Source organism: Gossypium raimondii, chromosome 13, assembly GCF_025698545.1.
Source record: "Gossypium raimondii isolate GPD5lz chromosome 13, ASM2569854v1, whole genome shotgun sequence".
Classification (NCBI taxonomy): domain Eukaryota; kingdom Viridiplantae; phylum Streptophyta; class Magnoliopsida; order Malvales; family Malvaceae; genus Gossypium; species Gossypium raimondii.
The window spans coordinates 12,746,846-12,818,934 of NC_068577.1; the positions used below are offsets into that span (position 1 = coordinate 12,746,846).

The 72,089-nt window shown below is 34.6% G+C and overlaps 6 protein-coding genes across 17 annotated transcripts in view; 4 read left to right on the forward strand and 2 right to left on the reverse strand.

The window, feature by feature from the left end:
• Nucleotides 1–28,680: 28,680 nt before the first annotated feature.
• On the forward strand, nt 28,681–30,437 carry LOC105782271 (amino acid transporter AVT1I). The gene is made up of 3 exons (XM_012606901.2): nt 28,681–28,849; nt 29,097–29,704; nt 29,834–30,437. Exons 1-3 carry the CDS (start codon nt 28,708–28,710, stop codon nt 30,344–30,346), a joined length of 1,263 nt encoding a protein of 420 aa, XP_012462355.1. The 5' UTR covers nt 28,681–28,707; the 3' UTR covers nt 30,347–30,437.
• A 186-nt stretch (nt 30,438–30,623) lies between these two features.
• On the reverse strand, nt 30,624–54,088 carry LOC105782273 (uncharacterized). Of its 10 annotated transcripts, none has more exons than XM_052626424.1 (7): nt 53,015–54,088; nt 32,423–32,718; nt 32,263–32,325; nt 31,782–32,180; nt 31,219–31,328; nt 31,062–31,108; nt 30,624–30,796 (listed from the first exon to the last, which is right to left on the reverse strand). In XM_052626424.1, the coding sequence occupies exons 2-6, from the start codon at nt 32,649–32,651 to the stop codon at nt 31,103–31,105; spliced, it is 807 nt and encodes a 268-aa protein (XP_052482384.1). In that variant the 5' UTR covers nt 32,652–32,718; nt 53,015–54,088; the 3' UTR covers nt 30,624–30,796; nt 31,062–31,102. The 10 variants fall into 10 exon arrangements, with proteins under 10 accessions (XP_052482384.1, XP_052482385.1, XP_052482378.1 ...); XM_052626425.1 differs by having other exon boundaries at nt 30,624–30,814; XM_052626418.1 differs by having other exon boundaries at nt 31,207–31,328.
• Nucleotides 33,442–36,051, forward strand: LOC105782270 (pentatricopeptide repeat-containing protein At2g02980, chloroplastic). Of its 2 annotated transcripts, XM_012606900.2 has the most exons (2): nt 33,442–34,051; nt 34,340–36,051. In XM_012606900.2, the coding sequence occupies exons 1-2, from the start codon at nt 33,583–33,585 to the stop codon at nt 35,419–35,421; spliced, it is 1,551 nt and encodes a 516-aa protein (XP_012462354.1). In that variant the 5' UTR covers nt 33,442–33,582; the 3' UTR covers nt 35,422–36,051. The 2 variants fall into 2 exon arrangements, with proteins under 2 accessions (XP_012462354.1, XP_012462353.1); XM_012606899.2 differs by having other exon boundaries at nt 33,442–36,051.
• Nucleotides 49,342–50,868, forward strand: LOC105782274 (extracellular ribonuclease LE). Its single transcript, XM_012606909.2, has 4 exons — nt 49,342–49,533; nt 49,632–49,790; nt 50,203–50,401; nt 50,511–50,868. Exons 1-4 carry the CDS (start codon nt 49,432–49,434, stop codon nt 50,732–50,734), a joined length of 684 nt encoding a protein of 227 aa, XP_012462363.1. The 5' UTR covers nt 49,342–49,431; the 3' UTR covers nt 50,735–50,868.
• On the forward strand, nt 51,376–52,400 carry LOC105782275 (E3 ubiquitin-protein ligase MPSR1). Its single transcript, XM_012606911.2, has one exon. The coding sequence runs from the start codon at nt 51,622–51,624 to the stop codon at nt 52,246–52,248; it is 627 nt and encodes a 208-aa protein (XP_012462365.1). The 5' UTR covers nt 51,376–51,621; the 3' UTR covers nt 52,249–52,400.
• A 16,500-nt stretch (nt 54,089–70,588) lies between the features above and the next one.
• The window catches only part of LOC105782272 (hypothetical protein), a 2,071-nt gene continuing 570 nt past the window's right edge, over nt 70,589–72,089 (reverse strand). Inside the window, exons 2-6 of one of the 2 annotated variants that reach the window (XM_012606905.2) lie at nt 72,050–72,089; nt 71,916–71,952; nt 71,741–71,816; nt 71,578–71,644; nt 70,589–71,466 (exon numbers count right to left, since the gene is read on the reverse strand). The exon at nt 72,050–72,089 is cut by the window's right edge and continues 37 nt beyond it. In XM_012606905.2, coding sequence (XP_012462359.1) covers nt 70,861–71,466; nt 71,578–71,644; nt 71,741–71,816; nt 71,916–71,952; nt 72,050–72,089 — 826 coding nt within the window. In that variant the 3' untranslated portion in view covers nt 70,589–70,860. Of the gene's footprint in view, nt 71,467–71,577; nt 71,648–71,740; nt 71,817–71,915; nt 71,953–72,049 lie in introns of both variants that reach the window. The other variant, XM_012606904.2, reaches the window with a different exon arrangement.

The window sequence follows — 72,089 nt, forward strand, 5'->3', positions numbered from 1 at the left end:
ATAATGAAACGGAAGTACCGGTAATGCCAAAGATCATAATTTAGAAACCTACAACCTTCTCTTACAAGGATAGCAAGAAAGTCTCGTAGAACTGTGAGTGCAACGCAACCATCCTGGGAAGGGAGACTTCAGCCAATGCTACAAAAGAGGATCAAGGTATAGGTTCTCATACGCATATTGAGAGACGCTACGATAAGATAAGTCCTCAAACAAAACCTGTAAAAGGAAAGGCCATAGTGACGGAACAAAAGAAGGGGAAAGCAACCGAGCCTGTGTTACCTATCAACGAGCCAGTAAAAGAGGAAGAAGCCAAGGAATTCCTCAAATTCTCAAAGCACAGCGAGTACAGTGTTGTGAAACAGCTGCATAAACAACCAGCTCGCATATCTGTGCACTACTTGCTCTTGAGTTTTGAGGTGCATCGAAGTGCGTTGATGAAAGTGCTGAACGAAACCTACGTGGCCCATAATATCTCTGTCAATAAATTAGATCGGCTGGTCAATAATATAAGTGTCGATAACTTTATCTTCTTTAATGATGATGAAATACCAATTGGGGGTATGGAGTCTACTAAAGCTTTGCACATTATTACTCGATACAAAGGGTATACCTTGCCAGGAGTTTTGATCGACAACGGATCAACATTGAATGTATTGCCCCTATCCACACTTAACAGGCTGTCCGTGGGTAGCTCGCACATGAAGACATGCCAGAATATAGTGAGGGCATTTGATGGCACAGAAAGGAAGGTCATGGGAAGAATCGAAATACCCTTATTGATTGGTCCGACTATCTACGAGGTGAATTTCCTTGTAATGGATATCAAGTCTTCCTACAATTGATTATTAGGGAGACCATGGATACATTCAGCGGGGGCTGTACCGTCATCATTACATCATAAGTTGAAGCTAGTGTCAGAAGGTCGGCTAATGACAATAAATGCCGAAGAGGATATCATAACGGCTGTAGCCAATGATACGCCATACGTGGAAACTAATGATGAGACAGTTGAATGCTCCTTTCGATATTTAGAGTTTGTAAATGCAATATTTATTTCCGAGGGGAACAAAATTCCTGTGCCTAAAATATCTAAAATCACAGAAATGGGGTTACGATTGTTGGTAGGGAAATGAGGCTTACCCAGAAGAGGATTAGGGAGACATCTTCAAGGAAGAATTAAGGCTCCAGTGCTGGAAGAAATAAGATCGCTTTGGTTTAGGGTACAGGCCAGATAAAAGACAGAGAAAGAATGAGTTAGAAAAAAGGCAAGAAAGAAAAATGTCACGCCTAAGTGGGAAGGAAATTAAATGGGAACCAATGAGAATTCCCCACATATCCAAAATCTTTGTATCAGGAGTGATTATTCATCCTGAGAGAAAGATAACGATGGAAGAAAGTATCGAAGATATGTTGGAAAATGTTCACATCAATGCCATACATGAAGACACAAATGAAGAGTGGACCGTGTTAGATATTCGTCCTTATGAACCTGGGAGTGTTCTAAATAATTGGACCGCAGAAGAAATACCTGAATTTTTTAGAGCTTTCTCATAGTAATATTCAGAACACACTTGTTGTTTTAGCCTAGAGACAATAAGAACTCTTTTGTGAAATAGGCTCATATCTGAACGTCATTATTTTAGTGAAGTACATTTTTGCAATCATTTTGAGCAAATATTCTTTCATATGAGTAATTATTTTTTATTATTTCATTCTTTTCAATTTTCTTCCAAATCATCCTTTCATTAATTCATAATCATACCATACGAATAAGTATATTTAAATTCATACAATTCTTTGTATATTCCTTGGTACCTATAACAGGTCCCCGGAAATCAATGATATGAGTGACTCTGCTATGGACTCAGAAAATCCTTTTGAACAAGACATGTGTCTAGAGGGATCTCATGACTTTGAAGATAACATAGATCATAATTTATCTCAGGACTTGTTGAGGATGGTAGAGCAAGAGGAGAAACAAATCCTACCTCATAAGGAAACGGTGAAAATTGTGACCCTGGAAAAGGAAAAGGTGGTGAAGATTGGGACATGCATAACCGAAGAAACGAAGTGAGACTTTATCGAGGTACTTCGAGAGTTCAAAGACGTCTTCGCATGGTCATACCAGGATATGTCCGGGTTAAGCACTGACATTGTAGTGCATCGCCTTCCTATAGGAGAGGATTGCAAGCCAGTTCAGCAGAAGCTCAGAAGGATGATGCCTGATATTGTGCTTAAAATAAATGAGAAAGTCAAAAAGCAGTTTGATGCTGAGTTTTTACAAGAGGTCAAATATTTCGAATGGGTAGCCAACATCATCCCAGTCCTTAAAAAAGATAAGAAAGTACGAATGGGTAGCCAACATCATCCCAGTCCCATTGCCTCATATTGACACTTTGGTGGATAATACGGCGGGATATTCACTGGTTTCCTTTATGGATGGTTTCTCTGGATATAATTAGATAAAGATGCATCCTGAAGATATGGGAAAGACTACATTCATTACCTTGTGGGGAAAATTTTGCTATAAGGTGATGCCATTCGGATTAAAGAATGCAGGAGCAACATATCAAAGAGCCATGGTAGCCTTGTTCCATGACATGATGCACAAGGAAATTGAGGTTTATGTTGATGATATGATTGCAAAATCCAGAACAGAAAAGGAATATGTGCAGGTCCTGAGAAAATTGTTCTTAAAACTGAGAAAGTTCCAGCTCAAGCTTAATCCAACGAAATGCACTATCGGAGCCAGGTCAGGAAAGTTGTTGGGCTTCATAGTCAGTGAAAAAGGAATCGAGATCGACCTAGTCAAAGTCAAGGCGATACGAGATTTTCCTTCACCACATACTCAAAAAGAAGTTCGAGGTTTCTTAGGAAGACTGAATTACATTACTCAGTTCATTTCACAACTGACTGAGAAATGTGACCCCATATTTAATCTTCTGAAGAAATATAATCCAGGTGTGTGGGATGAAGAATGCCAGGAAGCTTTTGACAAGATAAAAAAATACTTGTCCCATACTCCAGGAAGATTTTGCTCTCGAGTTTGATATGGTATATGTAAATCAAAAGGCTGTCAAAGGGAGTGCGAATGCATACTTTTTTGCCAGCAGAGCTTTAGAAAACTATTAGACCTCTGGATTTTGATTTCTCGAATGAAGACTTTATATGTGTGGCAAATGCTAAAGAGGATTCTCAAGAAAATCATCCTTGGAGGTTAAATTTTGACGGAGCTTCGAACGCCGTAGGTAATGGGATTGGGGCAGTCCTCGTGTCCCCAAATAGAGATCATTATCCTTTTACCAGTAAATTAGATTTTGATTGCACCAATAACATGACTGAATATGAAGCTTGCATCATGGGCATCCGGGCAGCCATAGAGCAAAAAATTTATATACTAAAGGTATACAGGGACTCGGTATTGGTAATATACCAGCTCAAAGGGGAATGGGAAACGAGAGACCCAAAGTCATTCCGTTATCGGAGATTGGTTCTAGAGTTGATCAAAGAGTTTGACAGTATCACTTTTCGTTATCTCCCACGAGAGGAAAATCAGATGGCTGATACTCTGGCTACCCTAGCCTCCATGATCAAAGTGAACAAACTAGAAGACATGAAGCCTATTCAAATCAGCATTTATGAGACCCCGACCCATTGCTACAGTATTCAGGAAGAGGAAAATAATAACCATTATTGGTACCAAAATATACTGCAATAAGTGAAGAATCACGAGTACCCTGATCAGGTAACAGAGAATGATAAGAGGACATTGAGGAGACTAGCCATTGACTATGTCTTAGATGGAGATATTTTACACAAAAGGGGAAAGGATCAAGTACTATTGAGATGCGTGGATGCTATGGAGGCTAAGGAAATCTTGGAGGAAGTCTGTGAGATGGATTCACCATGACTAGACAGATTATGAGATTCGGGTATTACTGGTCCACCATGGAAAGAGATTGCATCAATTGTGCCAAGAAGTGCCATAAATGCCAAATTTAGGGGAACAAAATGCACGCACCACCTTCACCTCTTCACATTATGACTTCTCCATGGCCTTTCTCCATGTGAGGTATGGATGTCATCGGGCCAATATCGCCGAAGGCTTCTAATGGGCATCTTTTCATCTTTGTGGTTATTGCTATTTCACTAAATGGGTGGAAGCGGCTTCATATGTTAATGTCACGAAGTCAGCAGTCAGTAAGTTCTTAAAAGATCATATGTCGATATGGAATGCCTGAAAGAATCATATCTGAAAATGCGCTGAATTTGAATAACAGCATAATAGTGGAAGTCTGCAGTCAATTCAAAATCAAACACTATAATTCGTCACTGTATCGCCCAAAAATGAATGGTACAGTGGAGGCGGCCAAAAAAACATCAAGAAAATTGTGGGGAAAATGGCTGAAACTTACAAGGACTGGCATGAGAAATTACCATTTTCTCTCCTTGCCTATCGAACATCTATCGAGACTTCTACCGGAGCAACGTCTTTTTCTCTGGTTTACGGGATGGAGGCAGTTTTACCCATTGAAGTTGAAATCCCTTCTCTCCGGGTATTAGCTAAACTAAAATTGGATGAGGCCGAATGGATCCAATCTCGATATTATCAGTTAAACCTGATAGAAGGAAAACGACTAAAAGCTATTCATCATGGTCAGATGTACCAAAAACGAATGATGCGAGCCTATAACAAAAATTTTCGTCTCAGAGAATTCCACGAGGGGGACCTGGTGTTGAAAAAGATCATTCCTCTACAAAAGGATTTTAAAGGCAAGTGGATGTCAAATTGGGAAGGATCTTATGTTGTAAAGAAGGCATTTTCTGGAGGAGCTTTGATTTTTAGTGAGATGGATGGTAAAAACTTGCCAAATCCTGTAAACTCAGACTCAGTCAAGAAATACTTCACCTGAAGAAAGAAAACGGATTAAAGTGAAAACACCGCAAAGAGCGCCTTGAGTCCTGAAGAAAAAAGGAGAGGCTAAGGTGAAAACCCAGAAAGGGCATCTTGAGACCAAAGGAGATTTGAGTTGAAAACCTAAAAAGGGCAGCTCAAATTTTCATCAGAATGGGACATGAGGTGATCAGAGTAGCAAATTCTGATCAAATTGGCACATGTGGTGATTTTGCTATACTTGAATCAATAGGAAAGGGTAGACGATATCTTGGAGCATCGACAAAATACTTAGATCTCCTAAACACATGTTCCCACTTAATTCCTCTTTTATTTTTACTATCCTTGATAATTTATTCATTTCGGGTTGTGCTCCCAAATCAAATTTTATCCATTGATATGATCTTTTGCAAGCATGTTGCATTGGAATAATGATTAATGGACTAATAATACTTTTTCAAAGAAAGTTTTGCATATTACTCTAGAAGTTTCTAAATAATACAGGAACCTGAAATAGGACTATTGTTTAGAATGAACCAAATTTAAAGGTTGAAATATCTAAAAAGGAAAATTCTAAATTAAGACTATCTCTTCGGATTATGTTGTCAAAAACATTGATTGAGAAAAAATATCGTACCGGTGATAAAGCTTCGATCGACAAGCAAAAAGAAAAAGTTTCTTGGAAAAGTTTCTATACTCGTGCATAAATACATGGTCACGACATCCTAGGAATTGTGTAAATGACCAAAATGAGGGAAGAAGATTCTCATACTATGCCCTTGAATTGCGATAAAAGAGGTTTGAAAAGAGTCAGATCTTATACCCCTGGGTTACAGTGGAAGAAATATAGCCCAAAACTCAGGTCTTAGAAGAATAGTTGAACTTTGAGGTTACAGTGAGACAAACTGATTGAGTGTTTCTTTGGGTTTTTTTCGAAGGCACCAGCCGAACAAGACAACTCTATAACACATCAGTGATGAAATCTTAACGAATAATGAGTAATGACAACCCAATCATTAAAAAAAGGGATCATCCTCATTCTGCATTCATTCATAACATCTAGTTAGTAAATTTTGACTCATTCCGATCAGAACATCCTAATCATTAGGCATAAATAGTTCCATGCAATGGATTCTACAGGTCATGTTCCCCAAAGAACAGATTGGTGAAACTACAAATCCTATACCACTGAAGTTGCAGTGGAACAGATTGAAGCTATAAATTACAGATCTTATCTCTCTGAAGTTGCAGTAGAGAAGATCATAGCAAACCTTATCTCCCTGAAGTTGCAGTGGAGCTGACTAAAGATAGCGAATCTTATTTCCCTGAAGTTGTAGTGGAACAGATTAAAGCTATAAATTAACCTTATCTCCCTGAAGTTGCAGTGGAGCAGGTTGAAGTTACAAGTCTTATCTACCTGAAGTTGCAGTGGAACAAACTGAATAAACCAATCTTATCTCCCTGAAGTTACAGTGGAGCAGATTGAAGAAACCAATCCTATCTCTCTAAAGTTGTAGTGGAGCTGATTAAAATGATGGATCTATCTCTCTGAAGTTGCAGTAGAGCAGATTGCATCAGACCTTATTTCCTTGAAATTACAGTGAAACAAGTGGAAGCTACAAGCCTTATCTCTCTGAAGTTGCAGTGGAGCAAAATGAAGATAGCAAATATTCCCTTGAAGAGCTATAAATCCTATTTCCCTATCATTACAGTAGAGTGGATCGAAGCACCAATACCTCTGAAGATGTAGTAGGGTAGAATGAGGCTGTTTGAGGAAGAGCAACACCAAGATCCAGAATGACTGGGCAAAATTGGATATTTTTAAAATCTTTGGTCCATTCCCGTTACACGACAATGAGCAAAAGGGGGCAGCTGTAATACCCAATTTTTCCCCGGGCCCAATTAATAAATAAAAAAACCAAAATAGTAAACTAAATGTCCAGTCCAGATTACAGCCAAAATTTAAAAGCCAAAAATTAAACCCAAAGCCCAATCTATTAATTCAACCCAGCCCAATAACCAAATTACAAACCCATTTCTAGCCCAAAAACAGAACAAAAAATATTAAAACCCTAGTAGCAACAAAGACTTTCTACCTCGTACACAGTAGAACCCAAGCCCTGGCGTGCAGCAGCCTACCACAGACGTCGCCCTCCGAGCTTGTACCTGTACAACAAAAATGGCATCAAACAGCACAAGCATGGAAAAATAGTAAGAAAATCAGAAAAATCGTAAACCAAAGGCAACAAGCAAATAACGCATTTAAAATTAGATTTTTTTTACATTTTTCTTTTCCATTCTCTGCTATAAAAAGCAGACTTGATATTGTGAATGGGAGGGACAAAAATCAATAAAAAAATGATTTACTAGCAATTTGAGTTTTTTTAGAGATAGAATGTAGTATTCTGTATTTTTCCTTTTTTTCTTTTTTTCTTTTTATTTTCGATTTGTTTTTTTTGAAATAAAAAAATATATTAAAAAGGGAAGAAGAGGGTTTACCTTGGACGCCTTCAGATCCCCGCGAAAAGGAGTGAAAAGCCCTTCGTGGTGCAGCTCCGACCACCATTCACGGTGGAATCGCGATGGAGGCGCGGTGGGCTAGTTGGAATGTTAAACCCTAGCAAAGAAGAGCCCTTGTTTTTGTTTTTTTTTTAAATAGCTTATGAAAATGTTTTTTAAAACAGTTTTTTTGGTTTAAAAAACTGTCGGAAACATTGCCGTTTTGGGTTAGTGCCCTCAGCGCCAAAACGATGACGTATAGGGCCACCCGTGCGCGACTCGACCTGCTCCATGGGGGATCCACGTGTTTTTGTTAAATGGGTTATTTACAACCTTGGTCCTTCCACCTTTTAATGGTTTTGCAATTAAGTTTTCTTTTATTCCTAATTTTGCCCTAAATTTTTGCTTTGATTTCATTTTTACCCCATGTAAGGTGCTGCGTTTTGAAGGGTGAGGATATTTTCCGCTTTAGCCCCTCCTTGTTATTCGTGCACTCGATTTGGTCCGTTTCATTTGTATTTATTTCAGATTTGCCCCAAAATTTCTGTTTTCGTTTCAATTTAGTCTTGTTTGATATTTTTGCTATTAATTAATTATTATTATTGTTATTATTACTATTTATTATTGTTATTGATATTATTATATTTGGTTATATTTCTATTTACCTATTTATATATATATATGTATTACCTTATTATTTATTATTATTTAAACTATTTTTTATATATACTATTATCATACATTATTATTTAATTTTATAATGAATTATTTTATTTTCTTCCTATTAATCGAATATAATATATATTTTTAACAACTTTTATTTTATAATATACTTTTAAAATCCACTTTTTATATATTTCATATGTAAAGATTATATGATAATATTCTTATACAATACTACTTTTGTATATATACACAATTTATAGTAAATTATTTTCATTATACAAACATACATACATAATATACTATTGATTTCAAATTAAATACTTTTACCTATTTTTCTATATATATATATATATATATATATATATACTTTATTTAAATTCTCTATTTTTATTTTACTTATTTCAACTTTTTACACATATTATTATATATATTATTATCTATTTTGAGTCTTTTATTCCATATGTATTATTTATTTAGACTAATATATATATCTATACCTTAATTTGCTCTTTTGTATTTACATGCTATTTATATTCTTGTTATGTATTATTATGCCATGCATACAATTACGCTCTTATTTCTCGTTATCGTATCGTGAGCCAAATTCCAATGTATGTGATCATTATTAATTTTTTTTCTTTATGTCAAGCCAATCAATTAAATACGTTTTGAGTAGGCTTTATAATGCTTTTCGAAGTTTCGAGAAATCGTACCCTAACTTACGGGGTCTCGATTTTCTTGTTAACTTAAAATGACCTTTTTATTTTAAAAAACATGTGTTTTTAATAAAATTAAAAGCAAACTACATGTTGTCTTTGGAACTTCGAGGGATCGTACCCTAACTTACGGGTTTCAATTTTCTCGTCGAACTAAAACGGGTAAACATTTCTTTTTTTTCAAAATCGCTAAATTTCAATAAAGTTTTTGAAGGTTAGCTTATTGTTGAGGATTCAAATGTTGCATCCTAACTTACGGGGTACGACATTTTGTTACCTCGAGATAAGAAAGCCTTTTACACTCGTTCAAATTTATCCAAACGTTTTTTTTTTTTAAAAATATGTCATTAATAAAAGGGGAATCATTTTTAATCTTTTAAAACTTTCGACAATTGACTTTAAGACATTAACTAATCAATATGGTACCAATATTGGGCGTTACGAGGGTGCTAATTCTTCCTCGCACGTAATTGACTCCCAAACCCATTCTTTTTAAATTTCGTAGACCAAAATCATTTTTAAGGTGATCCGATCACACCTTAATAAAAGATTGATGGCGACTCCAATTTTCATTTTCTTAAGTTGACACTAATTTTTGTTGTCAAAAAGTGGTTTCGACAATCACTTTACAAAAAATATTAATCTATCAACAATTATTCATTTTCCATCATCAATATTCAAAAAAGTAAAGCTATCATCAATGAAAACTCAAAATTCATCAACTAAATTCAAAAATTAGGGCATGTGCTAACTAGAACACGAAGTAACGATCTCAAAAACGTAAAAATTATTAAAAATCTAGCTCAAACCGTACCTTAATCAAGCTATGTGTTTGTCGAACCCTAAGTTTTCATCAATGGTGTCTTTCTTCTTCAATATTCAGCCAAGGAAGAAAGGATGGACAAAATTTTAGCTTTGGTTTTATTTATTTTATCATTAATTAACTTATTTACTATTTTACCATTAAAAACATTAGTAATTGCACCAAATGTCACTCCACTATCATCCACTAACTCACAAATGACCTTTTTACCACTTAAGGACCTTTACTTTAATAATTTATAGCTATTAGACACCTTTAGCTATAGAATACAATTTTTACGCTTTACGCGATTTAGTCCATTTTACTGAATTAAGCATTCAAACAGTAAAATTTCTTCACGAAACTTTCACACATATATAATCACATGTTGTAAATACCAAAAATAATATTAAAATAATTTTTTGACCTCAGATTTGTGGCTCTGAAATCACTGTTCTGATTAACTAAAACCGGGTTGTTACAACTCTCCCCCCTTAGGGATTTTCGTCCCCAAAAATCTTACCAGTGAATAGGTTTGGTTATTACTTTCTCATAGCATCCTCGGGTTCCCATGTAGCTTCTTCTACCCCGTGTCAGTGCCATAATACTTTTAGTAATGCAATTTTCTTATTTCTCAGCTCTTTGATCTCATGAGTTAGAATTCGGATCGGTTCTTCACTATATGATAAATCTGACTGAATCTCAACTTTGATCGGGGAAATAACATGTGAAGGGTCGGATCGATATCGTCGAAGCATCGACACATGAAATACATTATGTATCTTTTGTAATTCAGACAGTAATGCTAATCGATAATCCACTGGTCCAACTCGTTCAATAATTTCATACGGTCCGATGAATCTCAGACTTAATTTGCCTTTACGACCAAATCGAATTATTTACTTCCACAGTGACATTTTTAAAAACACTTTATCCCCGATCTGAAACTCAATATCTTTCCATCTCAAATCTGTGTAAGATTTCTGTCGACCTGACGCCGCTTTCAAACTATCACGAATTAATTTCACTTTTTCCTCTGTCTTTCTAATTAGATCAACCCCGTGAATCTTATTCTCGCTTAACTCATTCCAGTACAATGGTGTTCGACACTTACGACTATATAGAGCTTCGTATGGTTCCATCTTTATACTCTATTGTAAACTATTGTTACACACAAATTCAATCAATGACAAATATTTTTCCCACGTACTTACAAACTCAAGAATGAAACATCTCAACATATCCTCGAGTATCTGTATAACTCGCTCAGATTGACCATCTGTCTGCGGATGAAAAGCAGTACTAAAGTGCAGCTTTGTACCCAATGCATCTTACAATTTCTTCCAAAAACGCGATGTTAATCTCGGATCTCTATCTAAAACAATGGACATAGGTAATCCGTGCAACCTCACAACCTGAGAGATATATAGCTCAGCTAACTTATCAAGTGAATAATCCCTGCATACCAGAATGAAATGAGCCGACTTAGCCTATTGACAATTACCTAGATCGCATCTTTCTTACTCAGTGACAGAGGCAAACCCGATACAAAATCCATCGTGATTCTATCCTATTTCGACTCGAGAATCATAATCGGCTGTAGTAACCCAGACGGTACCTGATGCTCAGCTTTAACTTGCTAATTGATTAAACATTTTGAAACAAATTCTGAAATATCACGTTTCATGCCATGCCACCAATAGAGCTGTTTCAAATCATTATACATTTTCATGCTTCCCGGATGAACAGATAAACGACTACTATGTGCGTCATTCAAAATCATCTGAATCAACTTTAAATTTCTGGGAACACATAATCGACCTCTAAATCTTAAACAGTCATCGGAATCAACTTGAAACTCTAAACCAGGGTTTGAATCACATTGAGCTCGTTTTGCTAATATTTCATTATCAACTTTCTAAGCTTCACAAATCTGCTGCAAAAACAACGGTCTTATTTTCAACTCAACTACAACCGAGTCGTTGTCAGATAGAGTCAACTGAGTATTCATTGCATGTAAAGAAAACAAAGATTTCTGACTTAATAAATCAGCAACAACATTTGCTTTTCCCAGATGATAGTCAATTACTAACTCATAATCTTTTAGCAACTCTAACCATCTTCGTTGTCGCAAACTCAAATCTCTCTGAGTCATTAGATATTTCAAACTCTTGTGATCAGAATACACATGATATTCATCACTGAAAAAATAATGGTGCCAAATCTTTAATGCAAACACAATGGCTGCTAACTCTAAATCGTGTGTTGGATAATTCTTTCCATGCGGCTTCAACTGTCTCGAGGCATAAGCTATGAATTTGCCTTCCTACATCAAAACACAACCTAGGTCATTCAACAATGCATCACTATAGATCACAAATTCTTTACTTGATTCTGTCTGTACTAACACTGGAGCTTCAGTTAATAGGGATTTCAATTGATTGAAACTTTTTTGGCACTTCTCGGACCATTCAAATTTTACAAATTTCTGAAGCAATCTCATCATCGGAGTCGCAATAATCGAAAAGCCTTTCACAAATCGTCTATAATAGCCTGCGAGTCCCAGAAAGCTACGAACTTCGGATACATTTCTCGGAGGTTTCCAACCCATTATTGCAGAAATTTTGCTCAGATCAACTCTTATACCCGATGCTGACACTATATTCCTAGAAAACTAACTTCTTGTAACCAGAATTCACATTTACTGAACTTTGCAAATAACTGTTTATCTCGCAGAGTCTGCAACACGATTCTCAAATGCTCGGCATGCTCAGTTTCATCTCGTGAGTAAATCAATATGTCATCAATAAATATGACAACAAATTGGTCTAAGTATGGTCTGAAAATTCAGTTCATCAAGTCCATAAAGACTGCAGGAGCATTCGTTAATCCAAAAGGCATAACTAAAAATTCATAATGTCATACCTCATTTGGAAAGCGATTTTTGACACATCGGATTCTTTTACTCGCAACTGATAGTAACCGTATCTTAGATCTATTTTTGAGAACACAGTATCCCCTTTCAACTGATCAAACAAATTGTCTATTCTGGGTAGAGGATACTTGTTCTTAATTGTCAGTTTATTGAGCTGTCTATAATCAATGCACATTCTCATAGTTCCGTCTTTCTTTTTCACAAATAATACTGGAGCACCCCAGGGAGAGAAACTCGGTCGTGCAAATCCTCTATCGATTAATTATTATAACTGAGATTTCAATTTTTTAACTCGATTGGAGCCATTCTATATGGATTTATTGATATCGAAGTAGTTCCCGGCACTAGTTCAATGCCAAATTTAACTTCCCGAATCGGTGGTAATCCCGATAGCTCTTCGGGAAATACATCTAGATATTTACAAAAAAATGGCACAGATTTAATCTTCTTTTTAGTCACTTTTGTATCAAGAACATAAGAAAGTAAGTTTCATACCCATTTCTCACATAACTCTGAGCTTTCATCGATGAAATCACAGTCGGCAACCCATTCAAATCATTTGGCTCAATTCGGATAATCTCATTATTCTGACATCTCAAATCGATCGTCTTCCATTTGCAATTCAGAATCACATCATGTAACTTTAGCCAATCCATACCCAGAATTATATCAAATTCATCAAATGGTAACAACATCAGTTCAGCCGGAAAATAAAAATCTCGTATCATCAACGGACAGTTCTTGCACACTTTATCTACCAATACACACTTGCCTAAAGGGTTCGATACTCTATCACAAATTCAGTAGACTCTAAAGGCAAAGTCTTACTAGACACTAAATTCATACATATATAAGAATGAGTTGATCCTGGATCTATCAATGTAATTACAATAGTATCATAGAGAGTGAAAGTACCTGTAATAACATCTGGAGATAAAGCTTCTTCGCAAGCGCGAATAACATAAGCTCCGGCAGGTGTGCGAGCTTTAGATCTAACAGCAGTGTCTTTAGTTTCCTTTTGGCTACTACTCATATTACACGTGTTTCTGGGTGGTCTACCTCTAGCTGCCGTGTTACTCGGTCTCGTATTCTGTACAGTGTCTTTTTCAACCAACTCGGGACAATCACGAATGAAATGATCTAAAAATCCACATTTAAAATAGGCCCGATCACTCAATCTACAATCACCGGGGTGACGTTTACCATAATTTCTGCACTCGGGTCGATTAGGTCTGATGTTACCAACTTTAGCTATTGAGGTCGCTTTCAAACTCACAGGTGGTCTGTCTCAATCTCGTATAGAATAACCTATAGTAGTCTTTGAATGGCTAAAATCATCTCGAAACTTCTTTGATGTCGACTAAAATGACTTACTCGATGATCTTTTTCGTGAATCTCTAGCTTCAAAGTTAGCTTTTCTTTTCTCTTTCCCGAGTTCTTTAGCTTTGCATGCTCGCTCGACAAGTACCACAAACTCTTTGATTTCCACAAACTTGATGTCTTCATTTAAACCATCCTCGAACCTCTTACACATGATTGTTTCGGTCAATACACATTCCCGAGCATATCTGCTGAGTCTTACAAATTCCCTCTCATATTTTATCACTGTCATGCGACCATGTTTCAACTCGAGGAATTCTTTACGTTTCTGATCTATAAATCTCTAACTGATATATTTCTTTCGAAATTCAATTTAAAAGAACTCCCAAGTAACACGTTCCTTAAGAACCACAGATACTAAGATATTCCACCAATGGTATGCGGTATCTCTAAGCAAGGAAACAACACACTTGATGCATTCATCAGGAGTGCAAGATAATTCATCAAACACTAGATAGTAGTATCTAACCAGAACTCAGCTCTCTTAGCATCATCATCAACAGTAACTCTGAACTCTTCGGCCTCATATTTACGAATCTTATCGACAGGTGGCTTACTCGACCGTATCGGATCAATAACTTGGGGAGCTACAAGAACTTGTGGGGGTGGTGGTTGTTGAACAGCCAGATTCGTTCGAACGAACTCTGTAAACCACTCATTCATCATTTGGAGAAAGACTTGCTTTGCCTCTCCTTCGTGGCTACTAGCAATAACTCTAGAATCAGATTGCACTGCCCCTTGAGTGGGAGCGGGTGCATTACTTTCAACATCGTCAGCTACGGCTCAATCGGGATCCATTTGCTATACGTAAACACATTTTGAGTTGTCAAGAATTCATCACACTATCGCAGTATATAAATATGGCATGTATAGCTAAACTCTCACACGCTACTTTAGTCCTAAAATTGACTAAACCGTAGTTCTGATACCAATTAAAATGTAACACCCCTAACTCGTATCTGTCGTCGGATTAGGGTTACGAGGCATTACCTAACACAACACAGTCTAACACAGTCATTTATCACAATTCATGTCTACTAATCATATCTATTATACAAACCATACTTCTTTTTTGCGCAAACCAATTTCACAATACAATTCATACAATGAAATTTAACCAAGTCATAACCATTCTTCTATTCAAATTTCGAACCAACTAACATACATCGAATCATATTACATTATAACAAAATACATCCACCAAATAAATCATTACTCAAGCCGAATCTTACAACCAAACATTATCATACATATATATCTCGAACCATACTTCCCAAAAGAGCTTATAACATGACCGAATATACATAAAAATTAGTATCCCTAACAAGCCATTTTGCATGCCAACTTATATACAATTCAAAATTTTCTATAGTCTATACAAGTCATATGTCATAATATCAAGCTTTCAAATTACCAAAATGGCGATTGATAGTGTGACGATTATTCTTGACGATCCCTAAGCTCGAGGTAGCTTTGTTATCTATAATACAATGGAAGAATGCACAAAGTAAGCTTTGGAAGCTTAGTAAGCCATAAGCAAATAAATCATCTTAATGATATTTATAATTCAATTCAACTAGGCCGAATTTAAATAAATCTCAAGCACATATACATTTAACTATCTCATAAAAATTCATATTATCACATTAAGTACAAAACTTACCGTATTATTTCATGAAAATATAAACTTCACACATACCCGAACCATTTAGCTCAAATTCACATTTGGAATTGTTAAGAACACACGAAAATCATATAAAGCTCGTACAATGTCATATCCCGGATACGGTCTTACATGTTAACGCATATCGATGCCACTGTCCTAGACAGGGTCTTATACGAATCATATACGATGCCAATGTCCCAGGCATGGTCTTACACGTTTTCTCACTTCGATGCCAATGTCCTAGACATGGTCATACACGAAATCACACCTCAAAAGTCCTAATATCATGACATCAGTATCCTATACATTTCCTAAGATTCATTCGGAGCTTTCGACTTCATAATTAAATCAATTCATGCACGAAACCAGTCATCCAATGCTCAAATTAATTCGACAATATATATACATATACAAATCAAATCGGCAATGTATATATCTATATGTAAATAAATTCAGAAATATATAAAACATATACATTTGAATTCAAAAACATTTATTTACTTATGAACTTACCTCGTACGGAAACGAACGGATCAGATCAACTACTCGTCAACTTTCGATTTCCCTTGATCTAAATCTGATTTCTTTCTTTCTTGATCTATACGAATTCAAATTTAACTCATTTAATCACCTATTCATTCGATTTCATCCAAAAATACCTATTTGGACATTTTTCACTTTAGCCCCTAAAGTTTCACATTTATTCAATTTAGTCCTTATTTCACAAATACACAAAATTCACACAATTCAATAAACCCAAGCTTAGCCGAATTACTATAGTGTCCCTAGCATCCCAAAACTTTCATTTATTTCACATTTCAACCACTCAATTTGCATATTTCACAATTTAATCTCTATTTGACATTTTTGTCAAAAATCACTTTACAAAACATATTAATCTATCAACAATTATTCATTTTCCATCATCAAAATTCAAAAAAATCAAGCTATCATCAATGGAAACTCACAAATTCATCAACTAAATTCAAAAATTAGGGCATGGGCTAGCTAGAACACGAAGCAATGATCTTAAAAACGTAAAAATTATCAAGAGCTGAGCTCAAACCGTACCTTAATCAAGCTATGTGTGTGCCGAACCCTAAGTGTTCATCAATGGTGTCTTTCTTCTTCAATATTCAGCCAAGGAAGAAAAGATAGACAAAATTTTAGCTTTGGTTTTATTTATTTTATCATTAATTTACTTATTTACTATTTTACCATAAAAAACATTAGTAATTACACCAAATGCCACTCCACTATCATCCACTAACTCACAAATGGCCTATTTACCACTTAAGTACCTTTACTTTAATGTTCTATAGCTATTGGACACCTTTAGCTTATAGAACACAACTTTTACGCTTTACGCGATTTAGTCCTTTTTACCGAATTAAGCATTCAAACAGTAAAATTTCTTTACGAAACTTTCACACACATATAATCACATGCTGTAAATATCAAAAATAATATTAAAATAATTTTCCAACCTCGGATTTGTGATTCCAAAATCACTGTTTCGATTTAACTAAAACCGGGCTGTTACACTAAGAGCAAACCTTTTGTGTTGATTAGGGTCGCAAATATATTCTTATCCTATATGTAAATTAAATTTTTCGTCTACACTACTAAATTTAATTTTAATATATTCAATCTAGATCTTAACCTAAATTTTCTCTTCCATGACAAATTAGGGTTATCAAATTAATACAACTTAGTGATCGACAAGAAAATTAAATAAGCACATAACTAAATAACACTATCAATGAACAAAACAATTGACAAAAAATAAAGAAATTAACTAATAATTAGGATCCATCATTGTTCCAAGAAAATAGAGTTTAGCTAATAGTGAGTTGTGAAAACAACATACAAAAAGACTCAAAACAAAATTATATCAATAAAAGTAAAAAAAAAAAAATCTAGAGATAAAATAATTAAAGAATTAATGTCGAGCCCTTCGAATCTCCTATTTTTTTCTTGTCTTTGCAAGTTTGAAGTTTCCCTTAGTGTAAGAGTTTTTCTTTTGCCTCTAAATTGATTTCTTGTTTTTTTTTTTCTTTCTCCTTTTATTTAAATGTCACTATCCTTATTTTTAAGTTTCTTATTCACATCTTTCCACCGCATGTAGAAGTGGTGGAGTGGACTATTTATTGCCAAAATTTTTGAATTGAAGAGTATGCTCGACTATACTGAATTAAATATGGTGAAGTGGAGGACTTTTTTTTCTCCAATTTTTGCATTAAACTCCAAATATTTCATTTTTCATCCAATACATACAATGAAAAAAAAAGGAAAATAACAAACATGTCCGAACTACTTTATCTCTCCAACCTTCAAGATAAAGCATAGTTACAAACAAAAAAGTAAAATGAAATGAAACAAGAGATTACTACAACATAAGTATTTCTTTCATTTGTTAATGAAAACATAAGTACTTTCAATTTTTCTTACTTTTTTTCATTATTATTTTTCATATTTTCCATATTTTTTCTTTCTTTTCTTTTCTTTTAGAATAGAAAATAAAATACATGAAAGGAAATAAATAAAACATCTACAAAGAACTAACCATCATGTTTTATCCTCTTTCTCTTGAAAATGTCCACCTTAATGTTACAAAGATGTATCTATTAAACACCAAATACTTAAAGTAAATAAAAAAGGATTGAGAAAGTTAAACACTAAGACTTAGTTTTGGCTAGACTATATATTAAGCAATTAAGCACATCGGTGAAAAACAAGGAAAAAGGGTATATAAAGACTGAAATCATGGATACTAAGAATATTCATATATACATGGTTGGCTTAAAAGGCCCAAACGGTCTGAAGATGATTTAAATTATTCTTTAGATTAAATTTCACCTAATATTTCACCTTAAGAAGACATAAATAGATTTTAGGCTCAATTTCAACATAATTTACACTTGTAATTAATTTCTAAAATAACTACTAAATCAAAATAAGTGCTTAATTTTTTTTGGGAAACTAACAATAGAAAAACATGACTGCATAACAACACTAAAAATTATAGAAATTTTGGGACTGTTCCCATTACAAAAATTGCAGTTCTTACAATCTGGTTTTGAAACACAATCTAAGAAGAAGTGGTTGAGGATTATAACAATGGTGTTGATGTCTTGTTTCAAATTCCAACTACTTTGTATAATTCTACTTTTAATTTGTTTAATGATTCTTTAGATGGTGGTGATATTAAAAGGATTTTGTCATCTTATGTTATGATTGCTTCACCTTTATGATTAGTGCACCATACTTTTGTGGTATTCTCCATTTGCCAATTTCTTATTCCTCCATTTGTTTTCATTTCTTCATTGAAGCCATAAATGTTTGTTTTATGTCCACAATATATATATATATAATTATTTGATATACTGATTAGATGTTCATAATGAGATATATAATGATATATTAATCTTGTCTATAAAGTTAAAGATTTCTCGTATAAAATAATAATTATATATAAAATTGTTTTATTTATTTCGATTAATTACAATGTAGAATTTAATTAATACAAAGCATGACAAATAAAGAATCAAACAAAACCAGACCAAAATGTAAAATTTATAATTTTATGGGGTTAGAATTTTTTATGGGGTTGAGATTGAATTATAATTTTTTATGAGAACTAAAATGTAATTTCACTCTTGTATTGATTTATTTATTTACTAAATTGAAATTCTAACAATTTTTTGGGGCAAACATAATTTTATCATGTTGAATTTTATAAATTTTAGAAGTCTAAAGAAAAAAATTTCCAAATCCAAGACCCTACCAACCCCTCCCTTCGCCCTTGCCCACTCATGTAAAATTAATAAGGATATCAAATATATAACATATCAAACACACTTATGATGAAAGAAAATAACATAGGCAATTAAGTATAATAGAATACATTACATATGTCAATTTTGCTCCCAACTTGAAAATCTAATCCAATCAATCCAAATCAATTCAATTCAACTTGATTTAATCATTAAAATAAAAAATTCAAACTTAACAACTCAAATTCGAAATAATCCAGATTTCCAATAACTCAATTTAAAACAATCTTAAACTCAAAATAATCTAAACCCAAAATCATCCTAACATAAATAATCCAAAAATTTTAAAATCTAAATTTATCCCATTACATAACTTGATCTAAAAATAAACTTGATTGCCTAATTGAATTGTGTCTATTGTTATAGAAGTTAAGGAAAAAAATAGTAATAAGTAAAAGGTAGATGAAAAATACGGGATAATTTTCATTATTCAATTTTCACTTACAATGTGCTTTATTTATAAGATCATTCAGATTCAATCAATAAATGTAAATTAAGCCTTCCTAATTACCTCATTGAAACATCTCATGATCATAAATGAACCGAGAGTTTTATCTCATCACTTTAATAAGGGTTTAAAGGGGTTATAGACATCCATTATTAATGTATTTACAACACTCCCCCTTGGATGTCTTTTAAATAAAAATGTGTCTCATTAAAACCTTTATTAGAAAAAACTCTGGGGGATAAAAACCTAATGAAGGAAAAAGAGTACATAATTTATTATTACAAGCTACTTCGTTAAAAACTTTTACCAGGAAAACCCGATGGGACAAAACCTTGGTTAAAGAAAAAGAATGTAACATGTTTTTGACTCCCCTTAATGGCAATATCACATTACATCTTTCAGTTAACGCATTCTGATCTTGTATAATATATCTTTCAAACATTGAAGTTGACAATGTCTTGGTAAAAGCATATGCTAAATTATCATTAGAACAAATTTGTTGAACTTCTATGTCACATTTCTTCTCAAGATCACGAGTGAAGAATAATTTTGGTGAAATATGTTTCGTTCTGTCACCTTTGATGTAACCACCCTTCAATTGAGCTATACATGCTGTATTATCTTTGTCTAAAATAGTTGGTATTTTTTTCTTGTAAAGGAAAATTACATATCTTCTTGATACATTGGGTTAATAACCTTAGTCAAACACACTCTTGGTTTGCCTCATGCATTGCAATTATTTCAATATGATTTGAAGAGGCGACATCTAATGTTTGCTTTGTTGAACGTTGTGATATGGCAGTACCTCTACATGTAAATAAATATCCCATTTGAGATCAACCTTTATGTGGATCCGATAAATATCCAGCATCAGCATAGCCAACTAATGGAGATTTTGAATCATTTGAATAAAATAATCTCATATCAATGGTCCCCCTGAGATATCTAAATACATGGTTAATTCCATTCCAATGTCTACGTGTTAGAGAAGAACTAAATCTTGCTAACAAGTTTATAGTGAAAGCTATATCAAGTCTTGTGTTGTTTGCAAGATACATCAATGCCCCTATGACACTTAGATATGGTACTTCAGGACCAAGAAACTTTTTACCATTTTCGCAATGACAAAATTGATCTTTATTCACATCTAATGATCGTACAACCATCAGGGGTACTTAACGGATGTGTTTTATCCATGTAAAATTTATTTAAGATCTTTTTCGTACAAGTTGATTGATGGACATAAATTCCATCTTTTAAATGTTTGATCTGTAGGCCATGACAAAACTTTGTTTTTCCAAGATCTTTCATCTTAAATGTTTTCATTAAACAATTTATTACATTTTGAAGCTCTTCAAGAGTTCTAATAATATTTAAATTATCAACATAAACTGCAATTATCACAAAATCTTATCCAAACCTTTTATAAAGACACATGGACAAGTTGAATCATTCTATAACCTTCTTTTAACAAATATTCACTAAGACATTGTACCATATACATCCGATTATTTTAATCCATATGAACTTTTTTTAATTTGATCGAGCAATTTTTCAGAGAAACTCTGTATCTTTCTAAGATTTCAAATCCTTTAAGGATTTTCATATAAATTTCAATATCAAGTGTACCATACAAATAGGTTGAAACAACATACATTAGATGCATGTCAAGTTTTTCACGTATTTCCAGACTAATAAGATATCTAAATATGATTTCATCCATCACAAGAGAATATGTCTCATCGTAATCAATGCTGAGCCTTTGCGAAATTTCTTGTGCTACAAGTCGTTATTTATATTTTATGACTTTATTTTTTCATCTCGTTTTTGCATAAATACTCATTTATATCCTACCAGCTTTACATCTTTAGGTGTTTGGATTACAGGTCCAAAAACCTCACATTTAGAAAGAGAATTGAATTCTGATTAAATTGTGTCTTTCCATTTTGGTCAATCTTTTCTATTTCTACATTCCTTAATAGATTTAGCCTCAGGATCCTCAATTTTTTTTTTTTTGCTATTTCATTAGCAACATTATAAGCAAAATTGTTGTTGACAACTATATTTTTCTGGTTCCATCTTTATCTAGAAGTAACATAACTTATCGAGATCTCTTTGTAATCACCATTTTCAGGTACCTGAACCTCTTCTGGAGTTTTATGATTAGTTATATCTTTAGTACATTACTACTATTAATGACACGAATCCCATTGAAAATGTCTTTGCTTTTTCAAACCCTTATCCCCAAAACATAACCCAAAGATTTCCCCTATATATCCCCAAGCTACCTAATCAATAGCCGGTTCAGTCCCCCTAGGCCTAGTAATTAATATGCATTAATGATTTGTTTATTTTCATAATTAAATTTAAATTAAGATAAATTTTTATTATTTTAAAATAAATCATTTTGAAGAGTTTTGACAATTATTTTCAAATTAAGGCTTAAATATTTTATAGGTTCAAGTTAGTTTTTGATATTTTCTTAAAAATCCTAAAGTTTAGGATTTAATACGAGAATAATTGCCAATTTCAAGCCCTAATATGAGAATAATTACTAAGTTTAGAAGCTAACTTGGATAAACAAAAGTTCAAGCCCCAATATAAGTATAACAGTCTAGTTCAGGCTCTAATTTTGGGAATGACTGCCAAGTTCAAGGCTTAATTTGAATAAAAAAAGTTCAAGCTCTGAGAATAATTGTCAAGTTCAGACCTCAAATAGTAATTTAATCATTATTTAATAGTAAAACATGCCATTTAGGTAAATCGGGCTTGGACACGGAATTTTTTTTAACCCATAAATAATGCTAAACAAATAACTTTTGAATACAAAATTAAAAGTTATAATTTATAACTTTTATTTAAAAAACAGTTTTGGAGTTAATATGATATTTTAACATTCATTTATCTAATGTACTTTTGTAGTATTTATAATGAGTATATAATTATTTTAAAAAATTATATCATATATATAATCTTATATATTTGAATTTGTAATGGCTATATTTTAATATCTAAAATATAACTTATATATTTAAATTAAATTTTACAGACAATTCATATTAATTACTTTAAAAGTATTTAAAATTCATATTTTGATATTAATGAGTTACAATGAATATTTTTATAATTTTATTGAAATATCATTATATAAACAAATTTAAATATATTTAAATGCATATATATTTTTAATTTACAATATTATGTTTAAAATAAATATTTTATATTTTCAAAAATATTTTTAGCAGATTTAAGGTTAAAATATGGTGTTAGTCTATACATTTTACAAAAATTAGAGATTTAATCCTATAATTTAAAAATAAAAATCCAATTTTATTATTTTGTCCAGTTTTTTTCTTTATCGGCAAAACTCTTGGGCAGAAGAAGATTCAAACTGAGTTCATTCTTTAATTTGATTTTTGAACACCCAATCAATGTTCTCTCATTTCCTTAACCAATGTTTGAAGAATCTACGTGCACTATCCTGGGAAGGAGTTTAGGCCTCGGAAAGTGGAAAAGATTGGATTGAAATTCAGGTGAAAAGCAGGCCACCGGGCTTGACATTTCCACTGATTTACTGGTAAAACGTAGGTATGACGAATTAGATTTCCTTACTTCCCCGCCACAGAGTTGATTTTTGGCTGACATGATACCTCACGGATTTTATAACTTTTGAATCCATTGAGGTTGGGTGATTTCCGTTTCGAATTGTCTAGATTTGAGTTTTGAATTTTTTTGTTCAGACATTTCTAAATTAATTTAAATTTGAATTGGACGAATATAAATTATTAATTTTTAAGATTAAATCTAAATTAAAATCTCAAACCCAAATTTTGGCTTCATGAGAAGTAATCATTGAGTGTTACTGTTTTCCTTTGCTAATGAAGTAATCATTAATAGTTGTTATTTTCCTTCACGTGGATTAGCAGTAGGAAAGAAAAGTAAACGAGAATAGAAGAGATTAAGGAAAGAGAAAATATAACTAAAATTATTAATCTTTTAAAAAATAAAAATAATTTAATTTTAACCATATTTGCTTTGTTAAATAGTCGAAACAAAAAGTAAGATTCATTTTAACAATATTTTACGATTATAACTTTTATTCATAAAATAATTTATATAAAATATGAAGAGAATAAAAAAAATTACATTCAAGGGGTTAACAAGTAGAGATGTTCACGGGTCGGGTTAAGTCTAAGCATAATATTAACATACTTTATATTTGTTCAAGCCCAGCCCGACTCGAAATATGGGCTTAAAATTTTACCCAAACTCATCTTTATTTGTAAAAGATTTATTTAAACTAATTTTAAATCTGCTTATATTATTTTTTAAAAACTGGACTATGTATCAATACTCAACAAAAATAATACATCAATAAAGACAATGAAACCAGAACTCTTGAAATCTTGAAAACAAATTGAATCTTTTCAAAACCTAGAAATACTTGTTCCTCCTTGACTCTGATGCCAGATAGTTCCGAGGATCTGAAGATCGAGTGGATGGAAGCGTATGAAAATAATAATTAAAAAATTAAATTTTTGAAAACTTAAATTTGATTTGTTTTAAATTAAAAAAACAAAAACTTAAAATTTTGAAATCTAGAAAAATTTTGGAGAAACAAATTTTTTATTTATGTATTGAGTGTTTGAAGTCATGTCTTTTATTACAAAATTGAGAGTATTTTATAGAAAACTCTTGTCTCTTTACAACATCTTTATTTGGGGAATCTTATCCCTTTCATCATTACTAAAATTACATAATTGTTACTTTTCAGAGAATATATTTTTTTATTACAAACTATTTTTCTTTTTACAGAGAATCTTACTGTTGAATTTTGTATTTTTTTAACAGAGAATCTTCATCGTTTATTGCAGGAAATCTCCAGTGTTCATCGCAGGAAATCTTCATTGTTTATCACAGAGAATTTTCATTGTTCATCCGTCTTTTCTTGTAGGGAATCTCCCATGTTCATCTTTTATCTTTGCTTTGCATGTTTGTAGGGAGTCATTCATCTCTTGAAATGCTTAGCTCAATGGATCTTGGATCAGAAGACGAGAAATCCTCGACTTCAAGCAGTTTTTTTCTGGTTCTAAAAGTGGTATCGTCTGCAAAATCTACTGTTTTGATTGAAGATGTCGAGAATTTCTCGTCTTATGATCCATAATCCGTTGAGCTAAGCATTTTAACCATGAGTTTTTTTGTATTCTTTCTTAGTCTTGGCTTGAGCCAACATTGCACTAGCAGTCAATTTTATTTGAAGGAATTTTGCTATAGATTGATTCGGGGCCACGGACTTACATAATCTTGAATTCTTATTGAAAAAATTGTCCAAATACTTGGAATCAGAATCATATTTTTCATCATTAAACTTGTCCCACCATTTTGTTTTAAAATTTTAAACTAATAATGAAAATCCTACACAAGGATCTTGTTCATAAGAGTAATTCCAAGAAACAATCCAAGAAATACACAGTTTTGAGAAAAAAATGGATTGTTCGATAAATGTGTTTTTGATTTGGTTCGAGCTAGAATTTGTTAAAAAACTTGGGCTATAAGTTTCAAAATTTTTCTAGTAGGATATCAAAAGATGATCTATACCAGTTCTACCATTCTTGAAACTAATTTGGGAATTTGAATTGGGTACCATATTTAAAATATATGAGCTAGGAATGTATTATATGTTGATTGTTCATTAGGAATACATGGTACTAGGCCATTTGGTAATCCCAATATGTGAAATATGAGTGGTGGTCTATTGTGGTGGTAAATTTGGCCGAGAATTTCTTTGGAGAATTTGAAATATTTCTTTTGGGAAATATTTTTGAAAAAATGCTACTTCTTTTGGGAAAACATCTTGGAGAAATATTTCTTTTAAAATATTTTTGAGAGATTTTTGTTTGTGTAAAACAATCTCTTTATTTTTTTGAAATCTTTGCTATTTCAACACCAATTTGTTTGAGAGGAATTTCCTCTTTTAATTGAGAAAAGGCTAATACCACTTTTGGGGATTGAGAAAGAGACTCAATTCATTTTTTGATTTGTAAACAATTCTATTTGGATCTTTAGGATGCATTTTTGGAAGATTTTGATCAAAACAATGGATTTTGTACACGATACCACTTCAGTGACTATCACCAGAACCAGAAAAAATTAAAATAAAAAATTATGACAAAAAATTATTTTGCAAAGACTAGATGAATGATTTTCTGCAAGCCTGCAAAGCAAAGAAAAAAGACGAATAGGGGAGATTTCTTATAAGAAAAGACGAATGAACTGTGAAAAGTCTCTGCGATGAACAATGAAGATTCCTTGCAATGAACAGTGAAGATTCTTTTCAATGAACAATGAGGATTCTTTGCAATGAACAGTAAATATTCACTGCAAAAAAAAAATTACAAAATTTAACTGTAAGATTTTCTGTAAAAAAGGAAAAAAAATTGTAAGCAGAAACTATATTCTCTAAAAAGTAGCAATTATGTAATTTTGATAATGATAAAAGGGATAAAATTCCCCAAACAAAGATGTTGTAAAAAGGCAAAAGTTCTCTCTAAAAAACTATCAATTTTGTAATAAAAGGCACGACTTCAAACATTCAATATAGAAATAAAAAGAAATTTGTTTCTCCGAAATTTTCTAGCTTTCAAAAATTTAAGTTTTTGTTTTTCAAATTATTATTTCCATACGCTTCCATCCACCCCATCCTCAAGTATCTGGATATTTATTTTATTTTAATATTTAATAATTTTATGCATTTTTATTTTTGAATTTTTTATATAATCATCCTAACATTATTTTAACGTTTACATTAGAGTAGTATTATCTATTTAGTGTAGGTTTATTTTTAATATATTTTATATTACATAATATATAAAATAACATAATATAAAATATTATAAACTTAAAAATGGTCAAACCTTGAATGTTCAAGTCTGAACCCGACCTATATTTTAAATAAACTTAATTTTATTTTCCCTAAACCTATTTTTCAAGTATAATATTCTTATCCAAACACTCCCGAATTTTAGACCAACATTCAAGTCTAAACACTTAACCCCACTATAAACAAATTTTGCTATAGTAAAATATTAAAACTATTCACAACTTTGTAGTCTTAGCTGGCCTTGGTCTATCGAAGTTACGAAAGCAATTGTAGGTTGAATTGAAGGAAATGAAATATTATTTATAATTTTTTAAATTTTTTATATAATTTATACGTTAACTTCACAAAATATTTAAAACGACTACAAAAAGTTAATAAAAGAGGCGGCCAAAATTCAGTAAGAAAAAAAAAAAAATCTCTTCCATCTAACTGTCCAGATTCAATAAATGAAAATTATCCTTCCCTTCCTTTTACCCTAATTTAAACATAGGTTTAAGATAGATATTGCAGTGAATCTGTTAATTCATAATATTATAGAAAGCATGCATGAAGAAGGCTCTTATTGGTTCATAGATTTTCCTTTTCTTTATCCAAAAATCTAAACTCGAATTGCTTTCGCTTTCTTTATTTTATTCTTCTCTATATTGCTTTGCATTCCTCATAGTTTCCAAAATCTCCAATCAGATAAAAGTCATGATCCACAAAGATTATACTTTTGCTTCCTCTTTTCTTAAAGCTGGCAACTAATATTATCTTATCACTAATGGAAATGGAAGACTTTCATATAAAAAAAAAGAGACTGATTAAAAAAGGGTCAAGCTAGGGTCTTCATTGTATTAGAATGATGGAGTAGATTTTCACAGCAAAAGAACCTCAACTTTATTTTTATATTTCCCCTTTGGGAAATATCAAAAAAATTCATTGACTTTACTAATTAGGATAACCAAATTTTACAGCAAAAAGTTTACAATGCTTATCTGATTCATTTCATAAAGATGGAGTTTTAGTTGTCTATGTTTTCTTGTCGTCCAATTGTAACTTGAGGTCAATCAAATCCAACTTTATTTTTCTTTCTGATATATACCTCTGTACTTTTTTCTTTGTCAAGTTTTATTTACAGATCACTCGCTGGTGAGACTCGATTTTTGATGTTTGTGAGGGTGTTAATTAAACACCAACTATACCATGTTGGCATTGATGTATATACTTGCTTTTCTTGGCATGTCATTTCAATTACTTTGGAATCATTTTTTCTTTGCAGCAAAGTAGTCAAAGATTTATAAAGAATGATTGTTTATAAGCAGTGATCAAAAGAAAATCCAGGGATATAAAGTGATTGAGTGTGAGGCTAATGTTTATATTTCAGTGGTTAAGTCTCTTAGGGCTTTAAATTTTGACGAGGACCCTTCACTGACAATTCAGAAGCTATCTCATAATCTAGAAAAAAGACAAGAACAAAACTGGATATCCCTTCTACGTTATAACTTACTTCGAAGCACCCAATTTTAGGTAAAATTTCCTGATGGGAAATGTTTACAATTTAACTGTCAATAAATTCTTGTTTATTGTCATAAAAAAAAAAAAACTAGGATACAGACAGTTGTTTCTTAAATGAAACACGAAACAAAGGTTACCATTAAACACAACTCTTTTCTCATATAGTTAGGCTTTACATGAATTTCATGTCGAAAAGGAAAAAGCCTAACCTCATTAAACAACAACATTGAAGGAAGCAAAAAGAGGGAACTAATGTGTCAAAGCACAAATGTTGGCATGTGAGTGGGTTTTTTCTTTTGAAAGCTGAAATGTATTTATCACCTTAATGTAAGGAACTGCTTTTTCCTATTAAAGTTGAATGGCCATCTAGTCATCTTCACTTACTCCTCTCACAAACCAAGAAATTAATGCAGTTGCATATACTTGTCACCATCCACAAGTGACATCATAGCTTGTTGGTCATATATATATATATATATTGTCCAACAATGTGGGTTTATGAATGTCACAAGATGGACTTCACAAAGGCAGAGAAATTAGAGAGCCAAAATGAGGTTCAACAGCCACAGCAACCAACCAAAGGCACCAGCTTTCTTAGAACTTGTTTCAATGGTCTCAATGCCTTATCAGGTTCCTCTCTTCCTCTTTGTAATTTAAAGGTTTTCTTCTCATGCTTCTTTGTAGTATATTAAACAAACCCAAAGAATTTGAAGAACCAATCATCTTTAGAATAGGAGTCTAGTAATAAAATATAACAGCTTGATCAAATAAAGATTCAGTTCCATTAGATGTCTCTACTACATGAATCCTTTATTAATCCATTTCCATTGGTCAATTAACATTTAAATAACCTATATCTTTGAATTCTATCACTCAGGCGTTGGGATACTGTCAATTCCATACGCACTTGCTCAAGGGGGATGGCTAAGCTTATTTCTTCTTTTCCTGGTAGCTGTTCTCTGTTGGTACACAGGATTACTTCTACGACGTTGTATGGATACGCATCCCCTCATCAAAACCTACCCTGATATAGGTGAGCGTGCTTTTGGGTATAAGGGGAGAGCTGTCGTATCCGTGTTCATGTATGTCGAGTTGTATTTGGTTGCAGTTGAGTTTCTGATATTAGAAGGTGACAATCTGGACAAACTGTTTCCAAACACGGCATTTAAAGTTGCCGGGATGAAAATCAGAGGAAAACAAGCCTTTGTTATGTTGACTTCCCTCATAGTTCTGCCAACTACATGGTTGAAGAGTTTGGCGCTACTTGCCTATGTTTCTGCTGGTGGGGTGTTAGCTTCTTTCATTCTTGTTATCTGCATCTTTTGGGTGGGAGCAGTAGATAAAGTGGGGTTTCATGAAAATTATTTGGATTTGAATTGGAGGGGAATGCCTATTGCCATAAGCATGTTTGCTTTTTGTTATTGTGGCCATGCAGTTTTCCCTACGTTATGCAGCTCAATGAAAGATAGAAGCAAATTCTCCAAGGTAAGAAAGTGATATCAAGGAGTTCTACGTAAAGATTGACGCAATTCTTTCCTGATTTACTGATAGTTAAGAGTTGCATCAAGTTTTTAGGGAAAATAAACTCATGCACCTTTCTGTTTTTCGTTGCAGGTTTTACTTGTTTGCTTCATCACAAGCACGATCAACTACGGATCGATGGCTGTCATGGGCTACCTGATGTTTGGAGAACATCTGAAGTCTCAAGTGACATTAAATCTTCCCATAAAAAAGATGACCACAAAAATAGCAATTTATACTACTCTAATCAATCCCCTGACGAAATATGCTATCATAACCGCTCCAATTACGACTGCGATCGAAGAAACATCCCTCTTTCGCAACAGCAGGTCACTAAGCATCCTCATTAGAACTGCACTAGTGATCAGCACAGTGATTGTTGCCTTAACCATCCCATTTTTTGGCTACGTGATGGCATTTATAGGATCGTTCTTGAGTGTCACTGCATCTATGTTGCTGCCGTGCCTGTGTTATCTTAAACTTAACAAAGCTGCTCAAAAAATGGGGTTAGAACTGATAATAATTGTAGCAATTTTGGTTGCTGGGTTATTTATAGGTGTAGTTGGAACCTTTACTTCCATAAAGCAAATTGTTAAGCATCTGTGAATTACCCAAATAGATACTAGCCTAAAGCTTTATGTAAGATGGGAACTAACAGTTTGATAAGCAATAATGCGAGTATATAAGGATTGAAGCATTTCCAATGTTCAGGATTCTCGAGTTTACTCCATTTTCCGATGATTTGGAGAATATGGTATAGAAGCTTAGATCATGGAACAAAAGACTAAAAAAGCAGAGGAAGTAAAAGGAGAAAGAAATATAAGTTCCATTCCAATCTATAATAATCAAACTATAAGCAAATATCTTTGCTTTACCTGGGGAGACAGGTCATTGTGATTGAATGAACATAGGATGGCCTAGGAATGGAGCTTCACACCTGTTGATATTCTAACTTCAAACATCAAACTTCAAAAGCAAGGCAATGGCTCCTTTCTTTACAAGTAATGCAACTTAGGGGGTCAAAATTTCGCTGTTTGCTCCATCATCGAAATCAAACTGAAAATTTTAAGAATACTGTAAAGATGTTAGTAAATTTATGCATCCAACATTGTCCACTTTTGATGTTAGATGTTTTGCAGTAGGTTCCATAATGAGTGACTATTGTAGGCTTTGATTTCAGAGCATGCCAATGACAAAAAAAAGTATTAATTGGCCAAGATTCCATGTCAGACCACCAAGTGCAATACAGTGAGTTATAAGGAGGAAAAGCAAAAGGAGAGAAAATTAGAACCTTTTTCCAAATGGAAGCAGAAGGATTTACCTCTAGTTTCATAGCCAAAATATCAGAGCTGAACTTGTATATTAGTTCTGTAATTGATGCATTAATGACTTAGAATCAGGGAATGATGTTGATTGCATTAAAAGCAATATATATATATATATATATGCACAGATTTCAGTTATACAGTATTCCCCACATCTGTCGGTGCAACCAAATCTACATTGCCTGAACGAACTTTGCGTCTTAATTGACTTAAGCGTAGCTGTCCTTCCTCAAGCATCATCTTGTCCACATTATCAGCATCTACTGTAATGACCATGGATATTAGTGCAAATACTGTTTAACACCTAAAAGGAAAAGTGTGAAATTCACAATAATCATCAACTAGTGGCATACAGGTGCACGATTTTGTGAAAAAGATGGCACAGTTGCTAACAAAACTAGCAATTACAAGAGGAAGCTCATTCAAGAAATATCACACATTTCCACCAAATTGTATCAATCGGTTAACATGAAATTCTAAAAGCTTGATCATAGATCTGCTTTGCCTGAACAAAAAATCTGGACACACTTTGTGAGTGCAAGGTGCTCGAAGGTCATAGGTCATTGAAGACAATTTTTCTTTATTGCTATGTGCCTATTGCTTGGCATTGTTTTGGTCTAGCTGGAAAAACAATAAATTGCTATTGCAGAAACTTAAAGCATACTCATTACAAGCAAACCTTCATTGTCCTCTCTATATCTATCCTAATATATTACCTTCATGAAATTGGCAATCCAATTGCACATGCGTAGGCTCTCCAGTTCCTTCTAGTCGTGAGCAATTGTTTTTAGACCGAGCTTGACGCCGTATCTGACTCAACCGTGTTATCCCTCCTAGCAACTTGCCATGTGAACATACTGCACTAATGTTTAGCTGAGGTACATGGTTTCCAGACCGAGCTTGACGACGAATTTGAGTCAGGCGCATTTTACTTCCCTGCAAGGTCCTATAACTATCCTCTTGGATGCTCTGTTTCATGAATGACTGGATTTTAAGACGGGCTTGACGTCTAATATGACTTAACCGCGGCACTGTCCCTTCACCATGAGGTCCATCCCTTTCGTTTCTATCATGAGAAATTGGGGGCATTTCATCAGCTTCACCCCAATTCTTATCTGAAAGAGTAAAAAAATATAAAAATCAGATAAGAATGTTACTAAAGCAATGAGATTGTTGGGAGCTGGATGAGAGTTGTACCACTATTCTTAGCCATAACATCGTCAGCGTTTTCTTGCAAATGTGGAGCCTCCATAGTAGAATCTAACACGGACCATGGATTATTAATGACATAATATGAACCATATACCTATTAAATCGAAACAAACCAAAACATTTTCCAAAGTTTTGAGGCACTAACCTTCATCATTTTGAGGATTTTCTTGTGCTGTAGGTAAGATGTACTCAGATTCAGATATTAGTTCAGCAAAGTTTGCAAGAATCAACAACTGGTTATTGCTTCCCTCAGTTAATTTTCCTTCAAACTTAAGGCTCATTTCTTCACTTATCCTTTCTTTCCGACATTCAGACACCACAATCTGCTTTTGTTGGGAAACATCACGACAATATTGCCTCTGTTTGATTGTCATTTCCAATTTTTTGCCGCAAGAAACAATGGGAAAGAAAACTATCTAGCTAGTAACTATCCATCATCATCTGTTTTCCAGGAATGGTTAAGCATAGTTAAAAGAAAAACAAAAAACAAAAGCAACTCTCACGGTAAAGCTAGCTAGCATCAATAAGGCATTTCAAAACAGTTGAAACACAGTTAGCCTTACATCAATGTTTAAGGATACGGTTAAACAAAAAATATGAATCTAAAGATGCAATAAAACACAATGCCACTTGCATTTGGAACCATTAGAAACAGGAAAGCATTTAAAATACCATTGTCAAGTTTAACATTTTCACCAGAATAGACAAGACCAAACATATTTATAATAAGGTTCATCTGAAAATAATTTTATAAAAAAACCCAAATGGGTTAAAGAAAGAAAAGACAAGTAAATGCATATAGATAAATGGGAAGAAGAGAATAAAAGAAAAAAAAGAAGGATTTCTGGGTATTACCAGAAGTACGTTTTTAAAGAATGAAGAGACAATGTGACGACGAAAAATGGAAAATATCAAAGAAAAAAAATATTGTAAGTGAACCCTAAAATTTTTGGCCAAAAACCCTAAAAAAGGAGTCTTCCTAGGAATCTAAAAACTCTTGAAACTTTGTTGTTTTTGGGCTCATAAACACTCTGAACTTGAGTGTCTAGGGGAGTCAAAGGATTCCTATTTAGCTTTGCCCATTTCAATTCAACGTCTTTGCACACAGTTTAGCGTGTGTTAAGTTGTACCAAAAGATTATACATTTTAGTTACGTGGCATCGAATTAATGGCTGTTACTTTTGGATAAGTATACATGAATGCATTTGAATATTGTTTTCATTACAAAAAAGGTGAAGCTCTTATCTTTATTTGTTTTGGCTTCCCTCCATAAACCTTTGAACCAAAAAAATAGTTTCCACTTTCATGCATTTGTTTGTTGCAATGGCAACTGTCCCATCTCCAGTAACTTCAATTTCTCCTCCAAAATCAAAATTCAATGAGAAAATCTCAAGATTTGAGACCCTGAACCCACCACAAAACCCTCTTTCTCTTCTACCCAAGTGCACCTCTTTGAAAGAACTGAAACAAATCCAAGCCTTTACAATCAAAACCCATCTCCAAAATGACCTCAATTTCCTCACCAAGTTCATCAATTTCTGCACCAAGAACCCAACTTTTACCTCCATGGAATATGCCCACAAGCTGTTTGACAATATATCCCAACCAGATGTTGTCCTTTTCAATACCATGGCTCGTGGCTATTCACGTTCCAATACCCCAATCCAAGCCATTCCCCTCTTTTCTCAGCTTCTTTCCTTTGGCTTCCTGCCTGATGACTACACTTTCCCCTCTGTTCTTAAAGCTTGTTCAAGTGCTAAAGCCTTGGAAGAAGGTAAACAAATTCATTGCCTTGTCATTAAACTTGGGCTTAATCATAATATTTACATATGCCCCAGCCTTATTAGTATGTATACTGAGTGTAATGATGTGGATTCGGCTCGCAGGGTCTTTGATAAGATGTTGGACCCTTGTGTTATTTCGTATAATGCTATTATTACTGGTTATGCTAAATGTAGCAGACCAAATGAAGCCTTGTCACTGTTTCGTGAATTGCAAGTTAAAAGTTTGAAGCCTACTGATGTTACTATGTTAAGTGTTCTGTCTTGTTGTGCTTTGTTAGGAGCGTTGGATTTGGGGAAGTGGATGCATGAATATGTTAAAAAAAATGGACTTGATAAGTATATTAAAGTAAGCACTGCACTTATCGATATGTATGCAAAGTGTGGGAGCTTGAAGGATGCAATTTGTGTTTTTGAGAACATGAGTATCAGGGATACACCAGCTTGGTCGGCAATGATTGTGGCATATGCAACTCATGGGAAGGGTTATAAAGCTATTGAAACATTTGAAGAGATGAGAAAGGCAGGGGTACAACCTGATGAGATCACCTTTTTAGGTCTCTTATATGCTTGTAGTCATAATGGACTTGTGGATGAAGGTTGGAGGTTTTTTTCTAGTATGAGTGATAAATACAGCATTATTCCGGGTATTAAGCATTATGGGTGTATGGTTGATTTACTTGGTCGAACAGGAAACTTAGATGAGGCTTATAAGTTCATTGATGAATTGCCAATCAAGCCTACCCCAATATTATGGCGAACATTATTAGCTGCTTGTAGTAGTCATGGTGATGTGGAACTTGGGAAAAGGGTAATTGAACGAATTTTTGAACTAGATGAATCTCATGGTGGAGATTATGTGATCTTATCCAACTTGTGTGCAAGAGCTGGGAGATGGGAAGATGTGGATTTCCTAAGGAAATTGATGAATGATAGAGGGGTGGTAAAAGTTCCTGGTTGTAGTTCCATAGAGGTGGACAATGTAGTGCATGAATTCTTCTCTGGGGATGGGGTGAATACTGTTTCAACATCTCTTCATAAGGCACTTGATGAGTTAATGAAGGAATTGAAGATGGTTGGTTATGTACCTGATACCTCTCTAGTTTTTCATGCAGAAATGGGAGAAGCAGAGAAAGAAATTTCACTTAGATATCATAGTGAGAAATTGGCCATTGCTTATGGGCTCCTAAACACTCCCCCTGGATCAACAATTCGCGTGGTAAAGAACCTACGAGTTTGCAGGGATTGCCATTCTGCTGCTAAACATATATCACAAATTTTTTATAGGCAGATAATACTCAGAGATGTCCAACGATTCCATCACTTCAGGAATGGAAAGTGCTCTTGTGGTGATTTCTGGTGACAGATTGTTGAACTCAATGTCCAGATTATCACTAGGGAAGCACAATTCCTTGAATCACGCTAACTACTACAGTGTTTTAACTGACTATTCATTGGTCATGATTTGTGTCTTGTAAAAAGGATGAAGAGCTGCAGGACCTCCCTGGGTTGATTTAAGTTATTTGCTGTCTATAAGCCGTTTTGTTCAGTGGAAATCCTAAGCTACGGTTATGCAGTTTTACTGAAGTCTGAGGCTATGAGTAGGTAAAAGCATTTAGTTGCAAGTTTTGATTTATAATCAACAACTTAATATTACTTCTACGCATAGTGCAAGTATTAAACCGATTATATAGCATTTTGTTTCATATTCCAAATAATTTTCCACTAACAACTTTTATAGAGGATGGCAATAGGGATCCTAGTGGTTTCACTTCTTGGGACTGCCAATGACTGCTGCATTTCAGAAGTTCTCATTGTATGCACTCCTTAATATAGTTGCTAATGTAAAGGCATACCTCTTATGTTTCATTCGTTGTAATTCCTTGATTCCATGAATAACATCATAAAGGAGTTTGTGAATTACAATGAATAATTCCATAGTTCCCTTATTATGATACATGAATGAAAGTTTTCAAGAGAGCATTTAATAAAACTGTTCTGTCTTTTATTAACTAAAGAACTGAATTTAAATAGAGAAAAGAGTCCTAAAAAATAATTCCCTTATTCTAATAAACTACTAAAAGATAAAATAAAATAATCCTAGAATATCTGAAATGATTTATTCTAAGATTTATCTTTTTATCTACCTAAATAACTTTAAAATGTATCCCAAAATATATGGGTTTCACATATTTCAACACCCTCCCTCAAGTTGGTGCATATATATCAATCGTATATATATCAATCGTGTCCAACTTGCTTACAAGAAAATTAAAGCTTGTCTTAGAGAGCCATTTGGTGAGTATGTCAGTAATATGTTATTTTGAAGGAACAAACGGCATGCACACTTGGCCTTCCTCAATTTTCTCCTTGATAAAGTGTCTATCAATCTCAACATGTTTAGTTCTGTCATGCTGGATTGGGTTGTGAGCAATACTAATGACAGCTTTGCTATCATAGTACAACTTCATTGGTGAAGTTATTGGTTTTCTTAGCTCTTCCATAATTCTTTTTAACTACATCATTTCACAAATTCTTTGAGCCATTGATCTAAACCCAGCCTCTGCACTACTTCTTGCTACAACACTTTGTTTTTTACTTCGCCAAGTCACAAGGTTTCCCCAAACAAATGTACAGTATCCTGATGTAAATCTTCTATCCGTTATTGAGCCTGCCCAGTCTACATCTGTATAAGCTTCAATTCCTCTTTGTTTGGATTTCTTGAAGAATAAGCCCTTTCTAGGTGAACTCTTCAAGTATCTTAGAATCTGAAACACTGCTTCTTCATGTTCTTCCATTGGAGAGTGCATAGATTGACTCACTAAGCTCATTGCAAAAGCTATGTTTTCCCTTGTATGTGATAAGTAAATTAACTTACCAATCTTTGGTACTGTCCTTTATCAACTAACCGACCTTCTTTATTTCCGAATTTTACATTTGGATCAATTGGTTTGTTAGTTGGGTGGCAACCACTCATCCCAGCCTCTTTTAAAAGATCAATCACATATTTTTTCTGAGAGACCACAAGACCCTTCTTTGATTGAGCAACTTCTATTCCAAGAAAGTATTTCAAAGGACCCAAGTCTTTGATCTCAAACTCCAATGCTAGATGCTCCTTGAGACGCCTTATTTCATCCACGTCATCTCTTGTAAGAATGATATCATCGACATAAACTATAATAACTACTATTCTACCTCTTTGTGAGTGTCGATAGAACATTGTGTGATCAGTTTGCCCTTGTAAGTAACCTTATTTTTTAAAAACTTGAGTGAATCGTTCAAACCAAGCTCGAGGAGACTGTTTTAGACCATACAAAGATTTCCTGAGCTTACATACTAAAGTTTCAAAATTTTCTTCAAAACCTAGAAGAGAATCCATGTAAACTTCTTCTTCAAGTTTCCCATTTAGGAAATCATTCTTCACATCTTGCTACTGTAAATACCAATCAAGATTAACAGCAATTGATAAAAGAACTCTAACAGAATTTAATTTGGCTACTAGTGTAACACCCTTAACCCTTATCTGTCGCCGGAACAGGGTTACGAAGCATTACCGGACTTTTCAGACCAAATATGAACATTTCATATCATTTAATACACATATCAAAAACCAATCACAATTCCCTTACATTGTCCCTTATATGAGCTCTCGAAGCCCAAAATATGCACTAGAAACAGGTCGGGACTAAACCGAAAACTCAGATAATTTTTCTCAAAATTTTAAAATTTTTCCTAGGTGCAGGGGACACACGTCTGTGTCTTAGGCCGAGTGGGCATTCGATGTGAGACACACAACCGTGTCTCAGCCCGTGTTCATACCCGTGTAACTCTCTAACTTGGATTACATGGCCAAGTTACATGCCCTTGTGCTAGGCTATGTATAAGGTGCATAGGCCACACGGCCAACCCACACGCCCGTGTGCTAGACCGTGTGCAAAGGCCTGGGTATTCTGTTTCTCAATTTTAAGATGTAGGGGACACACGGCCAGACCACACGCCCATTTGCTAGGTTGTGTGTCACACACGGTTGAGACACGGCTGAGACAAACGCCCGTGTCTCTGCCCAGATCACATGTCCATGTTCGATGGCTTTAAACGTAAATCTTACCAAACATACTATAACAAATCATTTATGTAAACCATTCAATATACATTTCCTGCCAATCACAATTTCAATTCATGAATTCATTTATTTCAAACCAATACCAATAATAACTTTAAGTCTTCAAACATTAATTTCATGTGTCACTTACCAACCTTTGCCAAATCTGAGAACGACTTACAGATATGAGAACATCATAATCAGAAGCCCAAAGGCTGCACAGGAGCACATAAGTGCTAAACAAAAACCCATAATGGTTGAACGGAAGCTCGTAGGAGTTGAACGAAAACCCATAAGGGTTAAACTGAAGCTCAAAAGAGCTGAACGAAAACCTATTAGGGTTGAACAGAACTCATATGAGTTAACAAAAGCTCGTGAGAGCTAAACGGAAAGTAAACACGAATGTTCGCAACAAATACTGAACCTCGATTTACTTGGGTAATTTTCCGTCAATTCATCCTTTACATTTACCCTCAATTCATCATTTGCCAGAGAACGATTGTACTCAATCTTTTATTTTCAACAATAAATATGAATAAATACATAATATCATTCATCAATTTAATAAATAAATATTAAGTTTTAACCATACGAACTTACCTGGATTTATTTGTAAGATTTGTAGTAGTTTAGAGACTATTCTGCTAATTTCTCCTTTTCACAATTATCTATGGGCTTTTGATATAAATAAAAATTATTCATTCATCAGCATATATTTCAGTATCAATTCAATTCACAATTAATACCCTCAAATTTTGAAATTACACAATTACCCCAATTTTTATAGTTTTTGCAATTTAGTCCCTCACCAATTAGTCTATCAAATGAGCTAATTTTTCTTAATTGATAATTTATCTAAATATTCTAAGCTATCATATTTCCTTTAATCAACAAAATTTTAATATCAAACCCTAATACTTAATCTTTTCACAATTTGGTCCTAAAATCAATATCTATTGAAATCACTTAATAAAATCATCATATAACAAAATTAAAGCTCTAAATCCATGTTAATTCATCACAAACATTCAGTATTCATCAATGGTAACTTTCAAAATTACCCATAAAATCAAAAACTAATGAAATAGATAGTTGGACCTAATTGTAAAAGTCTTAAAAATACAAAAAAATAAAAAAAGAGCAAGAATTGAACTCACATGATGTGAAAATATGAAAAACTAGCTTTTGAAGACCTCCTATGCCGTTTTTGGCTGAGAATTTTGAAGAAATGTCTAGATTTCTTTTGAATCTCATTTTTATCTAGTTAAATTCTATTTTTATTTCTCATTTTACCCCTTAATCACCTAATTTCATTGTTTTTTTTTTCTGCTTATGTCGTATCAGCCTTCTAATGGGTGTCTAATTGCCTTTTTGGTCCTCCATTATTTACCATTTAGGCTATTTAGTCACTATTTCTTTAATTAGCAAGTTTTTCACATTTTTCAATTTAGTCCTTTTTAAGTAATTAACTACCAAAACGTTAAAATTTTCTAACAAAAATTTAATACTACCTTAATGATACTTCGTAAATATTTATAAAAATATTTACGGCTTTATTTATAAAATTGAGGTCTCGATACCTCATTTTCTAAATTACTTAACTTAATAATTTCTTATAACACACTAATTACTATTTCAAAAATTCTCTTAAAATCACATTTGGCTCATAAGTATTGAATAATAAAATTCATGAGCTTACTTGTGGATTTGGTGGTCTCAAACCACTCTTTTCGATGCCACTGAAAATCGGGTTGTTACAACTCTCCCCCTTTAGGAAATATTGTCCTCGAAATTTGTTACCTCGGAATAGATTCGAATATTGTGATCTCATCGATTCTTCTATTTCCCAAGTAGATTCCTCCAAACCATGACGATGCCATAATACTTTAACTAACGGTACTCGTTTATTTCGTAATTCTTTAACTTCTCGAGCCAAAATCTTTACCGGTTCTTCTGAGTACGTCATATCTGGTTGAAGCTCAATTTCACTACGAGGAATTACATGGGAAGGATCAGATCTGTATCGTCTCAGCATCAATACATGAAACACGTTATGAATTTTCACAAGTTCTAGAGGCAAAGCTAATCGATAAGCCATAGGGCCGATTCTTTCAACAATCTCATACGGTCTGATAAATCTTGGACTTAGTTTCCCTTTTCTACCAAACCACAATACCTTCTTCCATGGTGAAACTTTTAGGAATACTTGATCATGCACAATGAATTCTATTTCTCTTCTTTTCAAGTCTGCATATGATTTCTGACGGTCAGAAGCAGCTTTCAAACTGTCCCGGATGATTCGAACTTTATCTTCAGTTTCTCAAATCAAGTCAACCCCTACTAGCTTGGATTCACTCAATTCAGACCAATATAATGGTGTATTACATTTCCTCCCGTAAAGAGCTTCAAATGGTGCCATTTTTATACTGGATTTATAAGTGTTGTTATATGCAAATTCAGCCAACGGTAAATACCTTTCCCAGCTACCACCAAACTCGAGTATACAATATTTCAACATATCTTCCAGAATCTGAATTACTCGTTTTGATTACCCATCAGTCTGAGGATGAAACGTTGTACTGAAATTTATCTTTGTACCCAGAGCCTCTTGTAGTTTACTCCAAAATCTCAACGTGAATCTCAGATCTCGATCAGAAATAATGGATATCGGAACCCCATGTAACCTCACAATCTCTGCTATATACAATTTCGCTAATTTCTTACGTGAAAAGTCTGTTTTAACTGGTATAAAATGTGCTGACTTAGTCAATCTGTCAACAATCACCCAGATCAAATCTTTCTTTCTCGGAGTCACAGGTAATCCCGATACAAAATCTATCGTGACATACTCCCACTTCTAGGAATCATGATAGGTTGTAACAAACCCATTGGTACCTGATGTTCTGTTGTGATTTGCTGAACACTTAGCTACAAACTCACAAATTTCCTGTTTCATACCCGGCCACCAATACATCCGTCTCAAATTATAATACATCTTTGTACTACCTGGATGAATGGAGTACATACTACTGTAAACTTCAGAAAGAATATCATTTTTCAAATTTGAATTATTCGGAACACAAATTCTATTGCGATAACGTAGCATACCACTATCATCAACGCTAAACTCTAAACTCAGATTATCCTGAACCATATGTCGTTTCAACACCAATTTCGGATCCTCGTCTTGTAATTCTCGAATTCGTTGAAGAAACATGGGTTTTGTTTTCAGCTTTGCTACAGAACCATCTTCATTATGAGTGAATGAGCGTTCAACGCTTTAAGTGCGAACAAAGACGACTTTCGACTTAATGCATCCGCAACCACATTAGCCTTTCCTTAGTGGTAGTCAATAACCAGATCATAATCTTTCAGTAACTCTAACCACCGACTCTGTCTCAAATTCAGTTATTTCTGAGTCATCAAATACTTCAAACTTTTATGATCCGTAAACACGTAACATTTCTCGCCGTATAAATAATGTCTCCAAATCTTCAAAGCAAATACAATTGCAGCCAATTCAAGATTATGTGTAAGATAATTATTCTCATGCAGTTTTAACTGTCGAGAAGCATAGGCCACTACTTTCCCTGACTGCATCAATACACAACCCAATCCATTTAAAGGCGCATCACTATAAACAACATATGATACACCCGATTCTGGCTGAGTCAAGACCGGAGCTTCTGTTAACATTTTTTTCAACTGATCAAAGCTCTACTGACACTCATCAGACCAAACAAATTCAACATTTTTCTGCAATAATCGAGTCAGCAATCATCAAAAAGTTCTTGACAAAACGTCGGTAATAACCTGCTAGGCCTAGAAAAATTTGCATTTTAGAAACACTCTTCGGATTTTTTCAATTCACCATTGTAGATACTTTGCTTGGATCCACTCAAATCCCTTCAGTTGATACAATATGACCGAGAAATCTGACCTCGTGAAGCCAGAATTCACATTTGCTAAACTTTGCGTACAACTGCTTTTCTCTCAAAGTCTGTAACATAACTCTCAAATGTTGTGCATGCTCGGATTCTGTCTTGGAATAGATCAGTATATCATCGATAAACACAACCACAAATCTATCCAAATAAGGTTGAAAAATTCGATTCATCAAATCCTTGAAAGCAGCAGGAGCATTAGTCAGACCGAATGGCATTACTAGAAACTCATAGTGACTATATCGAGTTCAGAAAGCAGTCTTTGGTACATCACACTCTTTAACTTTCAAATGATAATATCCGGATCTAAGGTCTATCTTCGAGAACACTGTATCACCTTTCAGTTGATCAAATAAGTCATCAATACGTGGCAAAGGGTATTTTTTTTTTTAATTGTGACCTTGTTCAACTGTTTGTAATCTATGCATAATCTTAAAGATCAGTCTTTCTTTTTCACAAATAAAACAAGTGCACCTCAGGGAGGCATGCTCGGCCTGGTGAACCCTTTGTCTAATAACTCTTGCAACTGTGCCTTTAATTCCTTTAATTCAGTCGGTGCCATACGGTATAGTGTTATTGATACCGGAGCCATTTCAGGAATCACATCAATTACAAATTTAACTTTACGATCAGGTGGTAAACCCGAAAATTCCTCAGGAAATACATCAACAAACTCACTAACAACCGGTAATTGTTCTAGCTTTGATTCAAAATTTTGAGTATCAAGAATGTAGGCTAAAAATGCCTCATTACCTTTTCGCATCAATCTTTGGGCTGAAAAAACTGAAATAATTCTAACAATTTCTTTCAAATTCTCAGACTCAACTGTAATTACTGCTTCTGTCTGACATTTTAAATCAATTCGTTTCTATCTACAATTTACTACAGTATCATGCTTTGATAACCAATCCATTCTCAGAATAACATCAAATTCCCGAAAGGGTAGCAACATTAAGTTAGCAGGGAATTCACAGCCTTTCACTTTCAGTGGATAATCACAACACATTAAATTAACTATCACATTTTGGCCTAATGGATTAGTGACTTGAATATCATAATCGGTAGGTTCAACAAACAATTTCTTTTCTGTTACTAATGTAGTGCAAACATAAGAATGTGTGGACCCAGGGTCGATCAATGCATATACAGTAACATAAAAAAGATAGAATGCCTAACGGATTAGAGACACGCCCGTGTCTTAGGCCGTGTGGGCATTTGATGTGAGGCACATGGTCGTGTCCCAACCCGTTTTCATACCCGTGTAACTCTCTGACTTGGGTTATACGGCCAAGTCACATGTCCGTGTGCTAGGCTCTGTGTAAGGTGTAGGGGTCACACGACCAAGCCACATGCCCGTGTGCTAGGCCATGTGCAAAAACCTAGGTATTTTGTTTCTCAATTTTAAGATGTAGGGGACACACCATTTCAAAATATTTCATTACCAAATTCAACCCCATACATGCCATATAAACCAAAGTTTACATTGCAAAAACAGCAGATTAAGTTGGATAGTGTGGCTTGATGTGTTGATTCGATCTTCTGACTCCACGTTAATCTACAATGACATTAAACAAGACAAGTAAGCTTATTAAAGCTTAGTAAGTTCGATGACTTTAAACGTAAATCTTACCAAACATACTGTAACAAATCATTTATATAAACCATTCAATATACATTTCTTGCCAATCACACTTTCAATTCATGAATCCATTTATTTCAAATCAATACCAATAATAACTTTAAGTCTTCAAACATTAATTTCATATGTCACTTACCAACCCTTACCAAATCTGAGAATGACTTACGGATATGAGTACATCGTATTTAGAAGCCAAAGGCTGCACAGGAGCACATAAGTGCCAAACAGAAACCTATAGGGGTTGAACGGAAGCTCGTAGGAGCTGAACGGAAACCCATAAGGGTTAAACTGAAGCTCAAAAGAGCTGAACGAAAACCCATTAGGGTTGAATAAAAACTCATATGAGTTAACAAAAGCTCGTGAGAACTAAACAGAAAGTAAACACGAATGTTTGAAACAAAAGCTAAACCTCGATTTACTTGGGTAATTTTCTGTCAATTCATCCTTTGCATTTACCATCAAGTCATCCTTTGCCATAGAACGATTGTACTTAATTTCGCATTCCACACGTTTTGAACAATCAATTCAATTTCATAATTTAACAATACTTTTATTTTCAACAATAAATATGAATAAATACATAATACCATTCATCAATTTAATAAATAAATATTAAAGTTTAACCATACGAACTTACATGGATTTATTTGTAAGATTTGTAGTAATTCGAGATACTATTCGCTAATTTCTCCTTTTCACAATTATCTATGGGCTTTTGATATAAATAAAAATTATTCATTCATCAGCATATATTTCAGTTTCAATTCACTTCACAATTAATACCCTCAAATTTTGAAATTACACAATTACCCTAACTTTTATAGTTTTTACAATTTAGTCCCTCACCAATTAGTCTATCAAATGAGCTAATTTTTCTTAATTGACAATTTATCTAAATATTATAAGCTATCATATTGCCTTTAATCAACAAAATTTTAATATCAAACTCTAATACTTAATCTTTTCACAATTTGGTCCTAAAATCAATATCTATTTAAATCACTTAATAAAATCATCATATAACAAAATTAAAGCTCTAAATTCATGTTAATTCATCAAAAACATTCAGTATTCATCAATGGTAACTTTCAAAATTACCCATAAAATCAAAAACTAATGAAATAGATAGTTGGACATAATTGTAAAAGTCTTAAAAATACAAAAAATTCAAGAAAAGAGCAAGAATTGAACTCACATGATGTAAAAATGTGAAAAGCCAGCTTTTGAGGATCCCCTATGGATTGTTTGGCTGAGAATTTTGAAGAAATGTCTAGATTTCTTTTGAATCTCATTTTTATCTAGTTAAATTCTATTTTTATTTCCCAATTTACCCCTTAATCACCTAATTTCATTGTTTTTTTTTCTGCTTATGCCACCTCAACCTTCTAATGGGTGTCTAATTGTCTTTTTGATCCTCCCTTATTTACCATTTAGGCTATTTAATCATTATTTCTTTAATTAGCAAGTTTTGCACATTTTTCAATTTAGTCATTTTTAAGTAATTAACTACCAAAACGTTAAAATTTTCTAACAAAAATTTAATGCTACCTTAATGACATTACATAAATATTTATAAAAATATTTACGGCTCTGTTTATAAAATCAAGGTCTCGATACCTCGTTTTCTAAATCACTTAACTTAATAATTTCTTATAACACACTAATTACTATTTCAAAAATTCTCCTAAAATCATATTTGGCTCGTAAGTACTAAATAATAAAATTCACGAGCTTACTCATCAGATTTGGTGGTCTCGAACCACTATTTTCGACTCAACTGAAAATCGGGTTGTTACAACTAGAGCAAATGTTTCAAGATAATCTATCATGTATGTTTGAGTGTACCCTTTAGTCACCAGTCGAGCTTTGTATAAAGATCCATCCGGTTTGAATTTGGTTGTGAATACCCATTTACAACCCACTATTTTTTCCTACATGTAATTAAACTGATTCCCATGTACCTGTTTCTTCAAGAGCATGCATCTCCTTTAAAATAGCCTCATTCCACTCAGGAACTTGTAAAGCATCTTTCACATTTTTAGGTATTTTCATAGTATCGAGACACGAAACAAAGACTGAGAATATTAAAGACAAGGCTTTATAGGACACAAAGTTAGACATGGGATATTTGATAACATTTCTAACACATTTTCTTTTAGCAATTAGAATATCTAAATCATAAAATTCTTTGGTTGGAATATGAGCTTTATCTGCACTTTTGACAAGATCTTGCGGGTCAGATTCTTGGGGATGAATCTGGTTGATTCCACTTTTTTGATTTCGATTTCTTCTTGAGTAAACAATTAACTCATTTGTTTGTTCTTTATTCTCATGATTAGGCTCTACACCTGCATACTCATTTTTGTTAACAACATTAACATCATTAATTTCTTTGTTAATCATAAATTCGTCTTCCTCATTATTAGAATCCCTATGTTGTATATTCCTAGTCTTTTCTTGATCAATTATAGAATCTTCCTTACTATAATTCCCTTCCTGAATATTAGAATCAAAGTAAGATTGCGTTTCAACTAATGTGACATCCATGGTAATAATAATCTTCCTATCAATTGGATCATAAAATTTGTAACCTTTTTTATTAGAAGCATAGCCAACAAAGACGCATTTTTTGCTTTAAGATCTAGTTTACCTTGGTTGTGAAGATGAACAAAAAAACTACACCCAAAAACTCAGAGAGATAAATTTGTAGTCAATTTAGAGTTAAGAAAGTTATCTTTAAAGAGACGGAAAGGAGTTCTATAGTTTAGAGTCTTACTGGGCATTCTATTAATAAGATATGTAGCTGTTAACAAGGCTTCGCCCCAAAGATAACGTGGTACCTGACTAGTGAACATCAAGGCTCTAGTTACTTCCAAATATGCTAGTTTTTTCTTTCTGCAATCCCATTTTGTTGTGGTGTATTTGTACAAGAGTTTTGGTGGACTATTCCATGTTTGGTTAAGAAAACACCTAATTGGTCACTAAAAAATTTCCCACCATTGTCACCCTGAAATACCTTTATTCTCTCACCAAATTGTGTTTTCACCATAGCATAAAAAGACTGAAACACATTTTTAACTTCAGACTTATCTTTTAATAAAACACCCAACAAATGTGAGTATGATCATCAATAAATGTGACAAACTAACGTTTTCCTAAAAAAGTTGAAACTCTCGAAGGTCCCCAAACATCACTATAAATTAGCGAAAAAGGTTTGAAAGCTTTTGAGGTGGAAAGAATGACCGATGATCTTTAGCTAATTCACAAAATTCACAATGATATGAAGGAGGACTTTTATTTTTAAATAAATTAGGTAACAAATATCTTAAATAGTAAAAATTGGGATGTCCAAGCCTATAATGCCAAATCATAACCTTATCAAAACTAGAAATATAATTTAAACATAAAGTAGTTGTTGGTTGACTTAGATGGTCGTCATCAAGAAAGTAAATTCCACTAGATTCTTTAGCACTGCCTATTATCCTCCCCGAGACCATGTCTTGAAATTTACATATAGAGGAGTCAAATATAACATGACAATTCGAGGACCGGGATAATTTACTGACCGATATGAAATTACAAGCTAGATTTGACACATGTAAAACATCATGTAAAACCAAGGAAGGCAAAATTTTAATAGTGCCTTTCTCGCCTATTGCCGAGAACGACCCATCTGCTACTTTGATCTTTTTATTTCCTGCACAAGGTGTGTAAGTTTAGAAAAGAAAATGACTATTAGTCATATGATCACTAGCTCCAGAATCAATAATCCACGTGTTTGTTTTACAAGGCTTGACACTGAAAAAAATAGAAAAATTAGTACTTGATTGGGCAAAAGCGGAAGAAGGATTATTGGATGAGTTAAGAATAAAAGAATTCATTCAAAATTGTGGTGATTGAAAAAGCTTGTGTAGATGCTCTAATTGTTCCTTAGTGAATGGAAACCATTCCAGAGAACTTTGGTCATCATAATTTTCATTAGTTATTTGGAAAGCTTTGCTATCCCCTGATTGTGAACTATGACCATTGCCACTTTTATTTTTTTTCATTCGTCGGTTTTCCATAGAGCTTCTAACACGTTTCTCGAGTGTGCTAATATTTTTTACAGAGATCGCACCAAGGTTTTTTTTCTTTTTTCACTATCATAATTATTTTTAACAATTACAAGAGCAGAATTATCATCATTAGCTTCAAATTCTAGCCTTAACATTACTTTTCTCCTTGTCTCCACTCCTCTAACCTTAGAAAAAATCTCACGAAGTCTTGGAAGCCCTTTTTTCCTAAGATCTGATATCTCACTTTATCAAATTCTTTATATAAACCAGCCAGAAATAAATAAGCTCGTTCATTCTCTTTTTTCATAGCTTTTACACCATCTCCAGGACACTCCTATTCATCATTATAACACTGATCCAGTTCTTGCCAAAGAGATATCATCTCATTATAATAAAAAGTAATCCTTTTCCCCTTGTCTAGCTTTCTAGAGTTTTATTTTTAACTCAAAGATCTATGAAACGCTTTCTAAACTTGAATAGGTGTCTTTCACGGCGTCCCAAACATCTTTAACAGTTTGGAGAAAAAGAAAAGGTTTACCTATGGATGCTTCCATGGAATTAATAAGCCATGCAATTATCATAGAATTTTTTGACCTCCACTTGCTGATATTTGGATCACCCACCTGTGGTTGCTTGACTTCCCCAGTTAAATGACCTAGCTTGCCGCTCCCATCAATTTCTAACTTTACGGACTACGACCATTCCATATAATTCTTGCCATTCAGCTTGTGAGATGTTAGTTGAAAAGAGAGGTGAGACGCCTCTGTCCCTTGAGTCATTGTACTCTCGGTAGGTGTTCAACGGTAGAACATTCTACCTCTATTTGATTGATGGATCTCTTATCTCTAGTGAAGACTGTTTTAACCATGATGTTACTAGATATTTAACCTAGCTCAGATGCCATGAAAGTTTTCAAGAGAGCATTTAATAAAATCGTTCTGTCTTTTATTAGCTGAAGAACTAAATTTAAATAGAGTAAAGAGTCCTAACCTAATTTGGAAAATAATCCTCTTATTCTAATAAACTACTAAAAGATAAGGGAAAATATATATCCCAGAAGAAATGGGTTTCACATATTTCAACAATGAATCTCAATAGTCCTTTGAATTTATTCAAACTAATAAAAAAAATGAGTGGTTTTGTATGTAAATTCGTCTGTTATGTTTAACACAAGACTATAAGCCATATCCCATAAGCACCAAACTGTCACACATCTTGCTTGGTTTTGCAGGTAAGGTAATATAAACACTTTAAGACTTGTATTTTGTCTGTCATGGAATAAATGCATTAATATTTCTTAATTGTTCCAACCATTCGGCCATTTTTTCTATTAACATAAAACACAAGAGACTTAAATTAAAATAGTAGTAATTAAAAACATACCAAACAAGGAAAAAATTATAAAAATGGAATTAATATGAACATGTAATTGAGCTGCTAGATTGCAGTTATTGGGAAAACATTAAATACATAAGCATTTTGAACTTTAGCATATCTGGCTTCGGATTCCTCGTCCACAAGCCTTCCATTTGTACTTGCGAAAACAGCTTATCAACGTAATATCATTCTCAAAACTCTTCAAACTTTAATTAGTTGAGACAAAGGGAAATCAGGCTGAGAGGAGGAAAAGGAAATGAAGTTCAAGTGTATAGCCTTGATCAATTTTTTAGTTTTACAGTGTCTGGCAATTCTTGGTGTTTCAAAGGGTTTTGATTTCTTCTACTTTGTTCAACAAGTGAGTGTTTTGTTTGTTAATAAGAGGTCATTTATTTTTCTGGTAATTCTTTTGATTTTCTTCGTCCATGTCAGATTTTAATTACCCTGTTGATGCAGTGGCCAGGATCATACTGTGATTCAGACAAGTTTAGTTGTTGCTACCCTACAACAGGGAAGCCTGCAGCTGATTTCAGCATTCATGGACTTTGGCCTAATTACAGAAATGGATCATACCCTCAAAACTGTGATCCTAACAATCCTTTTAATGAATCTGAGGTACTTAAACATGTTAGAAATCTTCATTTTCTGGTTGAACTGAGATGTAGAAGATGATGTTGAATGTTCTAGCTAGGCCTATGGTCACCACATTGTTTTTGTCAACCCCAATGACTTGTTATAACTCCAAAGAATCTAGGCCGGCTAAGTTTGTGACCAAGTCGGCAACATTTTGATTGAGTAAATTTCAAAGTGGGTTATAACATTTTTGACAAAAGTTGAAAGTTTGATTATTATGAGAATGTATTTAACATGGCCATTTTGAAAAGTTTGAAGTTTTCTCATATATTCGGAAGATAATATTTATACTTATCTAAATATGCGTTTCAATGAAAAGTTCAGAGAGTATGACTTAATTGTATCTCTTAATACCTGCTCAAGTCTCTGAACTTAACATATTATGAAACTCCAGACATCAGACCTCATCAGTAGCATGAGGAGGAATTGGCCATCACTATCTTGTCCAAGCAGCAGTGGAGAAAGCTTTTGGTCTCATGAATGGGAGAAACACGGTACCTGCTCCGAGTCCCTCCTTGATCAACACAGCTACTTCCAAACAGCTCTCACCTTAAGACAACAAACAAATATCCTCCAAAGTCTAAAAAGTGCAGGTAAATCCATGAAATTAACACCTCTCAAATTACATTCTCAAATCAGTTTCACTTGCTGCAATTTTAGTCCAACACTAGTTCATTGGAAAAGAAAATGTGGGCATTGCAGGAATCATTCCAGATGGAGGATCTTATAGCCTTGCCAACATTAAAGATGCTATAAAAAATGGAACTGGTTATACTCCATGGATCGAGTGCAATGAAGACTCATCGGGAAACAGCCAGCTTTACCAGGTGTATTTATGTGTGGACAGTTCGGGGTCAAACCTCATAGAATGCCCTATATTTCCCAAAGGAAAATGTGGTTCAGAGATTGAATTTCCTACCTTTTAGATTCTGATGATATATATATATTTCAAACTACAGCATTTTATCATCTTGTCCCTCTCATGTAAGGCCTGTGATTACATTGAGGTGGACCAACATTTTAGAGTTCAGATGACATACACATCAGTTTCAAATCTCCATAGGCCAAAAACCTTATTGAGTACTTACAGTTATGCAATTATTCAATCAAAACATCTTCTCTGATCATGGTCTAAGATCACCTTTTTAAAGCAACTAATAATTTAATTACTAGAGTTTTATGGTTAATCATGGTCTAAACTGTTTTTTTTTATCATTCTTTTTTCTAAGAATTCATGTCTAAACTATTGAAAGTTCAAACTAAAAGGCAGAAGAAGATTTAGAAACTCTACACTAATTGTACCATGCCAAAAGCTTAAAAATCTGGATCATTGAAGAAGAATCTTTATACAACTAGAATAAAAAACAAACCTTTTTGCTGGTCTCATTGGGTTAAATAAATTTAAGGGAAAATATCAAACAGAAGGTGGACAACAAGACAAGTGGCATTCAATCAACATTGAATTTGGCATCAACGTTGAAAACTACGCCTCCTAAAAATATCCTCCTTTAACTGAAAATGACTTTTACTTTACATGTCTGAAGGGATAAGCATCATTAGGAAAAGCAAAAAAAATTATTAGTATCTTGAACACAGCAATCAATATTCCAGATCCTTCCGCAACCTTCACCAATCTCAATTCTGTGGGCTCCCTAGTTCTTCACTTCCACTGAATCCCTTATTATATCCCCCAAAAAATTCATCTTTTCATTCATTGATTCATCCTAGGACTAAAAAGAAGTTTTTACCTTTGTTTCAAGTTTGAATTTTTCCTCGAAAGTCTCTCTTTTTGCCCTTGGATTCATAAGTTCCCATGGCTTCTGAAACTGAAGCACCTGAAATTTCTTCTTTGTTTGAGAGGTTGTTGAGGCACAGAGACCTCTATTTCTTTCTCCCTTTTATCTTGGGTGTCTCTAACAACAGTGTTTCCAGAGAAAACAGTGAAAACCCAGATCAAGAAACCTCACAGGAAACGACTTCCCAACGTGAAAGGATAATCCTTGTCAACCCGTTTACTCAAGGTATGGTGGTGGTTGAAGGAGATTCGAATTTGGAGGCTTTGCTACGTGGTTGGGTTAACAAGGATGGCCAGCCGCCTGCTTCAAAAGCATCTATAGAAGCCATGCCAAGTGTGAAAATTGGTGAAATTGAAGATGGGGAGTGTGTTGTTTGCTTGGAAGAGTGGAAGTCAGGTGAGGTGGTAAAGGAGATGCCTTGCAAGCACAAGTTTCATGATGAGTGCATACAGAAGTGGCTTGTAATTCATGGATCATGCCCTGTTTGCAGGTATAAGATGCCTGTTGATGAAGAAGATATGGGTAAGAAGAGAGATGAGGAGAGGAGTAGAAGGGAGATTTGGGTTAGTCTATCTTTTGATAGTACTAGGAGAACTGGGGATTCCAATCAAGTCCCTTCAACTGATAATGAAATGGAGGGGTAGAAGATTTGTGTAAGATATTTTTTTTTTTCTTGTTGCCCATCATTTCAATTTTCTTTTTCCATCTTTGTGAGAAAATATTGCACATAGAGATACTTGTCGTTTCCTAAAATCTATAATGAAAATAAATAAATTTGTTCTGTTAGTGCAAACAATCCCTTGCACATTGATTCTTAACATGAATAATTTTTGTACTTCCTCTGTTGCACAAGAATATTCCAGGAAAATTGTGATTCTCTGAAGAAAGAAGCACCCTGAAGAACATGGTACTTAATTTTACTAAGTTGAAGTATGAAATTGTTGTCAGCAATCAGCATAAAAAAACTAAATCACACAACATATGTTTGAGCCTTGCTGGCATCCGTTCCCTCCATGAACCTTATGGCATGGACTGTGCTCTCAGTAGCATTGCCTGCTTATGTTTAAAGCAATCAGATAACCTTCAATAACAGCATTTCTCAGTTGGAAGTTTTAAGTACGTACATTTCAAATTAAGCAGACAGTGGTTTGAAGGTTGTGGTGATAAGTCTAATGTCTCTGTTTGTTAGAGTATAGAGATGGTTAGTTTAGAGACTGTTAGTCTGTTATCATTCAGTTACTGAGTCTGTGTATAATTGGTTAGGAGCAGTTACTCATATTCAAGTATATAAACATCAGCACTGTATGCAGTGTATTTGATTAAGGCAGATAAAGAATACTAAGCAATTTCTCAGTAATTTCATATCTTTTAGTTTGTTCTATATTCTTGTGAATTAGTACAGTATCTTACATGGTATTAGTCGCCTAACCTCTTGTGTCTGTTTTCGCTACCGAGCCATGGCTAATTCAACCGATTCCACGTCTGTTGATCGGTCTAGTCCGTCTTTGACCAGCTCGCGTTTGATTCAGTCTTTCCCTCGTCACGACACAGTGAAATTAGATGAAGGGAGTTTTGTGCAATGGCAGCAACATGTTAGATTAATCACAGAAGGATATGAGTTGCAAGGTTTTTTAGAAGGCACGTTACCTACTCCGCCTCGATTTGTGGCGTCTTCAGATGGAGCTCTGACTTCGAACCTTGAAGCTTCTCTGTTCACTCAAAAAGATAAGTTACTCGCCTCTTGGTTACTCTCTACAATTAGTCAGTCTTTGTTATTTGTTTTACAACTGCTAAAACAGCATGTGACGTCTGGCGCACTGCAAATCGGCTTTTCGCCGCCTTCTCTGGTGCTAAGATATCGAGAATCAAACATGACCTGCTGTCAATCAAGAAAGGGGAGTTACCAGTAAGGGAGTACATCGCCAAAATCCAGAATATTTGTCCGGATCTACTATTTTCGAGGCTGAAAAGGTGGAGGTTGTTCTGGCTGGCCTTTCATCGGACTTTGACACGGTACTAACATTGGCATCGTTCTCGTTGGAGCCTCTTTCTTTCCAGAAACTTGTGGATGTTTTGATGGAATTTGAAAGTCGTCAGTTGCGGGCAATGCTTGATGCGTCGATGCATGCCCACCTGGTTGAATCTTTTTCGACTACAGCGGTAATAGAGTCTAATTTGCGTGATGTGCGTGGACGTTCCGCCTCTGGTTCCCGTGGACGTGATTTTCGTCCTCGTGTGCAATGTCAAATTCGTGGCTGGTATGGCCACCTAGCGCAGTGCTATTTTTACCAGTTTAATTGAGACTACGGCGGTCCGACTGCTCCACCTCCGGTGCGATTTGCTTCGGTACATGATGGACAATGATTGTGTACTGGGCTTGGTGGATCTGGCCAACATCTTAGTTTGGTGGGAATCGGTTTGGCACAAGTTTCGATCGGGACTTCGTGGGGAGGATGGCCTTTGCTCTCAAACTCGAATGATAAATTTTAACCGCAACTTAAGTATTCTAATCCCTTTGCATATGCTAATATGAATATTGTGGGTCTACTGGTGGCCCACATGCTTATCATAGTCCATATGGTAGACCAAATTTGGCGCATGACATGGGCCAACGCAGGTTTGGGCCTTGTAGCTCCTATGATAGGTCATCCATGGCGCAAGAGTTGGGCTAACATCCATTTGGGCCCTCTGCTGGTGTTCTTAAAACACATGTGGCAGGCCAGCATAGTAGGTGGTTCCATTTTGGTGAGCAGGTTATTGCTGGGCCGAATTCTGGGCAAAATTCACTTGGGCCTGCTATTAATTGTGTTGGTTTTGAGGGATCTCTTGGGTCTGACCAAGGTTTTGGTCGCGCAGCGTCCATGTAAAATAATAATTCTAGAGTTTCATGCCGGACTAAACCTTGAGCTTATGTAATTGATTTTGACTCCTTGTCGTGTATTGGACTGCCTGTATTCTTGATTTTCGTGCATTTGATTTTTCAGCCACCACTGAGTATGGGTCCAACTTTGATAATAATGATTCGTATGTGCCTGTGCCTATTGGAACCTCGTCCTAGTATCCAGATTTAGGGGCTACTCATCATGTTTGCCAAAATGCCTCGGGTTTAAATGAGTTCACTCTATACTCAGGTAAGAAATGGGGAATGGGGCCCCATTAAAATCTCGTCTATTGGAAATTATGTTCTGCCCAGGTAGAAAAAGCTATTACATCTCATGTCGTGTTCATCAGTTTGCTAATGACAATAATGTATTTTTTGAATTTCATCTGTCTTATTGTGTTATTAAGGATGTCCAGACATAGGAAATTTTGCAGCGGGGTCAAGCTCGTGGCGGTCTCTATCAATTTTCGACTAATCGGTCTGTTCCATCTGATACAGTACCTTCTATTCACAACATTGGGATCCAAGATTGTCCTGCAGATGATGTTTTTGCATTGTGGCATAAAAGACTTGGCCATCCTTCTGCCGCAATTGTTAAACTTGTGCTTGATAAGTGCCAAATTGTTTCTAATAAGAAATGTCTAGATAATGTTTGTATTGCCTGTCACAAAGGGAAATCACATAAATTGCCCTTTGCTCACTCTATTACTGAATATATGGAATTATTTAACTTGGTTGTTTCTGATTTGTGGGGAACGACTTCTGTTGCTTGTAGAGGTAGTTTATACTATGTTTCGTTTATTGACATGTGCAGTCAGTTTACTTGGGTTTATCTCATTAAATGTAAATCTTAGGCGCTTGAGTGTTTTCTCTAGTTTCAGAAAATGGTTCTCATTCAGTTCGAGAAGTATATTAAAAAATTTCAAAGTGACTGGGGCGGTGAGTTTTGTGCTTTTGCATCGATTTTGGCTAGTTATGGGATTCTTCATCGTCTTTTCTGTCCTCATACATCAGAATAGAATGGTGTTGCTGAGCTTAAACACAGACACATTGTGGAGACCAATCTTACGCTATTATCCCAGGCCAATCTACCTATGGATTACTAGGGTTATGCATTTTGCAATGCTGTTCATCTTATCAATCGTCTGCCTACTCTAGTACTGTAAGGTCAGTCGCCGTATCAGGTTCTTCATGGTCATAAACCTATGTATGATCTCTTAAGGGTATTTGGTTGTTGTTTTTCGTATTTGCGTCTGTTTATGCATCACAAGCTGGATTTTTGTTCACAATTATGTGTATTTTTAGGGTATAGTTCTCAACATAAGGGCTATCACTGTCTCAAACCGGATGGTAAGGTTATTGTATCTCGGCATGTTTTTGATGAGCGTTGATTCTTGTTTTCTTCACCTACTTTGGACACCGTTAAGTCTCCTGCCTGTGAAGCTAGTCTGTCTGGTTCGATCACTGAGGCCTCTAATCCTCCTTATGTTCCTCTGGGAAATACTCACACTATGGTTACTTGGTTTAAGGCAAAACTTTTTAAACCCAAGGTTTTGTCAGTTGAGGCTGTTGATTTTGAGCCACGAACTATTGAGGAGGCGTTTGCTCATAAGGAGTGGAAATTAGCTATTCAAGATGAATTTGATGTTCTACTGGCTAACTTTACCTGGGAACTTGTTCCTTTACCTCCTGGTCAAAAAGCAATTGGGTACAAATAGCTTTTCAAAGTAAAGAAAAATCCTGATGGTCGGTTGATCGTCGAAAGGCATAATTAGTGGCAAAAGGATGTTCACAAATACCTGGATGTGACTTCAAGGAAATGTTTAGTTTGATGGTCAAACCTACTACTATTCGAATCATATTATCTATCGCTGTATCAAATGGTTGGTAACTCCGTCAAGTCGATGTAAATAATGCCTTTTTCAATGGAGATCTCACTGACAAAGTGTTTATGCAGCAACCTCTAGGCTATGTTCAATATGGGCCAAATGGTGAGCCCTTGGTGTGTCGTCTAACAAAGGCACTGTACGGATTATGGCAAGCTCCCCGTGCCTGGTTTGACAAATTGAAACAGTTTCTTGTCTCTACTAGGTTGTCTTATCTAAATCTGATGCTTCATTGTTTGTTAAAGTTACAACCATGTTCATCGTGTATATTCTGGTCTATGTGGATTTTCGAAACCATTTTTTTGAAAAAAAATTTAGTTGTCGACTAAAAAATAAAAAATTGGGAGTCGCACCGATCTTTTAAAGAGGTGTGATCAGGTCACCTTGAAAATGATTTTAGGTCTACGAATTTTGAGAAAATAGGTTCGAGAGTCGGTTACGTACGAGGAAGGGTTAGCACCCTCGTAACGCCCAAAATTGGTACCGAATTGATTGTTTAATGTTTTAGTGTCGAAAATTTGAAAATATTTTAAAATACGATCCATCTTTTTTTATTAATGCTAATTTTATAAAAGATGAAGTTTAAAAAATGATATCCAATTGCTTTAAGTCAGATGAAAAGTCGAAGCCCAATACGTTAGGGTACAATTTCTCAAAATTTCGAGCAGTGAATATTGGCCTTATTATTTTTTGAAAAATTCTCGTCTCGAGGAATCAACATGTCATGTCCAATACATTAGGACACAACGTATCAAATTCCCGAGAGTGAAGTTTTTGTTTATATTTTGATTAAAGCATATCCTCGATTATCCTAAATGCCGAGTATTACGTTATTTTTGAAAACTTTTGTATAAAATGATTTTGATATTTAAATAATATTTGATGTAACCCTTTTAACGAAAAGTGTTATGGATTGATAGTGGATGACGCAAATTGATAGTTCATAAGCCACAATATATATACTATTAAATGACGAATAATCAAATAATATGAACAAGCATAGTGACAATAATTTCAATCACACATTATGTAAATATCAACATTAGCTAATAAGAGGAAACTAATCAAAATCAAGCAAATTTATATAACACTAATGTTTGAAATATATAAATTTAAACATAATTTAAGAAATAAAAATAATATATAAATTTAAAATTTAAAATAAATTTGAATAAATTAACGATGTTGAAATAAGTGAAATAAATTAAAGATGTTAAAATATTTGAAAGAAATAAAATATCTATATAATAATATGAAGCTAACAATAGATTATATATATATGTATGTATAATGAAAATAATTTAATATGGAATACGTATACCTATGCAATATTATAATAGTATTACGTAAAAATATATTTATACTGAATATAAAAATATGTAATGAGTGAATATAGATAAGACATATCGTAGAAAAAAATGAATTCAAATAATATTAATAATAGTATATTATAAAAAGGTAAATACATATAAAAGGTAAACAATAATACATAAAAATAAAGTAATGTATACATAATGGGAAAATATATAAGTGAATAATATTATCAATAATAGCTACAATAGTATAATAATAATTATAATACCAACACAATGATCCTAATACTAATGAAAATACTAAACTAATTAAAAAGAATAGAAAGCATAACACAAGCAAAACAAAAAAGGATTAGATTGCAACTAAAACGAAATTAATCGGGTTATAACGTAAATAAAACAACATAAGGGCCAATGTGCAATGTGCGAATGACATGGAGGGTTAATTTGGAAATATTACCAACCCTCCAGAACGCTGTGTTGCAATATGGACTAAGATGAAATCCGTAGGAAAATAGGCGGCCCAATTTAAAGAAACAATAGAAACTAGATTGAACCAAGGCGCAAAAGTGGAGGACCTGGTCAGCAAATAACCCTCTCCATGCCAAAACGCGCGGATCTAGCCGCGGTTGGATCGGGTCATCAGATATGGGTCCTGCAGTCAATACGGCGCCGTTTAGAGCCACCGAAACGGGCATTAAACGGTGCCATTTCAACCTCATTTAATAGCTACCACAATCCTAAAAAATTTTAAACCCTAAGCTATTCTAAACAAACAGAAAAGGAATCCCCCTTTTCTCTCCGCCATTTCAAATCCTAGGCCTCTGCCCATTCAATTCCGATTCGCCAGGACGAGAAGAAGGCGCACCCACGATGGTAAACTCTTTCTCTTTTCCCTCTCTTTTCTGTTGTTTAATGTATTCCTAAACAATGAAACCAAAAAAGAAAAAGAAGAGTGAAGAAAAACGAAAAAGAAAAAAATCGATATACCTCTCCAATCCTTTTTTTTTGTATCCAATCTCGTGTAAAAAAGGGAAGAAGAAGCCCCCGAAACAATACAGAAATGGGGTTTTATAGCCCCGAAAATACATCCATTTTTCCTTCTATTTTCTCCTATTTTTTCTTTTCTGTTGCTATTTTATTATTTTTCTTTTTCTCTTTCTGTTTGCTGCTTGTTTGTTGTGTGCAGGTACGGGTACGGAGACCTACGTGAAGGTACAGAGGTGGCCGTACGGAGGCGTGCGTGGCGGTGTGTGGAGGCCACTGTTGTGGCGGCTGGAGGGCAGTGATGCTAGGGTTTTCTGATTCTCTTTTTGTTGGGCTATATTGGGCCATTAGATTTGGGTTTATTTGGGCCATTGAGCCCATTGCTTGTAAATGGACACTTAAAATTGGACTATTGTTGTATATGTATACTTTGGTTTATCATTTGTTTTTGGACCGGGCAAATATTGGGTATTACAGCTGCCCCTCTTTGCTCGTTGTCGTGTAACGGGATCGGAGCAAAGACTAAAAGCGCAATTGCCCGGTCATGCTGGACCTTGGTGCTCTTCTTCTTCAACTAGCCACATGCCATCCTACTGCATCTTCCGAGGTATAGGAATTTGTATCTCAATCCACTCCATCGCAAGATCGGGGAGATAGGATTTGTAACTCGTAACTTTAGTCTGCTTAACTGTGATGTCGGGGAAGCAAGATTCGCTATTGTAGCTTCAATCTGTTCCACTACACCGCCAAGGAAAGTAAGATTCGTTGTTGTAGCTTTAATCTTTTTAACTGCAATGTCAGGGAAGCGAGATTCACCGTTGTGGCTTTAATCTGTTCCGTTGCACCGCCTGGGAAGTAAGATCTGTAATTCTTTGGTCTATTCCACTGTAATCTCAGGCAGATAAGACCTTACTTTAATCTACTCCACTGTAACCTCAGGGAGATAAGATCTGTAATTCTTCGGTCTATTCCACTTTAATCTCAGGGAGATAAGACCTGATGCGATCTACTCTACTGTAACTTCAGAGAGATAAGATCATTTATTTTAATCCACTCCACCGTAATCAGGGAAATAGGATTACTGGCTTCAATCTGCTTCGCTGTAATCTCAGGGAGATAAGATCTGTAATTCTTCGGCCTATTCCACTGTAATCTCAGGGAGATAAGACTTGATGCAATCTACTCTACTGTAACTTCAGAGAGATAAAATCCTTTATTTTAATCCGCTCCACTGTAATCTCAGGAAAATAGGATTACTAGTTTCAATCTGCTCCGTTGTAATCTTAGGGACGTAAGATTTCTCGCTTCAATCTGCTCCACTGTAACCTCAGGGAGATAAGGCTGGTGTTTTTGGTCTGCTTCGCTGTCGATGCAGGAAGGCAAGATCTGCTGTCTTCACTGGTCTGTTCTCTGGGGAACATGACCTGTATAATGAACCTAATTATGCCTAATGATTAGGATGGCATGATCAAAATGCATCAAATGCTCATAACTAAACATGTGTGAATAGTGTTTGCATGAATGCAGAATTTTATTTTTCCGAGAATGATCCTACTTAGGTTGTCATTACTCGAAGTTTATTAAGTTTTTCTGACTGACGTGCTACAACGCCTTCTTACTTGACTGGCTTTTCTGAAGAAACATTTAGCCAGGTTGCCCCCCACTGTGACCCTCCAAGTTTAATCCATTGGGGCGCAAAATTTGTACCATCATTCTCTCACTGTAATCTAAGTGTAGAAATATGTGGCTTTTATCTCAATCCTCTCTTATCACAAATCAATGATACATGACCTAAATCGTTGTAGCTCCTCACACCATTCCCAATGTGTCGTACTCATGTACAAATGAGGGCTCTCTTCTCCGAGGTAACCTCTTCCTATTGCCTGATGATCATTGCTTGCTTGTTTATTTAAGCTTTGTCATTAACCCGTCATCTTATCATTTTGTTCAATCAATACATTTGACAACAAAATCCAAATAGAAAGTCCAAATTTAGACTCTTCCTTCTCAAATTTCCAACCTTTAAATTTGGTGCGCTCTAAACAATAGTCTTGTTTCAGGTTCCTGTATTATTTAGAAACTTTTCCGAGTAATATGCAAAACTTCCTTTATGAAAGTTCTATTAGTCCATTAATCATTATTCCAATGCAACATGCTTGCAAAAATGGTCATAACAATGAATAAGAATAAAGTTGGTTCTGAGCATAGCTCAAAATGAATAAATTATCAAAAATAGTAAAGAAGAAAATTGATTGGGAATGTATACCTTGGAAAAGAATAAAGTATTCCAAGAACAACAAATTCAATATAAATAATATGAGAATTGGGTGCCCTAGATATCGCAGCTTGAACTTCTCTGTACAAACTTTCTGAAGACCCTTCTGAGTTTGACATGTGTTTAGGAGATCTACAGTGCTTTGCCGATGCCCCAAGATGTCGCCTACCCTTTCCTATTGATTCAGGCATAACAAGATTACCACATGCCCCAATCTGATCAAGATACGAGTTGCTCTGATCACTTCATGCCCCATTCTAATCAATATATGAGCCACCTTTTTCGGGTTTTCAACTCAAATCCCCTTTGGCCTAATGTGCCATTTGCGGGTTTTCCCTTTAGCCTCTCCATTTTTACCTTTTCATTTTTTCATTTTCAGTTTTTCATTCTTTTTTTCTTCTTCTTCTTTTTTGACTCAAAGTGTCCTTTGCAAGTTTTCACCTTGGTCCTTTCTTCTTCTTTAAACGAAGTATTTCTTGACTGGATCCGAGTTTATAGGATTAGTAATCTCACTCAGGATCAGCGCTCCTCTGAAAAAGGTCTTCTTTACAACATAGGGACATTCCCGATTTGGCATTCATTTCCCTCTAAAATCCTTTTGTAGAGGAAGGATCTTTTCCAACACCCAGACCTCTCGTGAGATTCTCTGAGACGACCCTGTTTATTATGGGCTCATATCATTTGTTTCTGGTACATCCAACCCTGATGAATAGCTTCTAACCCTTTTCCTAGGTCTGACTGATCACATCGCGATTGGATTCCTCCAACTTTAGCTCAACTAATATCCGGAGAGAGGGGATTTCAATAGGTTAAAACTATCTCAATCCTGTAAACCAAAGAGAGAGGTGTTGCCCCAGTACAGATGTTCGACAAGCAATGAAGGCAAATGGTAATCTCTAGGCAATTCAGTGACGAAACATGGTGTCTGCTTCTGAATTGATTTCAGACCTCAACTATCGTGCTATTGTTCAAGTTCAATACATTTTCCAATACCATCTTCTTTGGAATTTTATATCAGCATATGATGACATTGGCGTGTGAAGCAGCCTCTAATGATCTCAAAAATGAAGCAATGCCCATTAGAAGTCTTCGATAATGGTGATGTTCATGCCCTATTTCGCTCAAAATTTGAGTCGCCCTTTTCAGGTTTTCAACTCAAAACCACCTTTGGTCACAAAGCGCCCTTTGCGGGTTTTCGCCTTGGCCTCTCCTTTTTATTTCTTTTTATTTCTTCTTTTTCTTTCATTTTTGATTTGGATGACTTTTTGTTTTGACTTTGATTTTTTTTATTTTTCTTTTTTCTTTTTTTATTGAATCTGAACTCATAGGGTTAGGCAAGTCATTGTTATCCCTTTTCGAAGAATCATCCTTGATATAGATTTCATTCATAGAACTTTTTAGGGTGCAACTACGACAGAAAACTTTGGATCTTCCTTTTTAATTAGGATAAAATCCAACCAAAACTTGAAGAGATAGAAACTCGACTTCAAATGGGCAAAGCTATGCTGACTTAACGAGAAAAGCATTGTCCTAGCAAAGAATTGCATCGTTCATACTGCAAATTTCTGAAATCGAGCTGTTGTGTATAAGCGGTTAACCCGGACTTATCCTGGTATGACCATACAAAGACATCTTTGAACTCTAGAGGTAACTCAACAAGGTCTTGCTTCGTCTTTGCGGTCGGGTCAATTCTAATCTTCACCAAGCTCACAATTTCTAATGATTCCTTGAGAGGTAGGATCTGTTTATCCTCTTGTTCTACCATCGTCAACAAGTCCGGAGATAAGCTACAATCTATGTTATTTTCAAATTCATGAGATCCCTCTAAACACATGTCTCGCTCAAAAGGAAAATCTGAGTCTGTAGCAGCGTCATTCATGTAATTGATATCTAGGGACCCATAATAAGTACCAAAGAATATACAAAAGCATGTGTGAATTTATGAATAATTATTTGTACAATATAATTATGAATGAAAGAATGATGTGGAAGAAAGTCCAAAAGAATGAAAGAATAATTATTCAAAAATAATGAAAGAATATTGGCTCAAAAATGAATGCAAAGATGTATTTCATTAGAATAATGACATTCAGACATTAGCCTATTTCACAAAGGAATTTCCATCATTTTTAGGCTAAAAACAACAAAAATGTTCTGAACATTACTCAAAATAAGCTCAAAAAACTACAAGGATTTCTTCTGCAGTCCAATTGCTTAGAACATTCCCAAATTTATAAGGGCGGACATCTAACAGGGTCCCTTTTCATTTGTGTCTTCATACATGTCATTGATGTGAACGCTTCCCTACATCTCTTCATGCATCGCATTCACCTTATTGCCAACATGATTGGGTAGAGGGTTTTCTGCACTAGATGAGTCACCCAACTTGGCAATGCCCCGTAATTCCATATGACATCGGTATAGGTGTGTACTGAAGCCTTTTTGTAGTTGTCTTTGTGTAAGATTCTTACTTTAAAGGACTCTGATGTCTGGTGGTTTCTGTCTTTGGCCTGCCCACAGTGATTGGTTTTGAGTGGCCCTTGTTATATCTGCTCGTATTATCCTATTTATTCCCCTTCTTCCTTGAGGCCTTTGTAGTATCTGGGTACTCCACCCTCGACTATTTTATTTCTGCTGGGTTATCAAGAGCAACAGGAAAATTATTCCTCAAATTAGATTTTAGGCCTGTCAAACAATTCACTGGTGTCGATGTACCAGTCTGATAATGTTGGGATTTGATAGTAAAGAGTGCCCCTTGTGAACGCCCATCTGGCTGGATCTGTGCACTTATCGGAGTACAATCTAGGGAATAGGTCAGATCCTCATTATCAACCCCAAAGTGGACCACCGGGTCTTTCCTTTTTTCTAACTCTCCAGCTAGCAATCGGTTGAACTGGCTCATCATGGTTCTCTGTAATTATAGCATCTGATCTCTCATCTCCTGTTGAAATTTGGTCAATTGCTCCTGCATCTGTATCTGCATTCGCTCTAATTTTTCCAACTTTTGTTCCATTTCTCTAGTCTTTGCTTGGATACCGTAAGGGTGTTTGGTTGGTTGGTTTTCCAAATTAGCTGAAATAAATTTACTCAATTAGACTCTTTCAATAGATTTTAATGCATGTAATGCAGATGCATAAAATGAATGCCTAGAGAAACATTAATTTTGATTCAATTACATTTAGAAAACTTTTCTAGAAAGCAAATTCCTTTACATAAAGCAGATGCATGTACGGCTTCGCCCTTATATTCTAAGAGACAACATCGATCTTTTTCTTCATCTGCATGTTTGTGATAATCTCGCCAATTTTCAACAGATGCCACTGCTAGCTCCTTTTCTTGATCTTGGTCGCGATCCACCATCTGCCCATCTTCATAAGGCTCGTCAGCTTCTTTAAGGGAGTTGGAACGTCGAAGGCTCTTAGACAATCACCTTGAATCCTCAGGTCACGAATACTTTCATCACCCTTCTTGTGTTTCTCAGAATATATTCAGGCAGCCGTATTGTTTTCCACTTTATCAAGGAACTCGTATTCCATGACAAGCTTTCTAATTTAGTAATCAGATTTGAATCAATATATCTTTCCTAAGATGCAAATGCAATGCAATCATAATAAAAACAAAACAAGATGGGTTAGTACAAAATAGAAGCAAACAAGGAAAACCAAAAATACCTAGTCGGGTGACCACTAGAGGGTTTGGAGTGGCTCTATCTAGGTTAAGTTCCTAAGTCTACTATATGAGGTTTGGTTCTAAAGATAAGGTACCCGAACCAGCAGATTCCTCGATCTTCACCCATAATAGGCTCATACAGACCGAGTTCGGTTCAGGGGAATACATTTCCCTATGGCTGCACGGAGATGAAAATCTCACGAAGACATAGGCACGGATGTATTCCGAAAGTGATCCACTATCCTGCACGGAGGTGAAAACCTCACGAAGGAGTAGCTTCTCACTCCCACTTAAAAGGGTAAGACTAACAGTCTTTATGCAATATGATGCCAAGGTATAAAAACATAATTTTACAATAATCATACAAACACATGCAAAGAGAGGATCGTAATTTTTAAAATCAATTTTCAATTTTCGATGATAATACAAAAAACAATTAATTTTGCGGCTTGACTCTCTTATTTCCCCAATGGAGTCGCCAAGCTGTTGAAACCATTTTTTTGAAAAAACAAAAAATTTAGTTGTCGACTAAAAAACAAAAAATTAGGAGTCACCACCGATCTTTTAAAGAGGTGTGATCAGGTCACCTTGAAAATGATTTTAGGTCTGCGAATTTTGAGAAAATACGTTCGGGAGTCGGTTACGTACGAGGAAGGGTTAGCACCCTCGTAACGCCCAAAATTGGTACCGAATTGATTGTTTAATGTTTTAGTGTCGGAAATTTGAAAAGATTTTAAAATACGATCCTTCCTTTTTTATTAATGTTAATTTTATAAAAGATGCTTGGATAAATCGAGGCGAGTACTAAAGACCTTCTCGTCTCAGAGTAATAAAATGACACACCCAATACATTAGGGCACGTCATTTTTAATCCTCGAGAATAAGCTTGTCTTTTGATTTTCAAAACTCGCGCGGTGAAGTTTAAAAAAGGATATCCAATTGCTTTAAGTCAGATGAAAAGTCGAAGCCCAATACGTTAGGGTACAATTTCTCAAAATTCCGAGCATTGAATATTGTCCTTATTATTTTTTGAAAAATCCTCGTCTCGAGGAATCAACATGTCATGTCCAATACATTAGGACACAACGTATCAAATTCCTGAGAGTGAGCTTTTAGTTTATATTTTGATTAAAGCATATCCTCGATTATTTAGATTCAACGAGGAAAAGTAGAACCCAATACATTAGGGCCCAATTTTTTCGAAGATCCTAAATGCCGAGTATTGCGTTATTTTTGAAAACTTTTGTATAAAATGATTTTGATATTTAAATGATATTTGATGTAACCCTTTTAACGAAAAGTATTATGGATTGATAGTGGATGACGCAAATTGATAGTTCATAAGCCACAATATATATACTAATAAATGACGAATAATCAAATAATATGAACAAGCATAGTGACAATAATTTCAATCACACATTATGTAAATATCAACATTAGCTAATAAGAGGAAACTAATCAAAAATCAAGCAAATTTATATAACACTAATGTTTGAAACATACAAATTTAAACATAATTTAAGAAATAAAAATAATATATAAATTTAAAATTTAAAATAAATTTGAATAAATTAACGATGTTGAAATAAGTGAAATAAATTAAACATGTTAAAATATTTGAAAGAAATAAAATATCTATATAATAATATGAAGCTAACAATAGATTATATATATATATGTATAATGAAAATAATTTAATATGGAATAGGTATACCTATGCAATATTATAATAGTATTACGTAAAAATATATTTATCTGAATATAAAAATATGTAATGAGTGAATATAGATACGACATATCGTAGAATAAAATGAATTCAAATAATATTAATAATAGTATATTATACAAAAGGTAAATACATATAAAAAGGTAAACAATAATACATAAAAATAAAGTAATGTATACATAATGGGAAAATATATAAGTGAATAATATTATCAATAATAGCTACAATAGTATAATAATAATTATAATACCAACACAATGATCCTAATACTAATGAAAATACTAAACTAATTAAAAAGAATAGAAAGCATAACACAAGCAAAACAAAAAAGGATTAGATTGCAACTAAAACGAAATTAATCGGGTTATAACGTAAATAAAACAACATAAGGGCCAATGTGCAATGTGCGAATGACATGGAGGGTTAATTTGGAAATATTCCTAACCCTCCAGAACGCTGTGTTGCAATATGGACTAAGATGAAATCCGTAGGAAAATAGGCGGCCCAATTTAAAGAAACAATAGAAACTAGATTGAACCAAGGCGCAAAAGTGGAGGACCTGGCCCGCAAATAACCCTCTCCATGCTAAAACGCTTGGATCTAGCCGTGGTTGGATCGGGTCATCGGATATGGGTCCTACAGTCAATACGGTGCCGTTTAGAGCCACCGAAACGGGCATTAAATGGTGCCTTTCAACCTCATATAACAGCTACCGCAATCCTAAAAAATTTTAAACCATAAGCTATTCTAAACAAACAGAAAAAGAATCCCCATTTTCTCTCCGCCGTTTCAAATCCCAAGCCTCCGCCCATTCAACTTCGATTCGCCAGGACGAGAAGAAAGGCTTCATCGGCGCACCCACGATGGTAAACTCTTTCTCCTTTCCCTATCTTTTCTGTTGTTTAATGTATTCCTAAACAAAGAAACCGAAAAAGAAAAAGAAGAGTGAAGAAAAACGAAAAAGAAAAAAACCGATATACCTCTCCAATCCTTTTTTTTTGTATTCAATCTCGTGTAAAAAAAGGAAGAAGAAGCCCCCGAAACAATACAGAAATGGGGTTTTATAGCCCCGAAAATACATCCATTTTTCCTTCTATTTTTCTCCTATTTTTTCTTTTCTGTTGCTATTTTGTTATTTTTCTTTTTCTCTTTCTGTTTGCCTCTTGTTTGTTGTGTACAGGTACGGGTACGGAGACCTACGTGGAGGTACGGAGGTGGCCGTACGATGTGTGGAGGCCACTGTTGCGGTGGCTAGAGGGCAGTGATGCTAGGGTTTTCTGATTCTCTTTTTGTTGGGCTATATTGGGCCATTAGATTTGGGTTTATTTGGGCCATTGAGCCCATTGCTTGTAAATGGACACTTAAAATTGGACTATTGTTGTATATGTATACTTTGGTTTATCATTTGTTTTTGGACCAGACGAATATTGGGTATTACATGGATGATATTATTATTAGTGGAAATTCGACTAACGAAATAAACTGTTTTGTTTAGTAGCTGCATAACGAATTTTCTCTAAAGGATTTGGACAACCTTCATTATTTCTTAGGTATTGAAGTTAGTCGGTCATCTACTGGAAGTCTCCACTTATGCCAACGCAAAAACATTTGAGACCTTCTTGATAGGTGTTTTTTGGTTAATGCAAAGAGTGTTCATACACCGATGGTTAGTTCATCTACATTTTCTAAAGATGAGGGTGATCGTCTGATTGACCCTACTGAATACAGAAGTCTTGCTGGCGCTATCCAATATGTGGTCTTAACTCGACCAGGTATTGCGTATGCGGTAAACCGTGTGTGTCAATTCATGCATGCCCCTACTACAGTTCATATGGTAGCCTTAAAACGTATTTTGAGGTATTTACATGGCACTATTAATCATGGGCTAGTGTTTCGTCAATCCGACAGACTATCTTTAGTTGGTTATGCTGATGCCTACTGGGGTTTAGATTTTGATGACCATCATCCTACGACAGGCTATTGTGTCTACTTCGGCCATACACCTGTCTCATGGTACTTTAAGAAACAACAAGTTGTTTCTCGGTCTACGGAAGAGGCTGAATATCGAAGCTTGGCTGCAACTGCCAGCGATGTTGCTTGGTTACTCTCTCTACTAATAGAATTACAAATCGGTTCTATTGATCCTCCTACTATTTGGTGTGACAATTCCAACACAATTGCTGTTGCTGCTAATCCAGTCTTACACTCCAAATTCAAGCATGTCGAACTTGACTTATTTTTTGTTCACGAGAAGGTAGCTAGTGGCTCACTAGTTGCTAGTGAAGTGCCAACTTGTGACCAGGTTGCGGATATTCTTACTAAGCCATTGTATGTCTCTATTTTTTCTCGATTTTGAAGTTTACTTCAGGTCTTACCTATTGAGAAGTTGGGTGAATGTTAAAGTATAAAGATGGTTAGTTTAGAGACTGCTAGTCTGTTATCATTCAGTTACTGAGTCTGGTGTATAATTGGTTAGGAGCAGTTACTCATATTCAAGTATATAAACATCAGCAGTGTATTTGATTAAGGCAGATAAAGAATACTAAGCAATTTCTCAGTAATTTCATCTTTTTCAATTTGTTCTATATTCTTGTAAATTAGTACAATATCTTACACTGTTGAAGAATAATAATTTTTATCCAACTTGTCTTTACCATTGCCATGAAAGAAGATTTTTTTCAATTGCTGCATTCAAAACATCTTCTAACTAATATGGAATGGTTAAGGAGGCGCATTGGTCAAAATGGCTCGTGTCCGTTTTGTGGGCTTAGTGATGAAGATTTAATTCATGTTCTTAGGGACTGTCCGACAGCTAGTGAAGTTTGCAGGCATGTTGTTCTAGCAGAACTTCAAAGCATGTTTTTTACAGGAGATCTTAAGGAATGGATGGAGATGAAATTATGCTCATCGATTTGGTTGCCAAAGGTTGGTAACTTTTGGGTTCACTTAGCGAATAAGAACCTCTTTTATCTTTTAAAGAATAACTTGGAATCCCACTAATACTATTAAGTCTTCTGTGAGTTAGGCAAAACAATATTCACTATCTCATAGCGGCAGATTGACAAGACATTTTAAAACTAGTCATGACTTTCCTATGACAGGTAATTGGATTCACCTATATAGTGATGGATCTGTTAAGGTGAATACGGGGCTACTGTTGCTAGGGGGCAATGTACAAGCAAGGAAGGGAATGGATCCTTGGATTTAACTAATACTTGAGTACTTGCTTCGTGTTTGATGCTGAACTTTTGGGTATTCTAGATGGTTTGATCCTTATCCAAGAGAAGGGACATCACAAGGTTGTGATCTACTCAGACAATCTTGAGGTAGTTAAAAGCCATTCAATATGGTCACTTGTCAGATTCTTTTTCAGCTCTGCTACGAAAGATACATACAAAACTATAAACATATTCCAATGGAGAGAAATCAAGTTGCAGATTGTATTGCAAAGATGACCACAATTAGGTGTACTAATTTGCAGGTGTTTGAAGTCATTCCCGAAGATTTACCAATTGATCTTGTAATTGATGGACTTGTTAATTTCCGACTTTGTTAAGTTAATTTAGTTAGTATGTTTTTCACCAAAAAAAAAACAAAAACAAAAAACAACTACAATATTTTTGGAATTTGATGCCCTGAGAAGAACACCTGAGGTGTCTTATGCCCCATATATAAAATATACTTCAATCAGTCTTTGTTCTCTTAATGTGTTATAAACTGAAGCCATTGTAAGGTAGAATTCCAGCTTCAAGAAGGCCAAATTCAACAGGAGCGCCATGGTGTTGGTTCAGGGGTGAAGATTTTGATCCCTCCCATGTATAAGCATCTTTAACTAACATTTAATCCCAGCCTGCCTAGCTGACAAAATCCTCTTTAGCTCGGCTGTAAAATGCCCCGTTAATAGCTGGGGAACCACCTGGTGCCCTCTTACAGTTCCTAACACCATATGTTGATACGAAGTCTATGTAAAGTCATCAGTTCGAATCAATGAGAAGCCCCAAGATGATCCACCTCGAAAATTTCTCAGGCAGGGTAGCTGCAGTGACATTATTTACATCTGAGGTCATGTAAGGATATTATCCTTCAATGAAGAAGGTTTAATAATATTGTTATAATGAGTGTTCAAGGCTTCCACATGGAAATTCTGCCATTAAAAGAGACACCCTTACCTTGAGGCTTTGAAGGACAACATAAAGATTCCACAAGCATTGAGATGCAGATGAACTATACAAGTTTACTTCGGATTCAGGAAACTTGGTGATTGACTCGATCACCAGAAATTTAAGTTTCCGAGTTACAAGAGAGAATAAAGGACGGGTTGTCTCTACAGCATATAACATCATGCCTTCCTTTGATATCAATAGTCTTTTAAAAAGTTCTTGAAGTTCAATACAGATAACAATATTCATGGTTTATGCACAGAAGATTGGTTCTAAATATAACCAAATTTGCTGCTTAGACTATATTACTAACAACCACGCATTAAAAAGTTCCAAACCATGCCCATTGAGCTGATCTATTCCCTGCAGTTCAAGTCTATTGCTTTTGGACCCGATTCGATGTCATTGTGGCATTGGCTGTTGAGATCAAATAATTCCAAGAATCCGGACTTTCTTAAACAACCACCAGTTTCTTCTTCAGGAAGCTCTAACCTTTTAGCTAGTGGTTGTTCAACACATACACCATCAGAAACCTTACTCACACTTCTTTTCTTTCCGTTAGCTTGATTGCTTGCACAACTAATTAAAGGCTTTTTTTCTGGGTGAATATCCATTAAGGAAAATTCAACATTCTGGGTACAAATATTCCCATTTTCCAGAGGTGCCTTGTCATTTCGCCCTGAGCTTTCTGAAGATGTCAGTGAGCTCCCCATGGAACATATAGTACCCCTCATTGGTTTTCTTTCTATTATGCTTGAACCTCCTACTTCGGTTAGTTCCGAAAACGAAGAACTTGTGCAGCCAGTGTTAACCATTGAGACCAGTTGAGAGAGTTCAGCTCTAGCAAGTTCTGCACCAGCAGAAGAGGAGCTATATCCAGCCAGTGTTTCTTGTGCTTTCTTTAATACTGTTTGCAAGTACTTTCCTTGAGCTTCAATTCTTAGCTGTAAATGTCTCTGGACCTGAAAATGGAAAAGTAGCTTGATTGATATGCATTGATGCATCATCAGCAGAAAACCATCGATTTAAACTGAAATTGGTATAAATAGGAGATATATATATATATTATATACCTCAATCTGTTCATTAAGCTTCTGTTGTACTTCCATCTGCATTTGGAGAGCCTGAGGGATCTGCAAGCTTCTGATGAACACAATAATTAGACTGTTTTATTAAAATTTCCATAAAATAGTTTACTAAAAGACAGAAATTAGAATCCAAATTTATAACTATTACTCATTCATATGCCCGTGAATTCCATCACTTGTGTCCCTAATGAAATTCCCATTACTGCTCTGCATCTCTTTGTAATCTGTCCCCAAGAATGAAAGGGAAAATTTTTTTATACTGTTGTAAAACTCAATATATGAATATACAATATATATAACAAGCAATGAATTCTTGATCCCACCTGTATTATCCCCAAGGCTTTTCCCCAGCCTGTATTTCTGCAAGTAAAATACAGTGAAAAGCTTGTTTTCGTTCCCTAATGGATTTAGATAAAAAAGAGTGCTGATATGATTATATAATGAAAGAGAAAATTGCCTGTAAATGGCTTTTAAGATGATACAAAGTGAGTCCAGGA

Bases quoted from the DNA above. Each gene is read 5' to 3' on its own strand.
- LOC105782271 (XM_012606901.2), top strand. From the start codon at position 28,708: ATGTGGGTTTATGAATGTCACAAGATGGACTTCACAAAGGCAGAGAAA. The intron at 28,850-29,096 runs GTTCCTCTCTTC...TCTATCACTCAG, and splicing joins TGGTCTCAATGCCTTATCAG to GCGTTGGGATACTGTCAATT. The intron at 29,705-29,833 runs GTAAGAAAGTGA...TTTTCGTTGCAG, and splicing joins ATAGAAGCAAATTCTCCAAG to GTTTTACTTGTTTGCTTCAT.
- LOC105782273 (XM_052626418.1), bottom strand. From the start codon at position 32,651: ATGACAATCAAACAGAGGCAATATTGTCGTGATGTTTCCCAACAAAAG. The intron at 32,181-32,262 runs GTACAACTCTCA...TTACTCTTTCAG, and splicing joins TGTTATGGCTAAGAATAGTG to ATAAGAATTGGGGTGAAGCT. The intron at 31,329-31,781 runs GTAATATATTAG...TGGTCATTACAG, and splicing joins GGATTGCCAATTTCATGAAG to TAGATGCTGATAATGTGGAC.
- LOC105782270 (XM_012606899.2), top strand. From the start codon at position 33,583: ATGCATTTGTTTGTTGCAATGGCAACTGTCCCATCTCCAGTAACTTCA.
- LOC105782274 (XM_012606909.2), top strand. From the start codon at position 49,432: ATGAAGTTCAAGTGTATAGCCTTGATCAATTTTTTAGTTTTACAGTGT. The intron at 49,791-50,202 runs GTACTTAAACAT...ATGAAACTCCAG, and splicing joins ATCCTTTTAATGAATCTGAG to ACATCAGACCTCATCAGTAG. The intron at 50,402-50,510 runs GTAAATCCATGA...TGGGCATTGCAG, and splicing joins CCAAAGTCTAAAAAGTGCAG to GAATCATTCCAGATGGAGGA.
- LOC105782275 (XM_012606911.2), top strand. From the start codon at position 51,622: ATGGCTTCTGAAACTGAAGCACCTGAAATTTCTTCTTTGTTTGAGAGG.